We start from the raw sequence: 72,089 nt of genomic DNA on the forward strand, positions 1-72,089 counted from the left end.
ACAGTTCAAGGCTTTTAAAACATCAGAAACATGTTGAGGAATGTTATGTTATGTGCATAACAAATTATGTTATGTGCATGTTCAAATAATGCATACTGAATTTCACTATTAGGTATAATTAGAATGTACCAATTCAACAATTTGTAAAAATCAGAACAAAGAGCAAGAAATGATTGGTCATTCAAAGTTATTTCCCTGTAATGCAGGAAATGGAGATTGAACAATAGAAAAATGACTGGTTAACATCAGGTTACTTCAGGTTACCTTTTTATGGTAAGGATAAAGGCAAAGGGAACTTCATTATCATGACTGAGGGTCAGCGGGGGATCCAACATCCCTGCTGGCTCCCTCTCATGCTCTTTCCCTCTCATTGAAGGGGAGACAAGCCAGGCTGAGGACTGAGTGCCATTAGGGACTTGTCTAGCATCACAGTGAAGGAGAGGTGGAGACCAGGGTGGTGAGCAGACACACGACCAGAGTCGAAGCCAGGAGTCTGTTACAAAACTAACGACTCAGGCAGAGTGTGGGCCACGTCTGCCAAGTCCAGATCAGGGATTGATGAACTAAGAAGGTCACAATTACAGTAACTAGTGAACCGAGAGGAAAGGGACTAGATTGGCATTGACAGATGTGGCAGCTTTTTCTAGAGACTAATGAGGCATTTAGAGGATAGATGAGCAATTTGGAGTTTTGCCCCTTCAGTCATAGCTCAGTGGAGTAAATCACACTACTTCAGAAAAACTTGCCTGATACTGACTCCCAGTCTGCCTGGAAATGAGGGTCATCTTCTGTTCTTAGGTTTTGCTTTGTTTTTTCCACATTTTTTTCTTCAACTTTTTAAAATTTGTTCTAATTAGTTATACATAACAGTAGAAAGTACACATCATACATAGATGGAGAATAACTTCTCGTTCTTCTGGTTGTACATGATGTAGAATCCCAGAAGTCATGTAGTCATATATGTACATAAGGTAATAATGTCTGATTAATTCTGCCATACCTCCTACCTCCACTCTACCTAAAGTAACTCTATTCTTCTCTAGCCCCCTTCTTTATTGTGAATAAGCATCTGCCTATCAGAGAAAACATTAAGCCTTTGGTTTTTTGGGTTTGGCTTTTTTTTTTTTTTTTTTTAGCTTAGCATGATATTCTCCAGCTCTATCCATTTACTGGCAAATGCCATAATTTCATTCTTCTTTAAGGATGAGTAATATTCCATTGTGTATATATACAACATTTTCTTTATCCATCACCTGTCGAAGGGCATCCAGGTTGGTTTCATAGTTTAGCTATTACAAGTTAAGGTGCTATAAACATTGATATGATTACATCACTGTAGGATGCTGATTTTAAGTCCTTTGGGTATAAACTGAGAACTGGGATAGCTGGGTCAAATGTTGGTTCCATTCCAAGTTTTCTGAGGAATCTCCATACTGCTTTCCATAACAGTTGCACCAATTTGCAATGCAAGAGTGTACTTTTCACCCATATCCTCACCAACATTTGTTGTTGCTTGTATTCTTGATATTTTCTATTCTTTTTAAAAATAATTTATTTTAATTCATTGTACATAAATGGGGTACAACTTGTTTCTCTGGTTGTATGTGAAGTAGAGTCATACCATTTGTGTAATCATACACGTACATAGGGTAATGATGTTTGTTTCATTCTGTTATTTTTCCTTCCCCCCACGCCTCCCACCCCTCTTTTTCCTCTATACAATCCATCCCTCCTCCATTCTTCACTCCCTCCCACCTCCCATTATGTATCGTCATCTGCTTATCAGAGATCATTTGTCCTTTGGTTTTTTGGGATTGGCTTATCTCACTTAGCATGATATTCTCCAACTTCATCCATTCGCCTGCAAATGCCATAATTTTATTCTTCTTTATGGTTAAGTAATATTCCATTGTGTATAAATACCACAGTTTCTTTATCCATTCATCAATTGAAGGGCATTCAGGTTGATTTCACAATCTGGCTATTGTGAACTGAGCAGCTATGAACATTGATGTGGCTGTATCTCTGTAGTATGCTGATTTTAAGTCCTTTGGGTATAGGCCAAGGAATGGGATAGCTGGGTCAAATGGTGGTTCCATTCCAAGCTTTCTGAGGAATCTCCATACTGCTTTCCAGAGTGGCTGCACTCATTTGCAACCCCACCAGCAATGTATGGGTGTACCTTTTTCCCCACATCCTCGCCAACACCTATTGTTGCTTGTGTTCTTGATAATCGCCATTCTAATTGGGGTGAGATGAAATCTTAGGGTAGTTTTGATTTGCATTTCTCTTATTACTAGAGATGTTGAACATTTTTTCATATATCTGTTGATTGCTTGTACATCTTCTGTGAAGTGTCTGCTCATTTCTTAGCCCATTTCTTGGTTGGATTATTCGTATTCTTGGTGTAGAGTTTTTTGAGTTCTTTATAGATTCTGGAGATTAGTGCTCTATCTGAAGTATGAGTGGCAAAGATATTCTCCCACTCTGTAGGCTCTCTCTTCACATTGCTGATAGCTTCCTTTGCTGAGAAAAAACTTTTTAGTTTGAATCTATCTCAGTTATTGATTCTTGCTTTTATTTCTTGTGCTTTTGGAGTCATGTTAAGGAAGTCTGGTCCTAAGCCGACATGATGAAGATTTGGACCTACTTTTTCTTCTATAAGGAGCAGGGCCTCTGGTCTGATTCCAAGGTCCTTGATTCATTTTGAGTTGAGTTTTGTGCAGGGTGAGAGATAGATGTTTAGTTTCATTCTGCTGTATATGAATTTCCAGTTTTCCCAGCACCATTTGTTGAAGAGGCTATCTTTTCTCCATTGTATGTTTTTGGCACCTTTGTCTAGTATGAGAAAACTGTATTTATTTGGGTTTGTCTCTGTGTCCTCTATTCTGTACCATTGATCTACCTGTCTATTTTGGTACCAATACTATGCCATTTTTGTTACTATTGCTTTGTAGTATAGTTGAAGTTCTGGTATTGTGATACCCACTGCTTCATTGTTCCTGCTAAGAATTGCTTTAGCTATTCTGGGTCTTTTATTCTTCCAGATGAATTTCATGATTGCTTGCTTTAATTCTGTGAGGTTTGTCACTGGGATTTTAATTGGAATTGCATTGAATCTGTATAGCACTTTTGGTAGTATGGCCATTTTGACAATATTAATTCTGCCTATTCAAGAACATGGGAGATCTTTCCATCTTCTAAGGTTTTGTTTAATTTCTTTCTTTAGTGTTCTGTAGTTCTCATTGTAGAGATTTTTTTACCTCTTTTGTTAGATTGATTCCCAAGTATTTTTTATTTTTTGAGGCTATTGTGAATGGGGTAATTTTCCTAAATTCTCTTTCAGAGGATTCATCACTTGTAAATATAAGTGCATTAGATTTATGAGCATTGATTTTTATATCCTGCTAGTTTTCTGAATTCATTTACGAGTCCTAGAAGTTTTCTGGTGGAATTTCCCGGCTCCTCTAAAAATAGAATCATCAGCAAATAGGGATAGTTTGAGTTTTTCTTTTCCTATTCCTATCCCTTTAATTTCTTTGGTCTGTCTAATTGCTCTGGCTAGAGTTTCAAGGATGATGTTGATTGGAAGTGATGAAGGAGGGCATCCCTGCCTTGTTCCAGTTTTTAAGGGGAATGCTTTCAGTTTTTCTCCATTTAGAATGATGTTGGCCTTGGACTTATCATAAATAACTTTTACAGTGTTGAGTTATGTTCCTACTCTCCCTAGGTTTTCTAGTGTTTTGAGCATGAAGGGGTGCTGTATTTTATCAAATGCTTTTTCTGCATCTATTGAAATAATCATGTGATTCTTAACTTTAAGTATGTTGATTATTATAGTGAATTACATTTATTGATTTCCAGATGTTGAACCAAACTTGCATCCCTGGGGTAAAACCCACTTGATCGTGGTGCACTATCTTTTAAATATGTTTTTGTATGTGATTTGCTAAAATTTTGTTAAGAATTTTTACGTCTATGTTCATTAAGGATATTGGTCTGAAATTTTCTTTCCTCGATGTGTCTCTGTCTGGTTTAGGTATCAGGGTGATATTAGCTTCATAGAATGAGCTTGAAAGGGTTCCCTCCTCTTCTATTTCATGGAATATTTTGAGGAGTATTGGAATGAGCTCATCTTTGACAGTCTTGTAGAACTCGGCTCAGAATCCATCTGGTCCTGGACTTTTCTTTGTTGGTAGGCTTTTGATGACTTCTTCTATTTCATGCTTGAAATTGATCTATTCAAATTGTGTATGTCCTCCTGGCTCAGTTTGGGTGGATCATATGTCTCTAGAAACCTGTTGATGTCTTTGAGATTTTCTATTTTGCTGGAGTATAGATTTTCCAAAATAGCTTCTAATTATGTTTTGTATTTCAATAGTGTCTGTTGAGATATTTCCTTTTTCATCCCAAATTTTAGTAATTTGAGTTTTTTTTATCTCCTTCTCTTTGTTAGTGTGGCTAAGGGTTTATCAATTTTGTTTATTTTTTCAAAGAGCCAACTTTTTATTTTGTCAATTTTTTCAATCGTTTCTTTTGTTTTAATTTCATTGATTTCAGCTCTGATTTTAACTATTTCCTGTCTTCTACTACTTTTGGTGTTGATCATTCTTCTTTTTCTAGGACTTTGAGCTATAGTGTTAGGTCATTTATTTGTTGACTATTTCTTCTTTTATTTAATGTGCTCCATGAAATTAATTTCCTCTTAGTACTGCTTTCATAGAGTCCTAGAGATTTTGATATGTTGTATCTTTGGTCTCATTAACCTCTAAGATTAATGTTATCCAGGCATCATTCGATAGCAAATTATTTAATCTCCAGGTGTTGGAGTAGTTTCTGTTTTTTATTTTGTCATTGGTTTCTAATTTAATGCGGTCCCATTTATTAACTCTTGGCATTATTTTCTGAGTTTTAGGGGTCCTATTGAGAAAGTTACTTATGCCTAAAAGCTGGAGTACTGACCCTGTTTTCCTCTAGGAGTTGCATAGTTCCTGGTCTGATTCTGGGGTCTTTGATCCATTTTGAATTGATTGTTGTGCAGGGTGAAAGATAAGAGTCTTATTTCATTCTTCTACATGGGGATAACCAGTTGTCCAGCACTGTTTGTTTAAAAGGCTGTCTTTTCTCTATGTATGTTTTTAACAACTTTGTCAAGATCAGATGACTGCATCTCTGTGTTTTCTACTGTGTGCAAGTATCATGCATTTTTTTGGTATCATAGCTTTGTAGTATAATTTGAAGTCAGGTATTTTGATGCCTCTGGCATTGCTTTTTTGGCTTAAAACTGCTTTGGTTATTCTGGGTCTTTTAATCTTCCAAATGAATTTTAGAACTGCTTTTTCTAGTTCTGTGAAGAATGGCATTGGTGTTTTGATGGGAATTGCATTGTATCTTTATATTGCTTTTGGTAGTATGGCCATTTTAACAATATTAATTCTGCCTATCCATGAACATAGGCAGTCTTTCCATCTTCTGAGGTCTAATTTCTTTCTTCAGTGTTCTATAGTTTTCATTGTAGAGGTCTTTCACGTCCTTAGATTTATTCTCAGGTATTTAATTTTTTTTAAGGCTATTGTGAATGGAATTGTTTTCCTGTTTCTTTCTCAGCAGATTCTATTGATTTTTGTATATTGATTTTGTAACCTGTTACTTTGCCAAATTGGTTTATTAGCTCTTTTAACAGTCTTTTGGTGGTGGAGGTTTTTTTTGTTTTGTTTTGTTTTGTTTTTGGTTTTTTTGGATCCTCTAGGTATAGGGTCATATTATCTGCACACAGTAATAATTTGACTTCTCTCTTTCCTATTTTTAATCCCTTTTATTTCCTTCTCTTGTCTAGTTGCTCTGGCTAGAATTTCTAGTACTGTATTAAAGAGGAGTGATAAGAGTGGACATTCTTGTCTTGTTCCAGACTTTAAAGGATATCCTTTCAGTTTTTCTTCATTTGCTACATGAATTTGTTTTTTTTTTTTTTTTCATATAGCCTTTATAATGTTGTGGTAGGTTCTTCTATCCCTAGTTTCTTCAGTAATTTTATCATGAATGGGTACTGAATTTTGCCAAAGGCCTTCTTTGCATCTATTGAGATTTTTGTCCTTAATTCTTAATTAATATTATGAATTACTTGAATTTCTTACATCCCATGTGGGTGAGGGAAAGTGACCCCATCGATGGAATAGGCTGGCTGCGAAATAAAAGTTATGAAAGCAGAACCACAAAATAGACCAAAAAAAAAAAAAAAAAAAAAAAAAAACTTAAAAAAAAAGAAATATACTTTAAAGAGTAGGGGTAGTGATGGGTTAAGCCAACCATGGTAGTTCGGTTTCTAACAAAAATGGAGGCCATGCTTGCTTTATTTATAGTGATACAGGTCAAAGGGGATTGGTTGGTATAAGGTTTCAGTGTGGGAGGAATCTTTTCTGGGTGCTTGCTTCTTCATGAAAAACAGGATATGGGTGGGGGTAAGCAGTCTGTTTGGCTCTTAGTGGGTCACTCCCATCTCTGAGGATGTGCTTGATCTTGAGCCCTGAGCTAGGACAGGTGTTCTCCAAGCAGTGGATTCCAGTTGGAAGTTCACCAAACCAGGCTTCCCTGCCTAGTGGCTCCGACATTGCTCAGTTCCCACACATGGCTCATGGATGGCATCCTGCATAAATTGATAAATTACATTTATTGATTTGCCTATATTAAACCATCCTTGCATCTCTGGAATAAAACTAACTTGGTGCCCTGCGTGGTGGCCAGGCCTGTAATCCCAGCTGTTCAGGAGGCTGAGGCAAGAGAATCGCCAGTTCAAAGCCAGCCTCAGCAAAAGTGAGGTGCTAAGCAACTCAGTGAGACCTTGTCTCTAATTAAAATACAAAATAAGGCTGGGGATGTGGCTCAGTGGTCTCATGCCCCTGAGTTCAATCCCTGGCACACACACACACACCCAAATAAAATATTAACATAAAACTAATTTGCTCCTGGTTTATAATCTTCTTAACATGTTATTGAACATGATTTGTTGATATTTTATTAAGTATTTTTGCATCTAAGTTCATCAGGAATATTGGTCTGTAGTTTTCATTCCTTGATGTATCCTCTTCTGGTTTTGGTATGAGTGTGATGCTGGCTTCACAGAATGAATTTGGAAGTGTTCCATCCCTTTCTATTTCATGGAATAATTTGAGGAATATTGGCATCAGTTCTTTAAAGGTTTGGTAGAATTCACCTGAGACTGTTTTTGGGCTTTCCATCATGTTGTTCCACCAATTCTATTTGGAAGTCTAAGAGCATTTGTCACACCCTTTGGGTGGCAAGCTGCCTCTTGCCACCTGGGTGGTTGGATCCCTATTGCTCTGGCTGTGAATAGGATTCCTCATGTGCCACCGACCAGAAAAAGAGAGACCATCCAGGACAAGAGAGGACAGCTCATATTCTGTAAATCACAGTGACTGTGAGTACACCCTTCGTCACACTCTGAATACAGACTTTCTTAAAATCCTAGAAGTGGTCATATATATAAAATCAAAATACCATTTTTATATCATGTCATTATGTAGGAATTGCTTATAAAAATTTTACCAGTCTGTTCATAGTTAACAAAATAAGAAGGATCTAAGCAAATCCATGTATGAAAACTCAATAATGGACTACTTAGTGAAATTAGAGTGATCCTTATATTAATGTGAAGTTAATGTCCCCAAGAACAACTGCATATGGAATTTTGTTGACTTGGGGGCGTATGTAAGGTGCATCTCAGCATCCATTTCCCTGCCTTAGAGCGCCTTTACTTCCTTTGGGGGAATTAGTTCACTCTGTTATTATTAGTCTTAATGGTACAGGACCTCTGTCTTCCTTTAGCCAAGGAATCCTTGATGAACCAAAAGGAATCTCTCTCCTGGGACTTTACCAGCAAACTAAATTGAACTTTTGGAGCTCTTTCATTCTAACGTTAAGCCCAGAATGTGTCCTGCTGCCTAAATATCTGGAATTCGTTCCAAGTCTTGTTTAGGTTCTTTTGCTTTTTTGTGGGGGTGGGGGCAAGGTCTCATCCCACCTCACTCCCTCACCTTCCATCTATTTGATAAGTTATCCACTGAAAAAATCTCTGTGGTTCCTGTCGTTGCAACAACAATAACGAACTGATAGACCCTCTGCAGAGTGCCACCCAAATAAGGTATGTCTCCATGCACCATTCAGTCCAGAATCCAAAAAATCAGGGGACTGGTACTTGTGCTTCCACTGACTTATTTTGTGATTCTGGGAAACTTGTTCAGCTTCACTAAGGTTTAGCATTCTTGTCTGCAGAGTGAGAAACAAAACCCTCATTCCAGGTTGTTAGAATTAAGTAAGCATTTATGTGAAAGCTTCCAGCATACCTGGAAAGAACACCTGTGAACTTTCATGACAAAGCAGTTCATTAACAATAAAATTGGCAGTTTGACCAACAATGCCAAGGCGGAGTCTAAGGAAATCATTTAAAATCAGAGATACTGTAAATAAAGTAATCATAATCAAAATATACCCTGCCTTATAGTCATCAAAAGACAAACATACAAGAATGTGGTATAAAGATATTAATTTACTTTGTCTTTTATGGTAGAATAAGTTTACACTTCTTTCCATAAAGTAATTGTTCCCATGAACCAAGCAGAGGAGGTTGGTTTTATATGCAGAGAAAGACTAAAGAAAACAGAATCATAGATCAAAGACTGGACATTTCAAAGTTATTTCTTTGTATAATGGAGACAGGGAGACCTCTTATTAGGAAAATAACTAATTGGTTAGCATAAGTTTACTTCAGGTTACTTTATTTTGTGTAAGGTTTAAGGCAGAGGAAACGTCATTATCATGTCAGTTGAAACTGGCCCGTTTGGAAAATTTCTCTATTACTTCTGTAATTCTGACTTCTAAGAAGGTCAGGATAGTTTTAGTTTGCAGACTTCTGCATGAGTGATTCTGTTTTTAGTTTTTTGGTACCAGAGACTGAGCCCAGTCTTAGCTTAACCACTGAGCCACGCCCCCAGCCCTTTTTATTTATTTGTTTTGAGACAGTGTGTCGCTAAATTGCTTAGGACTTCACTTAGTAACTGAGTCTGGCTTGGAATTTGCAATCCTCCCGTCTCAGCCTCCCAAGATGAGTTTACAGACATGCGCCGCCACTCCCAAACTCCATTTTGGATTTTTAATCTTGTTTAGGATCCTAGTCCAAAACAATGGCCTCGTAATGATTATCTAACACTGAGTGAGAGAAGGGTCAGAATTAGCAGCTCATGGATGAATTAATTCAAACAATGTTTCTTTGTTGGCAATAAAGGTGACAAAAATTCCTATATAAATATGTAAGTGAGGAACTTGCTCTGGAATTAGATCATGTTTGCATACTTATTACTTTAGTTTCTGACAGATTTAAATTGTTTGCTGTGAAATGAAAATCATTCCCTGCTTTATGCAAATGTTATTTTTCCACCTGAAATAAGGAATAGATAACACCAGTTTACAAAAGAAATTTTGTCTTGGTGAACAATACCAAACAGAACTGGCCTTTTCCTGGAACAATTAGGCTTAAGTGAAGGTTTTGACCTTCCTGTCTTGCCATGCTTTTTGCAAGTGAATATGCAGCAGAGTCTTTAAGGTGTATAAAAATTCTTGGCAGAAATCAAGAAAGCAAGAACAAGTTGACTCCTTTTGATCACTCTTACAACCAAAGATTTAAAAATTTTGCATTGGTGCAACAGTGGTCAGAGTTTTTTCTTTAAAAAATAAAAGAATAATAAAGAAAAAAATTATCCTACAATGGGCTCAAGAGAATCTGGATTAGTGGTTCTAATAAAACCAGTTGCAGAATATAGCATTTAACATTTGATAAAGTTACATCATATTATTCTCTTAAAATGTTCACAGTAACCCTCTGAAGACTGTACTATTATCTCATTTTATAGACCAGACTATGCTGCTTGGTAGTTGTGGGGTTTTTTGTGTTGTTGTTGTTGTTGTTTTGTTTGTTTTTGTTTTTGCAATATGGGTGTTGAACCTAGGGGTACTCTACCACTGAGCTTCTCAGGGCATTTTATTTTTTACTGTGAGACAGGGTCATATTAAATTACCCAGACTGACCCAAAACTTTTGATATGTCCTCCTGCCTCAGCGTACGAGTCACGGGCATCCACCTATGTGTCTGGCTTGCTATTTGGTAGTGAAATGACATGTGAGATCAAAGAGCTACTACCGGATCCAAGATGGCGGACTAGAGGGTGACTGCATCTCCAGTTGCCCCAGAACCCAGGATTCAAGAAGGGAAGGCATTGAGAGTCTCGGACTAAAATAGAACCACAGGGTGAGTCTCCCCCAACCAGCGAAGCTCAGCTGGGCAGCAGGCCTGATTCGAGTGGCTTATTAGAGTGGGACAGGGCAGATAGCGTCTCCCCCAGGCAGCTCTGTGCACTGGCGGTGGGCTCCACCCACAGGGACAGATCCTCCAGCCTCTCGGAACAGGCCCCCCAGTGAGAGCCCTTCTGCACAGAAGCAGCGTGGCCAGCTCCGGCATGCCCTGGCCAGCTCCGGCCCGCCCCACTGCCAGCTCCTGCCCGCCCGCAGGTTGCTTCAGGGACCAGCATAGGGCGCCAGGGACTTCCCCAAGCAGCCCAGCCCCCCTCCAGCAGGAAGCACCTCTCTAGGCTAGCTTCTCGGGGCAAATCACCCAGTGAGAGCCTGTCTACACAGAGCCAGCCACAAGTCCCCAAGCCAGTGGAGACCTCCGACTTACAACCAGCCTCTGAAACCAGGGCTGTGCAACAAGAGACCTCTCCAGGTCTCTCTCCCTGGAACCAGTAGCAGGCTAGGGGCAGCGTTCTTCGGAAGCACTGCATTATCAAATTAATCCAAGACTTCTGGCTACTGAAGGCTGGTAGGTGATACACTGGAAATCTACAGAGTCACCATAAGCCAATAGAGGAAATCTACAATATCACAGAGTCCCATTGACATCTGACCAATATGAGAAAACAAGGGAAGAAAATGTCCCAAACAAACCTAGATACTATATCAATAAAACCCACTGACAGCACAGGAGAAGAAATGTCAGAAAGGGAGTTCAGAATGTACATAATTAAAACAATCAGGGAAGCAAAGGAGGAGATGAAAGAACAAATGCAGGCATTAAATGAACGCAATAATCAACAGTTAAAAGAGCAAATAATGGAAGCAAAAGAGCATTTCAATAAAGAGTTAGAGATACTGAAAAAAAAAAAAAAAAAAAAAACGGAAATCCTTGAAATGAAGGAAACAATAAACCAAGTTAAAAATGCCGTAGAAAGCATAACCAATAGGATAGATCACCTGGAAGACAGAACCTCTGATATTGAAGACAAAATATTTAATCTTGAAAACAAAGTTGACCAAACAGAGAAGATGGTAAGAAATCATGAACAGAGTCTACAAGAATTATGGGATATCATGAAGAGGCCAAATTTAAGAATAATTGGGATTGAGGAAGGCTTAGAGAAACAAACCAAAGGAATGAACAATCTATTCAATGAAATAATATCAGAAAATTTCCCAAATCTCAAGAATGAAATGGAAAACCAAGTACAAGAGGCTTATAGGACTCCAAATATGCAAAATTACAACAGACCTACACCAAGGCACATTATTATGAAAATACCTAACATTCAAAATAAAGACAGAATTTTAAAGGCTGTGAGAAAAGAATCAGATTACATTCAGGGGGAAACCAATAAGAATACCAGTAGATTTTTCAGTCCAGACCCTAAAAGCTAGAAGAGCCTGGAACAACATTTACCAAGCCATGAAAGAAAATGGATGCCAACCAAGAATTTTATACCCAGCAAAACTTACTTTCAGATTTGACGATGAGATAAAATCCTTCCACGATAAACAAAAGCTAAAGGAATTTACTAAAAGAAAGCTGGCATTACAGAACATTCTCAGCAAAATATTCCATGAGGAAGAGATGAAAAACGATGTAAATCAGCAATGGGAGGAACTAGCCTAAAGGAATAGCCAAATAAAGGAGAAACCAAATCATGTCAAAAAACAAAACTGAGTCAAATGACTGGGAATACAAATCATATCACAATAATAACTTTGAATGTTAATGACCTGAGCTCATCAATCAAAAGACATAGACTGAGAGATTGGATTAAAAAGAAAAATCCAACAATATGCTGCCTGCAAGAGACCCATCTCATAGAAAGAGATACCCATAGACTAAAGGTGAAAGGATGGGAAAAAACATACCATGCACACGGACACAGCAAAAAAGCTGGAGTATCCATCCTCATTTCAGATAATGTGGACTTCAAGCCAAAACTAGTCAGAAGGGATAAAGAAGGACATTACATACTGCTTAAGGGAAGCATAAATCAGCAAGACATAACAATCATAAATATCTATGCCCCGAACATTGGCTCATCCATGTACGTCAAACAAATCCTTCTCAATTCCAGAAATCAAATAGACCACAACACAATAATACTAGGTGATTTTAACACACCTCTCTCACCGCTGGATAGATTGTCCAAACAAAAAATGAATAAAGAAACCACAGATCTCAATAACACAATCAACAATTTAGACTTAACCGCTTATATAGAATATACCATCCAACAAAGAACGAATACACTTTCTTCTCAGCAGCACATGGATCCTTCTCTAAAATAGACCATGATTTATGCCACAAAGCTACTGTTAGCAAATACAAGAAGATAGAGATACTACCTTGTACTCTATCAGATCATAATGGACTGAAATTAGAAATAAATGACAGAATAAAAAACAGAAACTTCTCCAATACTTGGAGATTAAATAATACACTATTATACGATGAATGGATAACAGAAGACATCAGGAGGGAAATTAAAAAATTCTTAGAAGGAAATGAGAACAAAGACACATCATATCAAAATCTCTGGGACACTATGAAAGCAGTACTTAGAGGAAGATTTATTTCATGGGGTGCATTCAACAAAAGAAGTAGAAATCAACAAATAAACGACTTAATACTACAGCTCAAAGCCCTAGAAAAAGAAGAACAGACCAGCACCAAAAGTAGTAGAAGACAGGAAATAGTTAAAATCAGAGCCGAAATCAACAAAATTGAAACAAAAGAAACAATCAGAAAAATTAACAAAATAAATAGTTGGTTCCTTGAAAAAATAAACAAAATTGATAAACCCTTAGCCACACTAACAAAGAGAAAAAGGGAGAAAACTCAAATTACTAAAATTCGGAATGAACAAGGAAATATCACAACAGACACGAGTGAAATACAAAACAGAATTAGAAGCTATTTTGAAAATCTATATTCCAACAAAACAGAAAACCTCGAAGACATCAACAAGTTTCTAGAGACATATGAATTACCTAAACTGAATGAGGAGGACATACACAACTTAAATAAATCAATTTCAAGCAATGAAATAGAAGAGGTCATCAAAAGTCTACCAACAAAGAAAAGTCTGGGGCCAGATGGGTTCTCAGCCAAGTTCTACAAAACCTTTAAAGAAGAGCTCATTCCAATACTTCTCAAAGTATTCCATAAAATAGAAGAGGAGGGAACCCTCCCAAACTCATTCTATGAAGCCAATATCACCCTGATACCTAAACCAGACAGAGATACATCGAGGAAAGAAAATTTCAGACCAATATCCTTAATGAACATCGATGCAAAAATTCTCAACAAAATTTTAGCAAATCGCATCCGAAAATATATTAAAAAAATAGTGCATCACGATCAAGTGGGTTTTATCCCAGGGATGCAAGGTTGGTTCAACATCCAGAAATCAATAAATGTCATTCACCATATCAACAGACTAAAAGTTAAGAATCACATGATTATTTCAATAGATGCAGAAAAAGCATTCGATAAAATACAGCATCCCTTCATGCTCAAACATTAGAAAAAATTGGAGTAATGGGATCATTCCTTAACATTGTGAAGGCCATCTATGCTAAGCCCATGGCCAATATCATTCTAAATGTTGAAAAACTGAAAGCATTCCCCCTAAAAACTCGAAAAAAGGCAGGGATGCCCTCTTTCACCACTTCTATTCAACATTGTTCTTGAGACTCAACGAGAGCAATTAGACAAACCAAAGAAATTAAAGGGATACGAATTGGAAAAGAGGAACTCAAACTATCCCTGTTCGCTGATGACATGATTATATATTTAGAGGAACCTGGAAATTCCACCAGAAAACTCTTAGAACTCATAAGTGAATTCAGTAAAGTAGCAGGTTACAAGATCAATGCTCATAAATCCAATGCATTTTTATACATAAGTGATGAATCTTCAGAAAGAGAAATAAGGAAAACTACCCCATTCACAATACCATCAAAAAAAATAAAATACTTGGGAATCAATCTCACAAAAGAGGTGAAAGACCTCTACAATGAGAACTACAGAACACTAAAGAAAGAAATTAAAGAACACCTTAGAAGATGGAAAGATCTCCCATGTTCATGGATAGGAAGAATTAATATTGTCAAAATGGCCATACTACCTAAAGTGCTATACAAATTCAATGCAATTCCAATTAAAATCCCAATGACGTACCTTACAGAAATAGAGCAAGCAATTATGAAATTCAACTGGAAGAATAAGAAACCCAGAATAGCTAAAGCAATCCTCAGTAGAAAGAGTAAAGCAGGGGGTATCACAGTACCAGATCTTCAACTCTATTACAAAGCAATAGTAACAAAACCCGCATGGTATTGGTACCAAAACAGACAGGTAGATCAATGGTACAGAATAGAGGACATGGACACAAACCCAAATAAATACAATTTTCTCATACTACACAAAGGGGCCAAAAATATGCAATGGAGAAAAGATAGCCTCTTCAACAAATGGTGCTGGGAAAACTGGAAAACCATATGCAACAGAATGAAATTAAACCCTTATCTCTCACCATGTACAAAACTCAACTCACAATGGATCAAGGACCTCGGAATCAGACCAGAGACCCTGCATCTTATAGAAGAAAAAGTAGGCCCAAACCTTCAACTTGTTGGCTTAGGAGCAGACTTCCTTAACAGGACTCCCATAGCAGAAGAAATAAAAGCAAGAATCAACCACTGGGATAGATTCAAACTAAAAAGTTTTCTCTCAGCAAAGGAAACTATCAGTAATGTGAAGAGAGAGCCTACAGAGTGGGAGAATATCTTTGCCAATCATACTTCAGATAGAGCGCTAATATCCTGAATCTATAAAGAACTCAAAAAACTCTACACCAAGAATACAAACAATCCAATCAACAAATGGGCTAAGGAAATGAACAGACACTTCACAGAAGAAGATGTACAAGCAATCAACAGATATAGGAAAAAATGTTCAACATCTCTAGTAATAAGAGAAATGCAAATCAAAACTACCCTAAGATTTCATCTCACCCCAATTAGAATGGCGATTATCAAGAACATAAGCAACAATAGGTGTTGTCGAGGATGTGGGGAAAAAGGTACACTCATACATTGCTGGTGGGGTTGCAAACTAGTGCAGTCACTCTGGAAAGCAGTATGGAGATTCCTCAGAAAGCTTGGAATGGAACCACCATTTGACCCAGCTATCCCATTCCTTGGCCTATACCCAAAGGACTTAAAATCAGCATACTACAGAGATACAGCCACATCAATGTTCATAGCTGCTCAATCACTATAGCCAGATTGTGGAACCAACCCAGATGCCCTTCAGTTAAGGAATGGATAAAGAAACTGTGGCATATATATACAATGGAATATTACTCCGCCATGAGGAATGAGAAAATTATGGCATTCGCAGGCAAATGAATGAAATTGGAGGATATCATGCTAAGTGAGATAAGCCAATCTCAAAAAACTGAAGGACGAATGATCTCGCTGATAAGCAGATGAGGACATATGGGGGGGGGTAGGAGGAGTTAGTGTTAGGGTTAGGGTTAGGTTTAGGGTTAGGGATAAGGTGGGTGGTAAGAATGAGGAAGAAAGGACTGTATAGAGGGAAAAGAGGGGTGGGAGGGGAGGGGGGAAGGGAAAAAAATAACAAAATGAATCAAACAACATTTCCCTATGTAAATTTATGATTTTTAATTAAAATAAAAAAAAGAAAAAAAAAAGAGCTACTACCAGCAAAACTGGAGTTTAAATGTACTTCTTTTGCTCTAAATGCATCATTTTCCACTGCAGATTAATCACCTTGCATTATTTGCTTTCCATTAAAATTTTGGCAATAGATTGACAAAACAGCTACAAGGCATGTAGCAACACAAATCATATTAGCTATCAGGACACTTCTCATGTCCCAGGTGTTCAGCTCTTTATTTTCCCCAAATCAAATAGAGAGATGCAAGGACAAGTGTCTTAAACACTTCTTCTCTCTGTTCAGGTTTTAAATGCAAAGCTTCCTGCTCAACCCTACATTTCTAACAATTTTACAAGTTACTGACTAGAAGTCGTGAAAGTCCTGGAGACGCTTAGGTTACAGTCGAGTTTCACTGAAGATGTCAACAGGGAAGGATCCAGCATCTTCAAGCTGAAAGAGATCCTCGATCTTCTGACCTTGTTCCCTTATTTTTATATTAGGTCAACCAAGAAAATTGCCTAATTTCTAAAACTGACATGTACATCCCAATCTACATGACACTAAGAGTATATACTTATTTTTTATTTTTATTTTTACAGACTGCATTTTGATTCACTGTACACAAATGGGGTACAACTTTTCATTTCTATGATTGTACACAATGTAGATTCACACCATGAGTCATACATATACATAGGGTAATGATGTCTGTCTCATTCCACCATCTTTCATATCTCCTCTCCTCCCCCCTCATTTCCCTCTATGTAATCTAAAGTTCCTATATTCTTCTCTTACTCCCCCACCCCTACTCCCATTATGTATCATCATCCACTTATCAGGGAAAACATTTGACTTTTGGTTTTTTGGGATCGACTTATTTCACTTGGCATGATATTCTCCAATTCCAACCATTTACCTGGCAATGCCATACTTTTATTCCTCTTTATGGCTGAATAATATTCCATGTGTATATATACCACAGTTTCTTTATTCATTCATCTGTTAAAGGGCATCTTGGTTGGTACCACAATCTAGCTATTGTGAATTGAGATGTTATAAACATTGACGTGACTGTGTTACTATAGTATGCTAATTTTAAGTCCTTTGGGTATAAACTAAAGAATGGGATAGCTGGGTCAAAAGGTGGAACCATTCATTTCAAGTTTTCTGAGGATACTCCACACTGCTTTCCAGAGCGGCTGCACCAATTTGCAACTCCGGCAGCAATGTACAAGTGTGCCTTTTCCCCCACATCCATGCCAACACCTATTGTTGCTTGTGTTCTCAATAATAGACATTCTAATTGGAGTGAGATGAAATCTTAGATTTGTTTTAATTTGCATTTCTCTAATTACTAGAGATGTTGAACACTTTTTCATCTATCTGTTAATCGCTTGTATATCTTCTTCTGTGAAGTGTCTGTCCAGTTCGTTGACCCATTTATTTATTGGGTTCTTTGTATTTTTGGTGTAAATATTTGTAAGTATTTCTGAGAGTTCATTTTTGGTTTAAGTTACCACTGTGGTCTCTTTTCCCCTATTATTTTTTTCTGCCTTGGAAATTACTTCTATAATAAATGGTCTCAGATTTTCTTTCTTTTCTGGTGCCCACTTTTTTAAGGGAGTTATTAACAAAGTAATAAATGCTTGAAAAACTATCACTTGAACCAAAAGTGAAGACCCCGACCTTAACCTGCTACGAATACCCATGCTGACCTCCCCAGCAGCCTCTCTTCCTCCTCACCCCCGGCAACCAGCATCCCAATCTCATCTTCAGCCTCTCTTTCTTGCTTCCCTTTATATACTTATTGTACCTACCTCCATTTCTAAAATAGTGCATGCATCCAGAAATAGGCCACTTAAATTCACATTCACTTTTTTAAATTTATTTTTTTCTTTTTTTTAATTCATTTTTAAATTTTTTTTCAGACTGCATCTTGATTCATTGTACACAAATGGGGTACATCATTTCGTTTTTGTGGTTGTGCACAATGTAGATTCATACCATTCATGTAATCATACATGTACATAGGGTAATGATGTCTGTCTCATTCCACCATTTTTCATACCCTCCTCCCTCTAGATCACATTCACTTTTATGTTTTTTATTCACATCTTCTTTTCCTCCCACCTGTTAATAACGATATCTTCAAGTAATGAGGGGCTTTCTGATTTTCTCTCTAAGTCTTGATCTTCTAAGTCTTCAAATTTTAGAAACTTCACCCCTCACCTCAATCCTGTTGATTTATATTTAGTAATTTCTAACCTCTTCCTACCTCTAATCACATCATCTAAATTGCTTCTGTCCTTGGACATTGTTCTTTGAATTCACAACTTTGAAAGTCACTAAACATTTACTATGAAGAAATCAAGGTTAGGCCAGGAGAGATAAATAGTAGAGATAATATTTAAATTTGAAAATGAATCTCATGAAAAGAACCACTGTCTCAGGCATAAATAATAAAAATCTGGACTTTGACATCAAAGACAATTAGATATTTGTCTTGTCTAAGCTACTTATGTTTAAGCCCTTTCTGTTACTTATATCTGAATCCAATGATAGCTAAAATGTTGGTTTCTGTGGGCCATAAAATAATAATGGCTGATGTCATTGATTATTTACTTATGTTCTAAGATTGGTGCTATATCTATAGATATATCTGGTACATCTGGTGCTATATCTGGTACCTCATTTAACCTTCACAGCAACAAGACAGGATGATCCTTTCAAATGGAGCCTTTCTAGTGATTGCCAGTTACTAGAATGATGTAATGTTAAGACTTTAAAATATTAAAACAACTAAACATGTGACATTGTGCAAATTTAAACAATAGAAATACTGCAATTGCCTTAATAATGTAGGTTTATCACCAACTTTAAAATAGGTCTTAACCCTGTTAATCTAGATTAGTGAAAAGCCCTTCTATTTCACAAATACCCTGTCTTCTATGAATTGATAAATAGGAAAATATGAGTTATATCAGAGATTTAGAATACACTTTTTTTAATCCTAAAAGTCCAGTATCTTTGCCCATTTATTGATTGGGTTATTTGGGGTTTTTTGGTGTGTTTTTTTATTTGTTTGTTTGTTTTGTTTTGTTTTTTGTTCTTTGTGTATCCTGGAGATTAGTGCTCTATCTGAGGTGTAGGTGGTTAAGATTTTCTGTCAAGCACTTCAGAGAAAAAGAAATATGAATCGTCAAAAAATGTATGAAAAAATGTTCAACATCTCTAGCAATTAGAGAAATGCAAATTAAAACTACACTGAGATTCTACCTCACTCCAGTCAGAATGGCTATTATAAAGAATACAAGGTACAATAAATGTTGTTAAGGATATGGGGAGAAAGGTACAGTCATACATTGCTGGGAGACTGCAAATTGATGCAACTATTCTGGAAAGCAGTATGGAGATTCCTTGGAAAACTTGTAATGGAACCACCATTCAATCCAGTTGTCCCACTTCTTGGTTTATACCCAAAGGACTTAAAGTCAGAATACTATGGTGACAAGGCCACATCAACGTTTATAGCAGCTCAATTTATAATAGCCAACCCATGGAACCAACATAGGTGTCCTTCAACAGATGAATGGATAAAGAAAATGTGGTATATATATATATATATATATATATATATATATATTCCATGGAATATTACTCAGCCATAAAGAAGAATGAAATTATGGTATTTGCCAGTAAATGGATGGAGCTAGAGAATATCATGCCAAGTGAAATAAGCCAAACCCCCAAAAATCAAAGGCCAAATGTTCTCTCTGATATGTGGATGCTAACCCACAACAAGGGAGGGTTTGGAGGGGAAGAAGAGAAGTCCATTGGTTTAGACAAAGAAGAACAAAGGGAAGGAAGGAGGAGGTGAATAGGAAGGACAGCAGAATTAATCAGACATAATTTTGCTAGCCTTGTATATGAATACATGACCGGGGTAACTCTGCATCACGTACAACCACAAGAATAGGATCCTAATTAGAGTCAGTTATACTCCATGTAGATATAATATGCCAAAATGCATTCTACTGTCATGTGTACTTAAAAACAATAAAATAAAAAATTTTTAAAAATCCTTAAACTCAGACCCTCCCTACACCGTCATTAGATAACACTTCTTCTGTGTTCTCTGTCTTGTAAAGTGACACTGGAATTCTCCGAGTTGTCTAAGCCAGAAGCATGAGAACCAAACTAGATTGTTCCCTTCCCACAAGCACATCCCCATCCACATAGTTGCTGTGCCCTGAGGATTCCACCTTCCTGGTCTTGGATGAGCCACCCCATACCTTCCTTTTCTGGGTGACTGTTTTGATTGAGGCCTCATTATCTTTTATCTGTCAATATGTCGGCAAGAGTCCCTGAAGTAGTCTCCCTGTCCACAGTTTCACTCTATCCACTGCCTCTAACTCCTCTAGAGTTGCAAAGGTATTTCTTAACTCCAGTTCTGAACTTGTCCTGCTCTCTTGCTGAAAATCCTTTAGGAATCTACAGAGTTTCCAGGATAAAAATCCAACTCTGATTCAGTAGTTGAGGCCTTTTTGGCCTTGCTCTTACCTGTCTCTTCAATCTTATCCCATTCCACTCTCATACCTTCTCACTGCAATCTTACTGAATATATTTATTTATTTATATATGTGTGTGTGTGTGTGTGTGTGTGTGTGTGTGTATACATTTTTTTTTTTGTACCAGGGATTGAACCCAGAGGTACTTATCCCCTGAGCTGCATCCTCAGCCTTTTTTATTTTTTATTTTGAGACAGTGTCTCACTAAGTTGCTGAGGCTGGCTGGCTTTGAACTTGTGATCCTCTTGCCTCAGCCTCCCAGCTTACTAAATATCTTGCTATCCCCTACATATTTCGTATGATTAACTACCTCCATGGCATTTAAATGTGTTCCCTCTGAATTCTCAGAACATCCTTCTGTTTTCCTCCTCAGTTTCTTTTGCATCCTCCTCCTGTCCTTCCAACTGCTGAGGAGTCACCTCTCAGAGAAGCCGTTCTTCAAGCCTTCTTCTTGATCACATGAAAACACTTGATTTATATGGGCCCCACCCCTGTTGGAGTTCCTAAAGAACAGGAGTTTCTGTTTCGTTTTGTTTTGTTTTTGTTATTTTTTTGGTTGGTTTGTTTTGTTTTTTAATCTCTTTTGAATTCCTAGAGCCTAGCAGTCACTGAGGCTGGAAGCTTCCAAGGTGAGTTTTCCAAGTGTCCGTCTTTCCAAGTACCCAAACTAGGATACGCAAAGGATGATTTCTGTCATGGTCTCTGTCCCCCTCTCCTTTCTTACTGTTTGCAGACCAACACTAACAGGTTAAAGAATGCAGTTTCCCTCTGACAGTTCTTCTGAAAGGGGGTGGGCAATGAGACAATGTTTTAGCCTTTTGATTGCCTTTAAAACAAAGGAGAACTTGAACAGGAACAGAAAGGACTCCAGGCACGTACCCTCCTGCGCTCCCCCTTCACACTGCACACATAATTAACCAGTTAGAGCATTCTCTTCCCAGGGGCCTCTGAGCTGTTCTCATATCCATCCATGAGACAGAACTCCTAATAACTCAGAATTTACTAACCCGGTCTACATTAACTGATACATGTGACATACACAAATAAAGCTCTTACACACCGAAGTTAGCAAATGTTCATCTAGACTGGGAGCAGCAAGTGCCCCTTATACCTTCTCTTATCAAAACCCCTCCCCTTCTTCTTCTGGGAAATATTCTTCCCCACTCCAAATACACAGCTTGACAGGCGCTGCCATGTTTTCACAGTCAAACACCAGAACCAGCCTGAAGCTGACTTAATTACAATTTTTCTGCTATTTTAAAATTCAGCAATAGAGGGAGTCAGGGTAGCCCCCCCCAGTCTAGTTGTTGAAATCAAGGAGAATAAGGTCCAGGAACTGTTGGTCACCATTTTTATCCCCATGCTGAAGAACTGATCTACTGCAGGAGGAAATCCTAATGAGAGCTGGAGAGCACATTTTGAAGGTTGCCAGCCTCCAAACCCTAATTACATAGCTCACAGCAGTGCTTCTCACAGGTAAGGACATGCCCCAGTATCTTCCCAATAATGCCAATGTTGTTCACTTTAAACTGATTCATGTTGGTTGTCCATTGTAATCCAAAGAAGTCTAATTCAAAACTATAATATCTGGGACCTTCCAAGTCAGACAACACAGCAAGACTTCGCCAAGAATTTGTGACTTCAAGGTTATCACAAGAACATTCTAAAATATTGGCAAACAACGTAACCTACCCTTTGTCCCCACGCACCAATAAAATAATGACTGGCATGTGAATATTTTTATATTGGATTTATTACAAAACTCTGTTATCTCTTCAAGGAAGTACTGGAGATGATGTGGAAAAATTTGTACTGAGTCAGGTCCCATAGATTCAATAATTACTCTACCACTGAAAAGTTATGCAATCATTTAACCCAGCCAGTCTTCAGCCATGTATGATTTTAAAGTGAGCTCTAACAAGATTTCATTGTACAGAATTTTGAAAATATTTACAAACATAAAGTTGATATCTTTTTTTTCCCCCTCCAGAGGCTTTTCTATATAGCTATATACCAACCTTTTTTATTTTTATTTTGAGACAGGGTCTCTCAGAGTTGCCCAGGCTGACCTCAAACTTGTAATCTTCCTGCCTTAGTCTCCCGAGTCTCTGAAATTACAGGAGTGTGCCACCACAGTTGACTGAATTAATATCTTTGGAATATTTTAGTAAGAAACCTATGAATGCTTCAGTATAAAACAAACAAGACATGATTAGGCAATTCACAAAAGCATATAAATGGCAAATAAGTCCTGGAAATAGTCACAGTCACATTTTTCACCAAAGACATGAAAATTTTAAAAACATACAATTTTCTATCATAGCACCAAAGAGTCAAAAGATAGTTAACTTTTAATAATGTCAAGGAAGCCAGGAGTGGTGTTGTACACCTGTAATCCCAGAGACTCCAGAGGCTAGGAGGATCACAAGTTGGAGGCCAGCCTAGGCAACTCAGAGAGGCCTTGTCTCAAAATTTAAAAAAAGGACTGGGGATGTAACTCAGTAGTAAAGCATCCCTAGGTGCTCAAACCCCTCTGTCCCCCAAAGAAATTATTGTCAAAGGATATTAGGTTTTCTTTTCTTGGTTTTCCCCCCCCCCCTTTCTTCTTTTTTGGTGCTGAGAACATAACCCAGGACTTCATGCATATCGAATAAGCATATTACCACTGAGATGTATTCCAGTATTCTTAGACCTTGATCATACAAGATTTCTGGAGGTAACCTTGAAATATGTAGCAACATTCTCTTCAGCCTAGCAATCCTACTATAGGTAATTTGTCTTAGAAAAACAATCAAACAAGTGACCAAAGATGTCTATATGAGTTCTGAATGCAGAAATTCATCACAGCAGTATTTATTATATATAGAACTAGGAACAACATAAATTTTCATCAATGAGGCATTGGTGACATATGAAAGTATAACAAATCCAGTCAATAGGACACTACAAAAAAATTTTAAAAGGAGAAGGTAAAGCTATATGCCTATAACAGTGGTAACACTAGAACCGTGTCTGATGCTAAGTAGGTGCTCAATAAATGATAAATGAATGAACCATTTTTTAAAAGATGCTAGATAAATAACTTTAAAATATCAGCACAAAGCCAGGAGCAGAGCTGCACACCTATAATTCCAGTGACTCAGGAGGCTTAGGCAGGAAAATCACAAGTTTGAAGCCAGCCTCAGCAACTTAGTGAGACCCTGTCTCAAAACAAAAAAATAAAAAGAACTGGAGATGTGACTCGGTGGTTAAGTTTCCCTGGGTTCAATCTCCAGTACCACCTCCCCCTCCCCCAAAAAAACCAAAAAACAAACAAAGAAAAAATCAGCACATGATTTTATTTAAAGCAACAACATGGTGTGCTATAAATGCACAAATATGTTTAGAAGAACATTTACAAAGTTTTTATCCTGGTTATATCTAGGGATTTCAATAGGGAAAACTTTCACTTTCCATGTAACACATTTCTGTTCTTTTTTTTTACAGTGAGTCTGTATTTTTCCTTTTCATGAGTTCAATTATTGTGTAATTAATATATGAATACAATCTCATTGTTAAATATTAAACTGTTCAAAGTAATTGTACTTTCTTGACCAATAACTAATCCCAGTCCCCTTCCCAGAGGTAAGACTATTATGTGTTTAACCATAGTTGCTTAGTTTTATTGGTTGCTATTTCCTCCCTTAAATCATATCATACTGTATGTGTTGTTCAGCTACTTCAACTTTTATTAAATAATATGTCCTGAGGATCTTTATGTGCAAGCTATCTTTCTAGCTAAAGCATAGCATTCAATAATATGAATGTACCCTAAAATTATGCAACCATTAATTTAATAATGGAAATGTAGGAATTTGCTATTGCTTTGTTTTCTACACTTGGCATGATTAAAACATTGCTATGATAAAAAAAAATCCTTATTTAAGACTTCTCAGTCACGTCTTTAAGTTGTTCTTCAAGTATATATCTAGCAAATCCTTTCTGTCAATAAATTTTTTTAAGAGATACTGCCCAACTGTACACCAAAACAACTTTAAACTCATACCAACAGTATATGAATAGTTTCCCACATCCATACTATCCCTTTGTGTTAGTCAGTTTTCTGTCTCTGTGACAGAGTACCTGAGAAAATCAACCTAGAGAAGGAAAGATTTATTTTGGCACATGGTTTCAGCGGTTTCACTTCATAGTCACTTGTCTCCTTGGATTCTGGGCCTGTGTGAGGCAGAACATCAAGGTGGGGAGTATGTGGCCGAGCAGAGTTGCTCACCTCATGCAGCCAGGTAGCAGAGAGTGAGTGGGGTGGGCAGGGACAATATGTCCCTTCAAGGACACGTCCTCAGTGACCTGCCTCCCATAACTAGGCCCAGCCCCATAAAGGTTGCACCACCTTCCAATATTACCACCAGTGAGGGACCAAGCTTTTGGCACATGAAGTTTCGGGGGGGCATTTTATATCCAAACTATCACACCCTTGATGTGCATAGTTGTTTAATTGTTTAATTTTTGACAGTCGGGTGGGTTAAATGCTATGACTTGTTTTAAATTTAATTTCCTTGATTACTATCAAAATTGAATCTTGTGTGTGTGTGTGTGGTTTTTTTTTTTTTTTTTTTTTTTTGGTACCAGGAGTGAATCCAGGGGCAATTTACCTCCGAGCCACATGCCCAGCCCTTATCTGTATTTTTTATTTTTAGAGACAAGTTCTTGATAAGTTGCCTAGGTCCTTGCCAAGTTGCTGAGGCTGGCCTTAAACTCAAGATTCTTCTGCTTCAGGCTGCCAAGTCTCTGGGATTACAGGTGTGCACCACTGCACCCAGCTTAAGTATCACTTTTTTTTACAAGTCAATAGTTAGTTGTCCCAATAAAAAAATCAATAAAAATTGAATCAACCATCATATTTCTATTGAGGTAAAATATCACTTTTTTATAAATTATATTCCCATATATGCCTGGATCAATTTTTATAGGACTCTTAATTTTATCTATTTATGGATTTCTGAAAAAATACCATGCTATTCTGAATATTATTATACTAAGTTTTGATTGTGAAAGTCTCCCTTTATTATAAAATAATTTTGTCTATTTTTATCCATTTTTTCTGATTAGCTTTAGAGTCAGATAGCTAGTTTCCATTAAAATATTTATTATTTGGGGACTGGCAACTTAAATACAGAGTCTTCCCTTCACAGAATGTGGTACACCTTTTTATTTCTTCAGATCTTTGTATATATCTATCTTTCAATAAACTTTTAAAGGGATGTTTTTATGCATTAAATGTAGTGTTTAAATGCAATTCATGGCTTTTCTCCTATTTGATCATACATTTTTCTATATTTTCATTGTTATTTAGTAAATTTCCTAGTAAATTGTTATATTTAAATTTAAAAAGCAGAAGGGCTTGAATTTATCTAAGTCAGTCAGCAAAACATCAAGCCCCACCATGGTACATATGTTAAAGACAAAACTCTTCCTATAGATTGTAGCTGGTTATTGCTGTGCCTAGAAGAGCTATTGATTTTTTAAAAAATTGATCAAGTTTTACTACTTTATGGATTACATCCAACCTTAGTGGTTCAATGAACCAACTAATTGTCTGACATTTTTAGTAGATAGTGACATTGTCTACAAATAAAGATGCCCAGTCAGAATGCTTTTGACTCTAAATAATAGCCACAGAGACCAACAATAGAGATTTATAAGGTATACAATATATACCTCTGAACAGATGCTCCAGACAGGGTTAGTTCAACAGTTGAGGGATCTCATCCCTGATGTAGGTCTTTGCATTTTTCCAGTTACGGTGTATCACCTTTTTCTTAGGTTGGTTCTCTTCACAATTACAAAGTGACTGTAACAGTTCCAGATGTTACATCAAACATGCAACACACAGCAAAAGACAGACAAAATTTGGGTTCTAATTATCAAGGAACAGAGGTGAATAAATATTGAGAATGCAACTCTACTTCAATATTTTTTTTTACTTTGTCTTCATGTATTATCTAAGATTTCCTTCATAACACTACAATAGTAGGAATATCTGCCTTGTTCTTGGGTTTAATGGAAATATATCTAATATTTTACTATTGGGTATTCTTATTTATAGGTCAAGGTCAGCAACAGTCACAGCCTATTATTGCATGGAGTGAGAGCTAAGAATGCCCTTTACCTTTTTAAAAATCACAGAAAAGCAGCAATAAAGGAGGAGGAGGAAGAGAAGGGACAGGGAAAGGAAAAGAAGAGGGAGGGAGGGGAGAAAAGGAGGTTGAAGAATATGCAAAGGAGATAGCATAGTTTCCAAAGCCTAAAACATTTGCCATTTACCCTTTCAGATGATCTACCTTTGCTGTTGATTATCCTCTAACAAGTCATATCCTTCATTAACTAAAAAAGTCAAACCATTACAAGTTTTCTAATATTTTAAAATTAGGAATGACTATTGAATTTCATCAAATGATTTTATTCTACCTGTTTAAATGATCAGATAGTTTTTTTGTATTTAATCTGTGAATAAGGCAGGTTACATTAATAGATTTTCCAATGTTGAACCATTCTATATTTTCTGTAATAACTTTACTTGACCACAGTTCTGAAACTTTTGGAGGGGTGGAGAGGGTCAGAGGGCAATGGATATGATCAATGTGTGCTATTTGTATGTATGACTATGCCACAGTGAAACTCATTATTCTATACAACTAAATTGCACTGACAGAAATACTTTCATATTCAGCATGAATCTCTCCTCAAACCCCAGATGCATATACTTTCTGCCTGCTCAACATCTCCCCTTGGAACTTGAATGCCCCCAAAGGCTCATGTGTTCAAGGCTTATTTTCCAGCCTTTGGCTATTGGGATGTAGTGGAACCTTTAGGAACTGGGGATGAATGGGAAAAAGTTAAGTTACCAGGGGTGTGCCCTTGAAGGGATATTGGTCCCTAGATTCATATTCATTCTCTCTCTCTCTCTCTCTCCCTCTCTCTCCCTCTCTCTCCCCCTCCCTCCCTCCCTCCCTCTCTCCCTCTCTCACATCTATCTTTCTGTCTGCTTCATAAGGTGAGCAACTTCCTCTGTCACATGTTCCCTGACATGATGTTCTGACTCACTACAGGCCAAAGCAACAGGGACAAGCAACCATGTACTAAAACTTCAAAAACCTCTGAAATTGTGAGCCAAAATAAACATTTCTGTCTTTTAGGTTGATTCTCTCACGTCTTTTGTCACAGTAACACAAAACTGACACAGCACCTAAAATGTGGTATGTCCAAAGCAGGAGGACTCTGCTCTTCTCCTTGCTCTAATTTTGCTCTCCCTATAATCTTTCCAACCTCTGTACATGGTGACTTCATCTTTCCAGTAGCTTGGAATTGTCATTGTCTATCCTTTCATTCACCCAACAAGTACATAATGAGTGCCCTCTAAACCCAGGTACTATTCTAGGCATCAAGGATTCAGTGAGTGAACAAAAGAAGTCAAATTGTTACATTCATTGATCTCTGTTAAAAAAAAAAAAAAAAAACACATAAAAATATATGTGTTGCATTGAACTATGGTAAACACTGTCAAAAAAAAAAAATTCCAGGAGAGAGGATAGGGAGTTCTGGTTGTGGCATGGTTTGTGATTTTTTTTTTTTTTTTCCAATTCCGGTTTATTTTTGGCTCTTGGGGCAATGTCATCTTTTCAATATGAAAAAAAGCAGCAAGTTCAACACAAATTAGAAATCTTAAGTGTAGGATAGGACAGAATCAAGGGTAGAAAGGAAAAAGCAATAGCAAGAGTTGAGATGTTTAAAAAAAAAAATGCTTCTTGTTGCCCCTCCTCTGGAGAGTGACTCACATTTAAGTGAAGTTATTTTTGGGGGGCGGGGGAAAAGGGTTAACATGGTGGGGGTTGGGGAGGACACATCCGGAGGCTTAGGGACCAAGGCTGGCCTTCTCCCTTTTGAAATGCACTGAGGGAGAGAGGTAAAGCAAAAGGGGAAGGATTCACACCTCCCAGAGTGGGGCAGATACTTCCAAAGGGAGAGCACAACTCAGGACGGCTGAGAGGGAGGCTGCAAATGGAAATAATACTGTTAACATCTCTCCTGAAGCTGAGAGATGGTCCAAGGAAATGCGTGAAAATGACTTTAAAAAGCATGGATTCCCCTCTTTAAAACTGTCCTAAAATGGAAAATCCCATCACTATCACAAGTGATTTCTACCTGCTGCTGCCTTCTACCTCTTACTAATTAGCCTTAGGATGGTGGCCACTGACTGCATTTTCAGCACCTGGCTGGTTCTAAATGGGATCTGGACAAGACACAGCTTCTTGGGAGAATCATTTTGGAAACAGGAGATATTAACTGGACAGATGTGAAATGTGGGTGCCAGAAGGAAATACAAGGTAACCCAGAATGGGAGAGATCTAAGTTTGCCAGAGTGGAGAGAGAGGAGACATTCAAGAAACAAATATTTATTGAGCGCCTAATATGTGTCAGGCACTATTCTACACCCCACCCAAAAGGAAATAAAAAAGGGGGGCAGGGAGAAAGAGGCGACAAACACAAATTCTGAAGAAAGGGGCAGCTGAAGGCTGAGGGAACTGAGAAGCCTGAAGTGACAGGGGGAGCTGCCTTAGGCCTCCTCTTCAGCCTCCTCACCGAAATCCTCTTCCTCTTCTGCGGTGGCATCCTGGTACTGCTGATACTCGGAGACAAGGTCGTTCATGTTGCTCTCAGCCTCGGTGAACTCCATCTCGTCCATACCCTCACCTGTGTACCAGTGCAGAAAGGCCTTTCGACGGAACATGGCAGTGAACTGCTCAGAGATGCGCTTGAAGAGCTCCTGGATGGCTGTGCTGTTGCCAATGAAGGTAACTGCCATCTTGAGGCCACGAGGTGGGATGTCACAGACAGCTGTCTTGACATTGTTGGGGATCCATTCCACGAAGTAGCTGCTATTCTTGTTCTGCACATTCAACATCTGCTCATCTACCTCCTTCATGGACATCCGTCCACGGAAGACAGCAGCCACGGTGAGGTATCGACCATGGCGGGGGTCACAGGCAGCCATCATGTTCTTGGCATCAAAGACCTGCTGGGTGAGTTCAGGCACGGTGAGGGCCCGATACTGCTGGCTTCCACGGCTGGTAAGAGGAGCAAAGCCAGGCATGAAGAAGTGGAGACGTGGGAAGGGCACCATGTTGACTGCCAACTTGCGGAGGTCAGCATTGAGCTGGCCAGGGAAGCGGAGGCAGGTAGTGACACCGCTCATTGTAGCTGAGACGAGGTGGTTCAGGTCCCCATAGGTTGGTGTGGTCAGCTTGAGGGTGCGGAAGCAGATATCATAAAGGGCCTCGTTGTCAATGCAGTAGGTCTCATCAGTGTTCTCTACCAACTGATGGACGGAGAGGGTGGCATTGTAGGGCTCAACCACAGTATCGGACACTTTTGGTGAAGGTACTACACTGAAGGTGTTCATGATGCGGTCAGGATACTCTTCACGGATCTTGCTAATGAGCAGGGTGCCCATTCCGGAGCCTGTGCCCCCTCCCAGTGAGTGGGTCAGCTGGAAGCCCTGCAGGCAGTCACAGCTCTCTGCCTCCTTGCGCACCACATCCAGGACTGAATCAACCAGCTCAGCCCCTTCTGTGTAATGGCCCTTGGCCCAGTTGTTACCTGCCCCAGACTGACCAAAAACAAAGTTGTCCGGTCTGAAGATCTGGCCAAAAGGACCAGAGCGAACAGAGTCCATAGTCCCAGGTTCTAGATCCACCAGGATAGCTCGAGGAACATATTTGCCACCTGTGGCTTCATTGTAGTACACGGAGATGCGGTCCAGTTGCAAGTCGCTGTCCCCATGGTAGGTACCAGTGGGGTCGATGCCGTGTTCATCACTGATCACCTCCCAGAACTTGGCACCGATCTGGTTGCCACACTGACCAGCCTGGATGTGCACGATTTCCCTCATGGCTAAAATTTATTTTAATATATTTTTGCTCGCCTCAATGTATGTTCGGGGCAAGGAAATATGAAATTCGTTTTCTGTGCTGGTCGCGAGTTGAAAGGATGGAACGTGCACCGGAGGATGGAGCAGCGAGATCCGAACGTGACGGCAAGAAGATTCTGAGAGGCAGAAGAGCTGGGAGGGCCATGGTTTGTGATTTTAGGTATGGTGGTAAGGAAAGTCTTCATTCAGGAGATGAGATTTTTCTATTTACTCAGAAGGATGATTGCAAGATGAGCAGGTCTTGCAATGGAATGGGGGAGATAAGTTATGAATGCAAGTTCAAGGAGCCTGTCAGTCACCCAAGAGGAGACATCAAGCAGGAAGCTGGAGACAAATCTAGATTTCGGAGGTGCTGGCCAGGCTGGAGATAGAAATTTAAGTGTATGCATAGCATTTAAATCCTTGGCTGGATGAAATCATCTAGGGAGTGAGCATAGACTGAGAAGAAAAGCATTCAAGAAATGTGCCCAGACATTTAGAAGTCAAGGATATGAAAAAGGAAGAGTGGTTGTGAAGAAGTGTCCAGTTAAATACAAGAAAAACCAAAGGGAAATGGTTTCTAGGAAGTCTCATGAGGCAGATGTTTCATAAGGACGCCATCAGCTGGGTTAGCAGTACTTGCTGCAGGACCAAGAACGGATCCCTGGGTTTAGATGGGGCGGGCAACAGCTAAGCAGACAAGAGTTGCTTTGGTGAAATGGCAGAGCCTAATACTCACTGGAGCATGGGTTCACAGGGGAATTGACGGAGAGGACTGGAGACACACTTCTGAGGAGTATCACTGCAGAGGGGAGTGGAGAGACAGTGCCATGCCTGTAGGGAGATGAGGAGTCAAGACAAGCTCATTATTTTTTCAGTGATCAAAGACAATAGCATTCTTATGTTAATTTGCTGATGGGAATGATCCAATCAAGAGGGGAAACGTGATACAGGAAAGTCAGGGGATGATTGCTGGAGAGAATTCCTTGGAAGATGAGAGCTGAGCTTAGAGATCCTGGTCTTGGAGAGCAGCACAGACAGGTCATCGGGGTAAGAGGAGAGGAAGGGCAACAGTTTTCCCAGCACCATTTGTTGAAGAGGCTATCTTTTCTGCAACGTGTTTTTGGCACCTTTGTCTAATATGAAATAATTGTATTTATGTGGGTTTGTCTCTGTCTTCTATTCTATTCCATTGGTCTTCATGCCTCTTTTGGTGCCAGTACCATGCTGTTTGGGGCACCATAGCTCTGCAGTATAATTTAAGGTCTGGTATTGTGATGCCTCCTGCTTCACTTTTCTTGCTAAGGATTATTTTGGCTGTTCTGGGTCTCTTATTTTTCCAAATGAATTTCATAATTACTTTTCTATTTCTATGAAGAATGTCATTGGAATTTTGTTGGGAATTGCATTGAATTTGTATAGTGCTTTTGGTAATATGGCCATTTTGATAGTATTAATTCTGCTTATCCAAGAACACGGGAGATCTTTCCATCTTCCAAAGTCTTCTTCAATTTCTTTATGATTCTATAGTTTTCATTGTAGAGGTCCTTCACCTCTTTTGTTAGATTAGTTACCAAGTTTTGTTTTGTTTTGAGGCTATTGTGAATGGAATAGCTTTCCTAGTTTCTTATTCAGCAGGTGCAGGTTCATCCTTGGAGTATAAGAACACAATTGATTTATGGGTATTGATCTTGTACACTAGAACTTGGCTGAAGTTATGAGGTCTAGAAGTCTTCTGGTTCTTTGGAGTTTTCTCAGTTCTTCTAAATATAGGATCATGTTTTCAGGAAACAGGGATAATTTCCCTATTCATACCACTTTGATTTCCTTCTCTTTGCCTAATTGCTCCATCTAGAATTTCAAGGACTATGTTGAATAGTAGTGGTGAAAGGGGTCATCCTTGACTTGTTCCTGTCTTTAGAGGAAATGCTTTCAGTTTTTCTACATTCTAAATAATGTTGGCTTTGGGTTTTTCATATGTAGCCTTTACAGTGTGAAGGTAAACTCCTTTTATCCTTAGTTTTTCTAGAGTTTTAAACATGAATGGGTGCTGTACTTTGTCAAATACTTTTTCTGCATCTGTTGAGACAATCATGTGATTCTTGTCTTTAAGTCTATTTATGTGATTAGTTACATTTATTCATTTTTGTGGCTTGAACCAACCTTGTATCCTTGAGATGAAACCCACTTTATCATGGCGAATTATCTTTTTACTGTTTCTGTGTGGTTTGCTAATATTTTTATTAAGAATTTTTGCATCTATGTTCATCAAGGTCTGATGTTCTCTTTTCTTTGTCTGGTTTTGATATCAAGGTGATACTTGCTTTATAGAATGAGTTTGGCAATGTTCCCTCCTTTTCTATGTCATGGAATATTTTGAAGAGGTTTGGTATTACTTCTTTTTTAAAGGTCTGGTAGAATTTGGCTGAGAATCCATCTAGTCCTAGACTTTTCTTTTTTGGAAGGTTTTTGATAACTGCTTCAATTTTATTACTTAAAGTCGATCTGTTGAAGTGTTCTCTGTACGCCTGGTTCAGTTTGGTTAAGTCATATATATGTAAGAATTTTTCAGTATCTTCAAGATTTTCTAGCTTGTTGGTATATAAATTTCTGAAACAGTTTCTGATCATCTGAACTTCAGTTGTGTTTGTGGTGATATTTCCCTTTCCATCTTGAATTGTGTTAATTTGAGTTTTTTCCCCTTTTTCTTTTGGTTAGTTTGGCTAAAGGTTTAGCAATTTTGTTTGTCCTTTAAAAAAAAAAAAAAAAAAACACACACAAAAAAACGCCTTCTTGGTTTTGTTCATCTTTTTTTTTTTTTAGTGTTTTTTTTTTTAATTTTAATTTAAAATCAGAAATTTACATAGGGCAATGTCTTTCTTCCTCATTCTTACCACCCTCCTTATCCCTAACCCTAACACTAACCCCTCCTACCCCCCCCCTCCCCCCCGTATGTCCTCACGGGCTTATCAGCGAGATCATTCGTCCTTTAGTTTTTTGAGACTGGCTTATCTCACTTAGCATGATATCCTCCAATTTCATCCATTTGCCTGCGAATGCCATAATTTTCTCATTCCTCATGGCGGAGTAATATTCCATTGTATATATATGCCACAGTTTCTTTATCCATTCATCAACTGAAGAGCATCTGGGTTGGTTCCACAATCTGGCAATAGTGAATTCAGCAGCTATGAACATTGATGTGGATGTATCTCTGTAGTATGCTGATTTTAAGTCCTTTGGGTATAGGCCAAGGAGTGGGATAGCTGGGTCAAATGGTGGTTCCATTCCAAGCTTTCTGAGGAATCTCCATACTGCTTTCCAGAGTGGCTGCACTAGTTTGCAACCCCACTAGAAATGTATGAGTGTACCTTTTTCCCCACATCCTCGCCAACACCTGTTGTTGCTTATGTTCTTGATAATCGCCATTCTAATTGGGGTGAGATGAAATCTTAGGGTAGTTTTGATTTGCATTTCTCTTATTACTAGAGATGTTGAACATTTTTTCCTATATCTGTTGATTGCTTGCACATCTTCTTCTGTGAAGTGTCTGTTCATTTCCTTAGCCCATTTGTTGATTGGATTGTTTGTATTCTTGGTGTAGAGTTTTTTGAGTTCTTTATAGATTCAGGATATTAGCGCTCTATCTGAAGTATGAGTGGCAAAGATATTCTCCCACTCTGTAGGCTCTCTCTTCACATTACTGATAGTTTCCTTTGCTGAGAGAAAGCTTTTTAGTTTGAATCTATCCCAGTGGTTGATTCTTGCTTTTATTTCTTCTGCTATGGGAGTCCTGTTAAGGAAGTCTGCTCCTAAGCCAACAAGTTGAAGGTTTGGGCCTACTTTTTCTTCTATAAGATGCAGGGTCTCTGGTCTGATTCCGAGGTCCTTGATCCATTGTGAGTTGAGTTTTGTACATGGTGAGAGATAAGGGTTTAATTTCATTCTGTTGCATATGGTTTTCCAGTTTTCCCAGCACCATTTGTTGAAGAGGCTATCTTTTCTCCATTGCATATTTTTGGCCCCTTTGTGTAGTATGAGAAAATTGTATTTATTTGGGTTTGTGTCCATGTCCTCTATTCTGTACCATTGATCTACCTGTCTATTTTGGTACCAATACCATGCCGGTTTTGTTACTATTGCTTTGTAATAGAGTTGAAGATCTGGTACTGTGATACCCCCTGCTTTACTCTTTCTACTGAGGATTGCTTTAGCTATTCTGGGTTTCTTATTCTTCCAGTTGAATTTCATAATTGCTTGCTCTATTTCTGTAAGGTACGTCATTGGGATTTTAATTGGAATTGCATTGAATTTGTATAGCACTTTAGGTAGTATGGCCATTTTGACAATATTAATTCTTCCTATCCATGAACATGGGAGATCTTTCCATCTTCTAAGGTGTTCTTTAATTTCTTTCTTTAGTGTTCTGTAGTTCTCATTGTAGAGGTCTTTCACCTCTTTTGTGAGATTGATTCCCAAGTGTTTTATTTTTTTTGATGGTATTGTGAATGGGGTAGTTTTCCTTATTTCTCTTTCTGAAGATTCATCACTTATGTATAAAAATACATTGGATTTATGAGCATTGATCTTGTAACCTGCTACTTTACTGAATTCACTTATGAGTTCTAAGAGTTTTCTGGTGGAATTTCCAGGTTTCTCTAAATATAATCATGTCATCAGCGAACAGGGATAGTTTGAGTTCCTCTTTTCCAATTTGTATCCCTTTAATTTCTTTGGTTTGTCTAATTGCTCTGGCTAGAGTCTCAAGAACGAGTGGTGAAAGAGGGCATCCCTGCCTTGTTCCAGTTTTTAGGGGGAATGCTTTCAGTTTTTCACCATCTAGAATGATATTGGCCATGGGCTTAGCGTAGATGGCCTTTACAATGTTAAGGAATGTTCCCACTACCCCAATTTTTTCTAGTGTTTTGAGCATGAAGGGATGCTGTATTTCATCAAATGCTTTTTCTGCATCTATTGAAATAATCATGTGATTCTTAACTTTTAGTCTGTTGATATGGTGAATGACATTTATTGATTTCTGGATGTTGAACCAACCTTGCATCCCTGGGATAAAACCCACCTGATCGTGGTGCACTATTTTTTTAATATATTTTTTGATGCGATTTGCTAAAATTTTGTTGAGAATTTTTGCCTCGATGTTCATTAAGGATATTGGTCTGAAATTTTCTTTCCTCGATGTGTCTCTGTCTGGTTTAGGTATCAGGGTGATATTGGCTTCATAGAATGAGTTTGGGAGAGTTCCCTCCTCTTCTATTTTATGGAATACTTTGAGAAGTATTGGAATGAGCTCTTCTTTAAAGGTTTTGTAGAACTCAGTTGAGAACCCATCTGGCCCCGGACTTTTCTTTTTTGGTAGGCTTTTGATGACCTCCTCTATTTCATTGCTTGAAATTGATTTATTTAAGTTGTGTATGTCCTCCTCGTTCAGTTTAGGTAATTCATATGTCTCTAGAAACTTGTTGATGTCTTCGAGGTTTTCTGTTTTGTTGGAGTATAGATTTTCAAAATAGCTTCTAATTCTGTTTTGTATTTCATTCGTGTCTGTTGTGATATTTCCTTGTTCATTCCGAATTTTAGTAATTTGAGTTTTCTCCCTTTTTCTCTTTGTTAGCGTGGCTAAGGGTTTATCAATTTTGTTTATTTTTTCAAGGAACCAACTATTTATTTTGTTAATTTTTCCAATTGTTTCTTTTGTTTCAATTTTGTTGATTTCGGCTCTGATTTTAACTATTTCCTGTCTTCTACTACTTTTGGTGTTGGTCTGCTCTTCTTTTTCTAGGGCTTTGAGCTGTAGTGTTAAGTCATTTATTTGTTGATTTCTACTTCTTTTGTTGAATGCGCCCCATGAAATAAATCTTCCTCTAAGTACTGCTTTCATAGTGTCCCAGAGATTTTGATATGATGTGTCTTTGTTCTCGTTTACTTCTAAGAATTTTTTAATTTCCCTCCTGATGTTTTCTGTTATCCATTCATCGTATAATAGTGTATTATTTAATCTCCAAGTATTGGAGAAGTTTCTGTTTTTTATTCTGTCATTTATTTCTAATTTCAGTCCATTATGATCTGATAGAGTACAAGGAAGTATCTCTATCTTCTTGTATTTGCTAACAGTAGCTTTGTGGCATAAAACATGATCTATTTTAGAGAAGAATCCATGGGCTGCTGAGAAGAAAGTGTATTCGTTCGTTGTTGGATGGTATACTCTATATAAGTTGGTTAAGTCTAAATTGTTGATTGTGTTATTGAGATCTATGGTTTCTTTATTCATTTTTTGTTCGAACGATCTATCCAGCATTGAGAGAGGTGTGTTAAAATCGCCTTGTATTATTGTGTTGTGGTCTATTTGATTTCTGGAATTGAGAAGGATTTGTTTGACATACATGGATGAGCCAATATTCGGGGCATAGATATTTATGATTGTTATGTCTTGCTGATTTATGCTTCCCTTAAGCAGAATGTAATGTCCTTCTTTATCCCTTCTGACTAGTTTTGGCTTGAAGTCCACATTATCTGAAATGAGGATGGATACTCCAGCTTTTTTGCTGTGTCCATGTGCATGGTATGTTTTTTCCCATTTTTTCACCTTTAGTCTATGGGTATCTCTGTCTATGAGATGAGTCTCTTGCAGGAAGCATATTGTTGGAGTTTTCTTTTTAATCCAATCTGCCAGTCTATGTCTTTTGATTGATGTGTTCAGGCCATTAACATTCGAGGTTATTATTGTGATATGATTTGTATTCCCAGTCATTTGACTCATTTTTGTTTTTTTGACATGATTTGGTTTCCCCTTTATTTGGCTATTCTTTTAGGCTAGTTCCTCCTGTTGCTGATTTGCATCGTTGTTTTTCATCTCTTCCTCATGGAATATTTTGCTGAGAATGTTCTGTAATGCCGGCATTCTTTTTGTAAATTCCTTTAGCTTTTGTTTATCATGGAAGGATCTTATTTCATCGTCAAATCTGAAAGTAAGTTTTGCTGGGTATAAGATTCTTGGTTGGCATCCGTTTTCTTTCAGGGCTTGGTAAATGTTGTTCCAGGCCCTTCTAGCTTTTAGGGTCTGGATTGAAAAATCTGCTGATATTTTTATTGTTTTCCCCCTGAATGTAATTTGATATTTTTTTCTCACAGCCTTTAAAATTCTGTCTTTTTTGTATGTTAGGTGTTTTCATAATAATGTGCCTTGGTGTGGGTCTGTTGTAGTTTTGTATATTTGGAGTCCTATAAACCTCTTGTACTTAGTTTTCCATTTCATTCTTCAGATTTGGGAAATTTTCTGATATTATTTCATGGAATAGATTGTTCATTCCTTTGGTTTGTTTCTCTAAGCTTTCCTCAATCCTAATAATTCTTAAATTTGGCCTTTTCTTGATATCCCATAATTCTTGTAGATTCTGTTCATGATTTCTTACCATCTTTTCTGTTTGGTCAACTTTGTTTTCAAGGTTAAATATTTTGTCTTCAATGTCTGAGGTTCTGTCTTCCAGGTGTTCTATCCTATTGGTTATGCTTTCTATGGAGTTTTTAACTTGGTTTATTGTTTCCTTCATTTCAAGGATTTCCGTTTGGTTTTTTTCAGTATCTCTAGCTCTTTATTGAAATGATCTCTTGCTTCCCGTATTTGCTCCTTTAACTGTTGATTGGTGCGATCATTTAATGCCTGCATTTGATCTTTCATCTCCTCCTTCAATGCCTGCATTTGCTCTTTCATCTCCTCATTTGCTTCCCTGATTGTTTTAATTGTGTACATTCTGAACTCCCTTTCTGACATTTCTTCTCCTGTGCTGTCGTTGGGTTTTATTGATATAGTATCTAGGTTTGTTTGGGACATTTTCTTCCCTTGTTTTCTCATATTGGTCAGATATCAATGGGACTCTGTGATATTGTAGATTTCCTCTATTGGCTTATAGTGACCCTGTAGATTTCCAGTGTATCACCTCCCAGCCTTCAGTAGTCTGAAGTCTTGGAGTAAGTTGATAATGCAGTGCTTCCGAAGAAAGTTGCCCCTAGTCCGCTACTGGTTCCAGGGAGAGCGACCTGGAGAGGTCTCTATCTGCCCTGCCCTTTGCTCAGAGGCTGCTTGTGGGTCGGAGGTCTCTGCTGGCTTGGGGACTTGTGGCTGGCTCTGTTTAGAAAGGCTCTCACTGGGTAATCTGCTTTGAGAAGCTAGCCTACAATGGCGCTTCCCGCCGGAGGGGGCCGGTCTGCTTGGGGAATTTCTGGATGCCCTGATCTGGTCTCTGAAGCAACCTGTGGGTGGGCTGGAGCTCGCTGCGTGCTGGCTCAGGGACTTGGAGCTGGTTCTGTGCAGAAAGGCTCTCACTGGGGGGCCTGCTCCGAGAAGCTGGAGAATCTGGCCTTGTGGGCGGAGTCCACCACCAGAGTGCTCAGGGCTGTCTGGGGGAGACCCTAGCTGCCCTGCCCTACTCTAGTAAGCCACCCAAATCTGGGCCTGCCACCCGGGCCGAGCTTCCCCAGGTGGGGGAGACTCACCCCGTGGTTCTATTTTAGTCAGAGTCTCTCAATGCCTCCCCTTCTTGAATCCTGGGTTCTGGAGCGACTGGAGATGCAGTCATCCTCTAGTCCGCCATCTTGGATCTCCCTGTGGAAAAAGCCTCCAGACAGCATATTCTTGGGACTTGTTTTCACACCCTATCTTCCAACCTATGTCTTTGTGTTTTTTGTTTGTTTGTTTGTTTGTACCAGGGATTGAACTCAGGCACACTTGACGGCAGAGCCACATCCCCAACCCTATTTTGTATTTTTTATTTAGAGACCTCGTCTCACTGAGTTTCTTAGTGCCTTGCCATTGCTGAGGCTGGCTTTGAACTTTTGATCCTCCTGCCTCAGCCTCTTGAGCTGCTGGAATTACAGGCATGTGCCCCTGCACCCAGCTAATCTATGTCTTTTGACTGAAACATTTATACTGCTTACATTCAATGTTATTATTGAGAGATGATTTTTATTTTCTGCAATTTTGATCTATTTCTAGTGTTTAAATTGGATTTGAGACTCCCTTAATTGACTATTCTTCTATGTAACTCCCCCCATACTGGTTTTATTTTTATTTTTCATTTCTTCTTCTTGAAATATTTCATTGAGTATGTTTTACAATATAGGCTTTCTAGTTATGAATTCTTTTAGCTTTGGAATATCATGGAAAGTTTTTATTTCATTTCCAATCCTGATGCTTAATTTTGCTGGGTATAGTATTATTCGTTGGCATTCATTTTCTTTCAGAGCTTGGTATATATTATTCTGCACCCTTCTGATTTTTAGAGTCTGAGTTGAGAAATCAATTGCAATTGGATTGGTTTACCCCTAAATGTAACCAGTCGTTTTTCTCTTATAGCTTTTGAAATTCTAACTGTATTCTTTAAGTGAGGCATTTTCAAAATAATGTATTTTGGAGTGGATCTATTTTGATTTTGTATATTTGGAGTCCTATATGTTATTCTATTTGAATTCCCATTTAATTCTTAAGGTTTAGAAAATTTTCTGATATTATTTATTGAAAAGATTGTGCATTTCTTTGGTTTGTATTTCAGAGCCTTCAAATCCTGAATTTGGCCTTTTAGTGTTATCCCATATTTCTTGAATATTTTGTTCATAGTCTCTTAACAACTTTTATTCATGGCTTACTTTATTTTCAAGAGTATATACTTTGAGGCCTGAAAAATCTATCCTCAAAGTAGTCTACTCTATTGGTGATGCTTTCCACTGAATTTTTAACTTAGTTTGTTGACTCTTTCATTTCAAGGATTCCTATTTGGTTCCTATTCAGAATCTCAATCTCTTTATTGAAGTGATCTTTCACTTCCTGTATTTTCTCTCTGATTTTATTCCTTACATTGTCCTTTACCTCATGGATAAGTTTTACTAAGAGCTTTCTAAAGTCCTTCTCTGATATTTCCTCCATGGTGGTGTTAGTGAAGTCTGTTGTTGAAGCATTATAGGCTGTTTGGGATGAATTTTTTCCCTTGTTTTTTCATATTGTTGTATACCAATACCCATGTATTGGTATAGTTCTGATTTCTTCTTTTAAGTGAAGGACTCCTTAGTGAGCTTCTTTGTCTTAAGAGCCCTAGGTTGGGTGAATATCCAGATAATGATATATTAATTCAAAATATGTGACCTCTGCTGATCCCAATATCAGTACCACTTTAAGAGATGCTACTGAGCCTTATTTACTATAAATACTTCAGAGCCAAGGCTTATTCTATACAACCTTATAAGAACAAAAACTTGTTGCAATTGTTCTCTGTGCTTCATCAATTTCAGGTATACACCTATAATAAAGTTCAGAATGAGTCAAAAATTAATTTTTAAATTTAGTAAACTTACTATAACCATAAGTGAGGGCTAAAAGGGGTAAGGAAGAAAGATTGGGCATAGAGAAACAGAAAGAGGGAGGCAGGTCAGGGGAGAGAAGCTATATAAGGATAATTTACACCAAGGTAGAAAGGAGAAATAGATGAATTGTTGACATTTGGAGTAGTAGTGGGTAATGCAAGCAGATGAGTAAGAGGTAAGAGAAGCAGGTATAAACTAGAGTTCAGAAAACAAAGATAAGACTGATTCTAAATAATACTTTAAACAAATAGAAAAAGTACATTCATACGGGTTGAAGAGATAATGTTGGCTATTGGATTAACAATTATCATTCAAGTTAATGAGTTGTTTATATGAAAAAACAAGGTAAAGAAAATTCTTGTTGAATCTTGACTTGGATTTTGAGGTTTGGATGTTTAGAAGATGTTCTTCAGTCTTTAGCTATGTATCTCTCCTGAATTGTAGGACACAGGAGCCAATTCCATAGTTGCTATGATCCTCCTACCATCTGCTTCTGATTTGTTACCTCAATTCCCTGCAACTGAATACTTGGAGGGTGCAGTGTTGTAGGTTGGTTGTTTTTATTCTATGCAGTAGTTCAGAATGCAGGCTCTGGAGGGTCTCTGTGATCATGATGGGTCACTGTGTACCTGCTCCCCTTTCCAGGATCCTTTTCATCATAGTGAAGATCCTAGTGGCTATCTGTGTGTGCAGGAATTTTGGTTGTGGGTTTTCTACGGGAGTTCTGTGGTGCAGAAGTATTTCCCTGGCCGTCACCACTGTCTGAGATACTATAGTGAAGGGTCTCAGGTAGTTCACCTGGTCTCTAGTTTCGAGTGCTCCAGGGCTGTGAATGACAGGTGTTGATTCCCTCTGTTTACTAAGTCTGATGCAGGATCCCTCAAATATTCAAACAATGCCCTGTCATTTGCCAGTTGTGATCACAAGACAGGCTATGATCAGCCCCTTTCTGCTGCATAGACTCTGGTAATTTCCCACTGGGTCTCTATATCACTGAATATTTAGGCAGCTTCCCTCTAGTATGGCCCCATAATACTGGGGACCGTCCCTAGATTTCCCACAGTGTCTTCCCACAGTGCCAGTGGTTAGGGCCTGGTGAATCTGCTTTCCTCTGTTCAGGGAGCAATGTTTCTTCATTGCTGTCTCTGTCTGAGTCAAGAGAGTGATTGCTGCACAGAACTTTCCACCCTCACCTGGGTCACAGAGCTGAGCAGGGTGAGAAACCCTTCCTGGAACAGGTTCCCACCAATCTGTTTGTTCCCCATGTTCACAGTAATGGAGAGGGAGGGGGATTTCAACAATTTTTGGCTAGTAGTGGCCCTTCTAGAAGTTCTTTCTGGCTGAATTCTTCAGAGTTCCCACTGCAGAGGATTTCCCTCTGGTTTAATTTGCTGCTGTCTGGGCATGGGAAGATGCCTTGCTGATTTAGGGGATGAGGGTTCACTGAGGGTCCCATGAGATAGCTGCAGACCTCCAGCTCTGTTTCTTTTTCACAATTTGGATCTAAGTTGTTTGTGCTGTTTTCAGGACATTTCTGTTACTGTCTTAAATTTTGTCTGTCTTTCCAACTCTTTTTAGTGAGTGAACTTTTAGAGAATTTCTGTTCCCTGTCCCCTTCTCTCTCAGTTGCCCCTCCCTCCCTCCCCTACCCAGGTTTAGGTTTGGGATCAGGGGACTCTGAGTTTGTTTTCTACTCTGGTAACCTATCTTCCAGTCTCTCCAGGTCTCAGACTTTGTAATATTGAATCTTACAGTGATTATTTGTCACCTACCTCTCTATGATGCTTTCCCTTCACTGCCTCTTTTCTATGTTCTGAGATCTGGACTTGTTGCCTAGCTCACTTCTGCCATCTTCTTGTCCCCAAAGAAATATTGTGATAACCTCTGAGTTATTTCATTGTGAAGGCATTTTATTATTCCAACTAACAGTGTTTCTCTTTTAATATTACTCATTGATTTTTGTAGACTTTTATGACCATTATTTATTTTCTCTCTACTACACTTTTTTTCCTCTTAACAGTCCTAATTAATTAGATAATTTCACTTTATTTCAGATATAATCTAACTTTTACTAATAAAACCTGCATTTAATTTAGTTTGATTTTTCCTCGAAGTATTCCTTTCTCATGCCCTTTTTAAAAAACATAGTGCTAAAAATTTTATAATGGAAATCAGAAATTCCCCACATTTTTTCTCTGCAGGTTTTAGGATGTCTGTCTTTTGAATGGTAAGGGGGTCAGAATGAGCTTCCAATCATATTATCCCTGAAACTGGCCTCTGGGTTCTGGTTGCTCCTCCTGGATCCTTCAAAATGTGTGTTCTGTCCTGGCGGCCTTCCCTGAATGGCTCCTTCTGGGGAGATGCTCTGCTGGCCCTGCCTGATGAAGCCCCTGACTGCTCCCACTCTGGTGCTCCAATCCTTCCCCCTGATGATTTCCACAGAGCTTCCTCCTGTTGCTTATATGCTTTTCTCCTGAAAACCATCTTAAAGCCACTCCCATCTTTGGCAGAAGTTTTCTGTTGTTACCTTTGGGGTTGTAGTTCTTCTCACCTGCTTTCCATCTTTTAGAACTTTCTAATGATTTCTGGTCTAAAGAAAATACTAAGCACCTTTTCTAATTTTCTAGCCTTGTTAAAGACGTGGTCTGTCATGGGGGTGAACTGCAGGCAGGAAATGGGCTTCATCCACCATATTGAGCCAAGTTCTGGGTATTACTTTGAGTCTTAGGGGGAAAAAAGACATGTTCGCATTTTGAAAACAAACAAACAAAACTAAGTTGCTTGATAAGATCAACTGAGGAAAAGAAGCAAGTTAAAATCTTTGACTCCAAAATCTAGGAAACACACAAGGATATGGTCATGTCCTGATGTTCTAAAGAACATTCTCTCCTTTTTGCCTTTGCAAGCCCTCCTTGGCTCACTCATATCCCATCATCTTATCTTCCCTGCCCTTTCCCCCTTCCCTCAGTAGTGCTGGAATCCAACTGTGACTCTGCCTGAAGTGCAAAAATTAATTGTGAACTCAGAGAATAGAAGACATCACTCATCAAAATTCAAGGACTTTGTATCCTCAATTTTCTAAGAGGAACAAGGTTTCAACTTTGAAATGAGAATTGTGCTTCAAAGATTATTAATGCGGGTTGGTTTCAAGATGGCGGCCTAGAGGGTGGCTGCATTTCATGTTGCTCCCAGGACTCAGGATTCAAAAGAGGAGATATTGAGAGACTTGGGACCAACTCAAAGCAGTTGGGTGAGTCTCTCCCATTGGGGAGGCATCCCGGATGGGACGGTAGTCCTGGAATGCAGGGAACTTTGTGAAGTAGAGCTGCCGGCGAGACACCCCTCCCCCCGCTGGATCAGTGAGCTCGGACAACTGGGAGCATCGGAGAGGAGGCCGCTCAGCACAGCTCTGGGACTCAGAGCAACCACTGGGGCTCTGGTGGCTGCACAGGGGAGGAGCGGTGAGGAGAGCTGTGTGGACTCAGGACACCAGGGCCTGCTCTGAGGAGGAGGAGGAGGAGTATGGCCGCTTGGATTCGGAGTGACTGTACCAGAGCTACTTGCGGTCGCCAGAGGAGGAGCTGCGCGGTGAGCTGTTTGGACTCAGACCACTTCTGAACACCGGGGCCTGCCCTGAGGAGGAGGAGGAAGAAGAGGAGGAGGAAGAGTGCGGTGGGTCGTTTGGACTCGCAGTGACTGCATTAGAGCTCCAGGCGGCTGCTCAGAGGAGGAGGCGATTAGTGAGTTGTTTGGACTTAAAGCAACCGCTCCTGAACACAGGGGGACTGCCTGGAGGAGGAGCGCGGTGGGTCGCTTGGTCTCGAGTGGCCACACCAGGGTGGCTGCACAGAGGAGGCGTGCAGCGGGTCATGTGGATTCAGAGCCACTCAGAGCGACTGCTCCTGAACACCTAGGGGGGTTACCTGGAGGAGGAGGAGGAACGGGGCGGGTCACATCGACTCGGAGTGATTGCCCAGGGCTACAGGCGGTTGGTGGGAGGAGGAGGCACGCAGTGAGTTGCTTGGACTCCTAGTGACCGCACCGGAATACGGGGAGGCTGTCTGGAGGAAGAGGCGTGCGGCGGGTCTCTGGGACTCAGAGTGCTTGTACGGGGCCCCAGATGGCTGCTCAGAGGAGGGGCCGCATAGTCAGGTGATTAGGTGCAGAGCAGGGTCCCAGGATCTAGGAGGCTTCTGGGTGGAAGAGCCACACAGAGACACACTTAGGGGCAGAGCGAAGGTTCCAGGACTGCGGGCAGATTCTCTGAGGAGGGGCAGCCTAAGGAGATTCATCTGCAAAGGGTGAGGCTCCCAGGCCCAGGAGGTAGGGCCGGGCCCCTGGGAACTTTGCAGAGGAAGGCAGCCCAGCCCAGGCGGTAGCTGTAAATTGAGGGGAACCTCTAGGAGGGAACTGACCAACGAGACCTCCCCACTGGGTGAGTCTTCCCTGCCGGGTGAGGTTTCCCCAAAAGGACGGTAAAACCAGAGACACAGGCCCAAACAGACATTGCCTCAGCCCACAGCCAGGTTCCCCTTTGGATGACCATTGGTCAACAAGTGGAGGCACCTCTGCCCACTAGCAGGGAATATACCCCACCTGGAGGCCACGACTCCTAGAGAGGCAGCTTCCTTGTGGAGCACCGCATTATCAACTTTCTCCAAGACTTCAGCCTACTGAAGACTAAGAGGGGATATATATAGAAATCTTCAGGAACATTGTAAGTCAATAGAGGAAATCTGCAACATCTCAGCGGTCCACTGATACCTGAACAATATGAGAAAACAAGGAAAGAAAATGCCGCAAACAAATCTAGATGTTACATCAATAAAACCCAATGACAGCATGGCAGAAGAAATGACAGAAAAGGAGTTCAGAATGTACATAATTAAAATGATCAGAGAAGCAAACGATGAGATGAAAGAGCAAATGCACGCACTGAATGATGAGATGAAAGAGCAAATGCAGGCATTGAATGATTGCACCAATCGACAGTTAAAAGAGCAAATACAGGAAGCAAAAGATCATTTCAATAAAGAGTTAGAGATATTGAAAAAAAACAAACAGAAATCCTTGAAATGAAGGAAACAATAAACCAAATTAAGAACTCCATAGAAAGCATATCCAATAGGATAGATCACCTGGAAGACAGAACCTCAGACACTGAAGACAAAATATTTAACCTTGAAAACAAAGTTGAACAAGCAGAGAAGATGGTAAGAAATCATGAACAGAATCTACAAGAACTATGGGATATCATGAAAAGGCCAAATTTAAGAATTATTGGGATTGAGGAAGGCTTAGAGAAATAAACCAAAGGAGTGAACAATCTATTCAATGAAATAATATCAGAAAATTTCCCAAATCTGAAGAATGAAATGGAAAATCAAGTTCAAGAGGCTTATAGGACTCCAAATATACAAAATTACACCAGACCCAAACCAAGGCACATTATAATGAAAATACCTAACATACAAAATAAAGACAGAATTTTAAAGGCCGTGAGAGAAAAGAACCAAATTACATTCAGGGGGAAACCAATACGGATATCAGCAGATTTTTCAATCCAGACCCTAAAAGCTAGAAGGGCCTGGAACAATATTTTTCAAGCCCTGAAATAAAATGGATGCCAACCAAGAATCTTATACCCAGCAAAACTTACTTTCAGATTTGACGATGAAATAAGATCCTTCCATGATAAACAAAAGCTAAAAGAATTTACAAAAAGAAAGCCAGCATTACAGAACATTCTCAGCAAAATATTTCATGAGGAAGAGATGAAAAACAAAGAAGCAAATAAGCAAAGGGAGGAATTATCCTAAAGGAATTTTCAAATAAAGGAGGAACAAAGTCGTGTCAAAAAAATAAATAAATAAATAAAAATTTAAAAATGAACCAAATGAATGGGAATACAAATCATATCTCAATAACAACCCTGAATGTTAATGGCCTGAATTCATCAATCAAAAGACATAGACTGGCAGATTGGATTAAAAAGAAAGATCCAACAATATGTTGCCTGCAAGTGACTCACCTCATAGAAAAAGATACCCATGGACCAGACCAATATCCTTAATGAACATCGATGCAAAAATTCTCAACAAAATTTTAGCAAATCGCATACAAAAATATATTAAAAAGATAGTGCACCACGATCAAGTGGGTTTTATCCCAGGGATGCAAGGTTGGTTCAACATCTGGAAATCAATAAATGTCATTCACCATATCAACAGACTAAAAGTTAAGAATCACATGATTATTTCAATAGATGCAGAAAAAGCATTCGATAAAATACAGCATCCCTTCATGCTCAAAACGAAAAAATTGGGGTAGTGGGATCATTCCTTAACATTGTGAAGGCCATCTATGCTAAGCCCATAGCCAATATCATTCTCAATGGTGAAAAACTGAAAGCATTCCCCCTAAAAACTGGAACAAGGCAGGGATGCCCTCTTTCACCACTGCTATTCAACATCGTTCTTGAGACTCTAGGCAGAGCAATTAGACAAACCAAAGAAATTAAAGGGATACAAATTGGAAAAGAAGAACTCAAACTATCCCTGTTCGCTGATGACATGATTATTTGTTTAGAGGAACCTGGAAATTCCACCAGAAAACTCTTAGAACTCATAAGTGAATTCAGTAAAGTAGCAGGTTACAAGATCAATGCTCATAAATCCAACGCATTTTTATACATAAGTGATGAATCTTCAGAAAGAGAAATAAGGAAAACTACCCCATTCACAATAGCCTTGAAAAAAATAAAATACTTGGGAATCAATCTCACAAAAGAGGTGAAAGACCTCTACAATGAGAACTACAGAACACTAAAGAAAGAAATTAAAGAACACCTTAGAAGATGGAAAGATCTTCCATGTTCTTGGATAGGAAGAATTAATATTGTCAAAATGGCCATACTATCTAAAGTTTTATACAAATTCAATGCAATTCCAATTAAAATCCCAATGACGTACCTTACAGAAATAGAGCAAGCAATTATGAAATTCATCTGGAAGAATAAGAAACCAAGAATAGCTAAAGCAATCCTTAGCAGGAAGAGTGAAGCAGGGGGTATTGCAATACCAGATCTTCAACTCTACTACAAAGCAATAGTAACAAAAACGGCATGGTATTGGTATCAAAATAGAAAGGTAGATCAATGGTACAGAATAGAGGACACGGACACAAACCCAAATAAATACAATTTTCTCATACTAAACAAAGGTGCCAAAAATATGCAATGGAGAAAAGATACCCTCCTCAACAAATGGTGCTGAGAGAATTGGAAATCCATATGCAACAGAATGAAACTAAACCCATCTCTTACCATGCTCGAAACTAAACTCAGAATGGATTAAGGACCTTGGAATCAGACCAGAGACCCTGCAGATTATAGAACAAAAAGTAGGTCCAGATCTTCAACATGTCGGCTTAGGACCAGACTTCCTTAACAGGACTCCCATAGCACAAGAAATAAAAGCAAGAATCAATAACTGGGATAGATTCAAACTAAAAAGCTTTCTCTCAGCAAAGGAAACTATCAGCAATGCGAAGAAAGAGCCTACAGAGTGGGAGAATATCTTTGCCACTCATACTTCAGATAGAGCACTAATCTCCAGAATCTGTAAAGAACTCAAAAACCTCTACTCCAAGAATACAAATAATCCAGTCGACAAATGAGCTAAGGAAATGAATAGACACTTCACAGAAGATCTACAAGCAATCAACAAACATATGGAAAAATGTTCAATATCTCTAGTAAGAAGAGAAATGCAAATCAAAACCACCCTAAGATTCCATCTCACCCCAATTAGAATGGCGATTATCAAGAATACGAGCAACAACAGGTGTTGGCGAGGATGTGGGGAGAAAGGTACACTCATACATTGCTGGTGGGGCTGCAAATTAGTGCAGCGACTCTGGAAAGCAGTATGGAGATTCCTTAGAAAACTTGGAATGGAACCACCATTTGACCCAACTATCCCACTCCTTGGCCTATACCCAAAGGACTTAAAATCAACATACTACAAAGATACAGCCACATCAATGTTCATAGCTGCTCAATTCACAATAGCCAGACTGTGGAACCAACCTAGATGCCCTTCAATTGATGAGTGGATAAAGAAACTGTGGTATATATACACAATGGAATATTACTCAGTCATAAAGAATGTTAAAATTATGGCATTTGCAGGCAAATGGATGAAATTGGAGAATATCATGCTAAGTGAGATAAGCCAATCTCAAAAAGCCAAAGGATGAATGATATCGCTAATAAGTGGATGATGACACATAATGGGGGGGAGGGAAGGGTTAGTGTTAGGGTTAGAGTTAGGGTTAGGTAGGGGGGCAAGTATGGAGGAAGGAAGCACTGTATAGAGGGAAAAGAGGGGTGGGAGGGGTGGGGGGAAGGGGAAAAATAACAGAATGAATCAAACAACATTGTTCTATGTAAATTTATGATTACACAAATGGTATGCCTTTACGTCATGTACAAACAGAGAAACAACATATATCCCATTTGTGTACAATAAAAAATACATTATAAAAAAAAGATTATTGATGCAATAGAGAAATGAACTTGGTCTCTGGAGAAATCAGAAATGGGTTTGCCTCTAGCACTATTCTTACTAGCTAGTTTCCTTTGGGCAAGTTACATAACTTCTTTAAGTCTCAGTTACTTAATGTGTAAATCTAGATTAAGAATACTTGTGTACTTTTCTTTTGTATTTATAGAAATTATATATCCAGCCAGTACACTTTGACCCAAACCACCATCATCTCTCACTGGATTCATGCAAAACCCTGAATTGTCCCTGTGCCTTCATTGTTGCTGGATATTTATGTTCCCCCATAATCATATGTTGAAATTCTAACACCCACAGTGATGGTATTGGAAAGGGGGCCTTTGGGACATGATTAGGTAAGAGGACAGAGCCCTCATAAGTGGATTAGTGCCCTTACATTAAAAAAAAGACCCAGAGAGAACCTTTGCTTCTCCTACCACATGAGGACAGTGAAAACATACCTTCTATGAATCAAAAAATAATTTTAATCAGATACAAAGTCTTCTGGCTTGAATATCCCAGACTCCAGAACTATGAGAAATAGAAATAAACTTCTGTTATTTATAGGTCACTCATTCAATGGTGTTTTGTTATAGCCACACAAACAGATTAAGGCAGAAACATACCTATTTATGTTTGGTATTATCTGTTTCTACAACTAGAATGCAAGTTTCATGAAAGCCAGAATTTTTTTTTCTATACCAATCACTTTTATTCTAGCACAAGGAATTGTTTGTGACCCATGAAAGATTCTAAATACATATTTGTTAAATGAATAAAGAATGATTAGAAATGGTATTTGTAAAGTGAAACAAATTCCTGTTGCAGACAGGAATTCAACTTTGAAAACCAGAATGTGGATTCTGATCTAGATCCAATACTTACTAGGAATGTAACCTTGGATAAATTACTTATCTACCTTAGGATTCAGTTTTATCATCTTTAATATAGAGCTAATAATAGTACTTTCACATAGACTCATTGGACAGAATAAAGGAGTTAATATATACAAAGTGTTTAAAACAATGACTAGCATACAATGAGCTATCAATAAGGTAAATCTGTTGTGATTGATATATCTAGCACACAGCAGGTGTTTTATTTAGTGGTTATTGTAATCATTAGTAAACTCAATCTGTGTAAGTCTGGGGGTATCAGGGAATCAGCAGGTTTGAGAGGTGGAGGATGCAATTATCTTGGACATTAGAGCTAAAAAGCAGGCATGTGATCCGCAGGGGAATCTGTAGCTAAGCTGGCCATCTCTAATTCAACTGTGTGAATGCAGCTTAAGCTAATAACATCTGTACTCCACAGAACTGTTTAAGCACAATATGATTGAATGAGTAATAGCACCACACAGGACAAATGTCAAGGCTGTGGTCCCAAGGTTGTTCTAAGTTAGAAGGTTCACCTCATTTCTCAGGGAGCAGAGTATAATTAACCAGAAAGGGACACAGAGGCCTTCTTTTGAGAGTCCCCTGAGCAGCCATGTCACAGCTGAATGAGAAGGCAGGGTCAGGATATTATTAACTGTCCCATAAAAGTTGTCCTTTATCAGCAAATTCCATTGCAGATATATCATTCAGCTACAGAAGACTAATTCCTGTAAGCAGAGGAGCTATTAACACATGATTCCCAAACAATCAGACAAAGTCAGTGCCTCCCCTTCACCCAACCACTTCCCCTTCTCATAAGTGGATTAGTTTGTTAAGTTTGGGAGTTGGTATAGATAATTTTGATTCTCAAATCACATAAGCCATTAGATGAGCAAAGGAAATGTAGGTCTTTTTATTATTATTCTGTGAATATATTTATACAATGCTAACTGAAAAATAGTGAAATCCTTCTTAAATGAATTTGTTTTTTTGAATTATCAGATTGACTTTACTATTCTTGACCAATTCTACTGGCCATTGCAATCAATGTGACTATGGGAATTAAGAGGAAGAAAAAACTAATCAAGTCATGATGATTCATCACTTGAATCCTAGACAAAATGATACTCACATAGCTTCCTGCTTCACCACTCAGGGCTGCTCTGCCCTTCCTAAGGAGGGTGTCCTTGGGATCAATCGCACCCCCAGGCAGGGAAAAAACTGGTGCAACACTCAGCACCTGTAAGTCTTAGGTCTACACTGACTTGGTACCTCCATTCTAGTGCTATGTCTTGTCTTCTTCCCTCATGTCTGGTGACTCACTGCTAGTCCACTTCCCTAGAGGCTGAGTTTCTACTTGGATGGTCATTGCTGACCATCCTCCACTGAGACGACAGGCCACCCCTAAACCCCAAAGAGGATTGTTCCCTGATGGGGATCTCCAATTTTAGAGATCTCTGGATGACGGGAGGCTGCCTCCCAGCCATCAGTGAGACCCTGCCTTCTTCTCTGCCAGGCTCTCCTCATGCTGACGATTTGCCTAAGAGAGCATGCTCAGAGCTTTTGTCCTTCTAGCTGGAGCTCTTTCTATAGCCTACACTGGGGTTGATGCCTGTAGCAGATGGAAGCAGGCCCTTTCACTCAGCCTGATCATGTCGCAGGCATTTGCATGTGCAGTCCCTCATTTTATAGATACAATTTTGTGATGCAGGTATCCAAGTTCTTATTACCATCCCCATTGCCAAGTTTAAGGAAATTGAGGCTCAGAGAGGTTAAAGTTCCTTGCCTATCCGAAGGCAAGAACTAAATGGGATCAGGTGTCTGAACTATTGCCTCTGTACAATAGAATATTACTCATCCATAAAAAAGGGGTCAAGTGCTGATTCATTATAAGGTTGATGAACCTCAAAAATATGTTAATTGATCACAGAAGAAGAAACAATTGGTCAACAAATATATGAAAAAGTGTTCAATGTCTCTAGCAATTAAAGAAATGAAAATTAAAACTACACTGAGATTTCATATTACTCTAGTCAGAATGGAAATTATCAAGAATACGAGGATCAATAAATGTCAGCAAGGATGTCAGAGGAAAGGTACATTCATACATTGCTGTGGGTCTGAAAATTGGTGCAACCACTATGGAAAGCTGTATGAAGAGTCCTCAGAAAACTTGGAATGGAAGTATCATTGACTCAGTTATCCCACTCCTCAGTATATATCCCAGGGACTTAAAATCAGCATACTATAGTGACATAGCCCCATCAAGGTTCATAGCACTCAATTCACAATAGCTAAGCTATGGAACCAACCAAGGTGCCTTTCAGATTTATGGGTAAAGAAAACGGGGTGTATATATACACAATGCACTACTGTCCAGTCATAAAGAAGAATGAAATTATGGCATTTGCTGGCAAATGAATGGAACTGGAGACTGTCATGCTAAGTAAAATAATCCAATCCCCCAAAAGCAAGTACTGAATGCTCTCTCTGATATGTGGGTGCTAAAACACAATAAGGGGGTTGGGAGGGAAGAATAGAAGTTCATTGGGTTAGATAAAGGGGAATGAAGGGGTGGGGGATGGGAATAGGAAAGACAGTGGTAAGAATCTGACATGACTTTCCTGTGTTCATATATGAATACACAGCCAGTGAAACTCCACATCACGTGTGATCACAAGAATTGAAAGTCATACTCCATGTGCGTATGATATGTCAACATACTCTACTGTCATGTACACCTAGAAACACAAATAAAAGAGGCAGTAAGCCGCAGACGATGCTGACACAGATGCCACCATTGTAGCCCACAGGTATTCTCTCAGGAAAAAGCTGTCCTTGAGGTCATGGCTGCAGATGCCTGGAGGTCTTATCTCTGGGTACCCCGACACTGCTGCCACAGGTACCTGGAGGTCTTTTCTCCAGGCAAAGCTGCTGTCTACACAGCTGCCACCAATGCTGCTGCCACCGCCAACACCACTACTGCCAGCACTGCTGCCACCCCCTAGGGTCACCTAGAGGTCTTCTCTCTGGGTGCCACTGCAGCTGCAGGCACAGTGCGTCCACCCTCCCTGGACTGCCGCTGACCTGCCACCTGCTGCCACTGATCCCCACCACTACCACTTCCACCACCACCCAGAAGTCTGCTGCCAGGGAAACTCCAAGTTTGGTTGCACATGGCTGCATCCATCTTGAGATACTGGCCAGGGTCTGGGGAATTGGGGTACCAGCAGGTTTGCTGCCACCACCATCTTGGGGTGCAGCCACCCCTGCCCAGGGACACCGGCCAGGACCTGGAGGTTCAGTATCAGGGTTTGGCTGTATCTGGGGTCTTCCTCCTGGGAGTGCTGGTGGCTGCCATCTAGTTTTTCTTTCTCAGGATTGCTCATCCCTGGTGACGTCTCTCCAAATTCCAGTGAAACTGAGATCTTGGAACTGCAATGTGGTTGAACCTGGCCAGGTTGGTGGGATAGTGACTGGGTCTGCCAGGGCTAGTATGAGTCAGGCAGTCTTGTAGGAAGTCAGAGAAAGGGCTAAGAAACTTCTGAATGCTGTCAGAGACAACTGTTCAAATTTTCATGGAGATTTATTTTATTTTTATTTTTTCTTTCTCCAACATCTCTCTCCACCTCATTCAGAGCAGGGTATTTTTCCATGCATTAGTATGTTGAGGACAGTGATGTATGCATGGTGTTTTGCAGTTGTGTTGTATATTCTTATATTTCAAATTTTTTTCCTCTTTATATGTATTCTTCCTTTTGCTTTTCCATTTTCCTAGATTCCCTTTCTACCTTTTCTCCACCTAACAGCCAATCTTTGTTGGTTCTTACGCCACACTTTCTGTAGGTTTTTACTTCTAGCTTTTCTCTTTCTTCCTCATGAACATCAAGTCCTACACTATTTCTGTTCTCTCTTTGTCCACCATTTGAAATTGTAAACCCTTTTGGCAAATTTTCTGTTTATATTGTGGACAGTGATTGAGCTCATGATTTCTATTTATACCAAGAAAACAGTAGATGTCTTGGTGGGAGCTATTAGATACAAGGCTATATATTGTTTACACTGTGTGCTGTTGATACTGGTCTCCCTCTTAAAGGTCAGATGCTGGAAATGTTTAGGGACAATATAGGTCTACAGGGTAGAATCTGTAGTGCCTTAGATTCATATAACTAGATGAGAAATCACACAAGCAACATGAAAAAACAAGGGAACAAAGTATCCCAAACAAACTAGTATACTCCAATAAGAGAATGCACTGACAATACAGTAGAAGAAATGTCTGAGAAGAAGTTTAGAATGTAGGTGGTTAAACTGATCTGTGAAGTAAAGGATGGTATAAAGAGCAAAATCAAAGAGAAAATGCAGAAAGTGAAAGAACACCTCAATAAAGAGTTAGAGACTCTGAAAGAAATCCAAACAGAAATCTTTGAAATGAAGGAATAAATAAACCAAACTATAAACTCAATAGAAAGCATCATCAACAGACTAGACCATTTGGAAGACAGAACCTCAGGCAACGAGACAAAATAATATTGAAAATAAAGTTGGCCATGCAGAGAAGATGGTAAGAATCCACGAACAGAACTCTCAAGAATGATGGGATAACATGAAAAGACCAAATTTAAGAGTAATCAGGATAGATGAAGGAACAGAGATATGAACCAAAGGAATGCACAATCTTTTCAATGATATCATATCAGAGAAATTTACAAACCTAAATAATGAAATAGAAAATCAAATACAAGAGGCTTAGAGTACCCCAAATGTACAAAATTACAGCAGACTCGCACCAAAAAACATTATACTGAGAATGACTAAAATACAGAATAAGGATAAAATCTTAAAGGTCTGAGAGAAAAAGAAGCAAATTACGTACAGGGGAAAACCAATTCAATCTCAACTGATTTCTCAAACCAGATCCTCAAAGCTAGGAGGTCATGGAACAACATATTTCAAGCTCTGAAAGGAAATAGATGCCAACCAAGAATTTTATATTCAACAAAATTAAGTTTCAGATTTGAAGATGAAATAAAATCCTTCAATGATAAAACAAAAGTTAAAAGAATACCCAGTTAGAAAACCTGCCTACAGAACATTCTCAACAAAATATTCCATGAAGATGAAGTGGAAAAAAAAAAGTGAAAACCTGCAAAGGTAGGAACTACACCAAAAACTGTAGAAGATTGGAAAGAACTGACATCAATGAAATTGAAACAAAAGAAACAACTGAAAAAATTGACAAAACAAAAAGTTGGTTCTTTGAAAAAACCAATAAAATTGATAAACCCCTAGCCACACTAAGAGAAAAAAAAAGAGAAAACTCAGACTGCTAAAATATATGATAAGAAAGAAAATTCACAATGGACACAACTGAAATACAGAAGATAATTACAAACTATTTTGAAAATGTATACTCCAATAAAATGGAAAATATTGAAGACATTGACAAATTTCTAGAGACATATGACCTATCAAAACTGTACCAATTATGGGGCTGCAAATTAGTGCAGCCACTCTGGAAAGCAGTGTGGAGATTCCTTAGAAAACTTGGAGTGGACCCACATTTGACCCAGCTATCCCACTCCTCAGCCTATACACAAAGGACTTAAAATCAGCATACTACAGAGATACAGCCACATCATTGTTCATAGCTGCTCAATTCACAATAGCCAGACTGTGGAACCAACCTAGATGTCCTTCAATTGATGAATGGATAAAGAAACTGTGGTATATATATATATACAATGGAATATTACTCAGCTATAAAGAATAATAAAATTATGGCATTTGTAGCAAATGGATGAAATTGGAGAATATCATGCTAAGTGAGATAAGCCAATCTCAAAAAACCAAAGGACAAATGATCTTGCTGATAAGCAGATGACGACCCATAATGGGGGGTGGAAGGGGGGGCAAGAATGAAGGAAGGAGGGACTATATAGAGGGAAAAGAGGGGTGGAAGGGGTGGGTGGGAAGGAAAAAATAACAGAATGAATCAAACCTCATTACCCTATGTGAATGTATTACACAAATGGTATGCTGTCACTCCATGTACAAACAGAAACAACATGTATCCCATTTGTTCACAATAAAAATAAATTAAAATAAAAAATCATCTAGAAGGTTATTATTTGCTGTCCCTGCAGTGTCATTAAATAACTGCCACCTCAGCCTATTGTAAGTAATCATGGTAAGTTTTAAAAGCAAGCTGCAGTGTGGGAATGTGATTCTCCTGGTTCTCTAATGCAGCTTAACATTTTGTTTTAGTACCTTGAATCCATTTTTGTCACTCTTGGTGGACTGTCTAAAGATATTTTTAGCAGGGCATGGTAATGCATGCTTGTAATCCCAATGACTTGGGAGCCTAAAGCAGGAAGATTGCAAGTTCAAGGTTAGCCTCAGCAACTTAGCAAGGTCCTAAGCAACTTAGTGAGTGAGATCCTGTCTCAAAATAAAAATTTAAAAGGTCTTGGGATATGGCTTAGTGGTTAAGCACCCCTGGGTTCAACCCCTGGTACCCAAAATAAATAAACAAAATAAAATAAAGATAAAAAAAAATACCAATTAAGAAAAACCCAGGACCAGACAGATTCTCAGCCAAGTTCTACAAGACCTTCAAAGAAGAATTAACACCAATACGCCTCAAATTATTCCATGAAATAGAAAAGGAGGGAATCCTTCCAAACTCATACAATGAGGCTAATGTCACCCTGATACCAAAACCAAAGACACATCAAGGAAAAAAAAACTTCAGACCAATATCCCTGATGAACATAAATGCAAAAATTCTCAATAAAATTCTGGCAAATAACATACAAAACATATTAAGAAGATAGTGCACCATGATCAAGTGGGGTTCATTCCAGGGATGCAGGGTTGGTTCAACATATGGAAATCAATAAACATAATTCATCATATCAATAGACAAGAATCATGTGATCATCTTCAGAAAAAACATTGGACAAAATACAGCTCCTCTTCATGTTCAAAACACTAGAAAACTTAGGGATAGTAGGGACATACCTCAATATCATAAAAGTCATATATGCTAAACCCAAGGCCAACATAATCTAAATGGAGAAAAATTGAAAACATTCCTTCTAAAAACTACAAGTCAAGGATGCCCTCTTTCACTTTTATTCAACATTGTCCTTGAAACTCTAGCCAGAGCAATTAGCAAGAAGAAAGAAATTAAAAGTATACAAATAGGTAAAGAACTCAAACTATCACTATTTGCTGATGACATGATTCTATATTTAGAAGATCCAAACAATTACACTAATAAACTAATAAATGAATTCAGCAAAGTAGCAAGATATAAAATCAATACCCATAAATCAAATGTGTTCCTATATGTCAGTAATGAATTCACTGAAAGAGAAATTAAGAATACTACCCCATTCACCTTAACCTCAAAAAAAAGTAAAATACTTGGGAATCAATTTAACAAAGGAGGTGAAAGATCTCTATAATGAAAACTACAGAACACTAAAGAAAGAAATTGAAGAAGACCTTAAAAGATGGAAAGACCTCCCATGCTCCTGGGTAGGTAGAATTAATATTGTCAAAATGGCTATACTACAAAAAGCAATATACAAGTTTAATGCAATTCCTATTAAAATCCCAATGACATTCTTCATAGTACTAGGAAAAAGCAATCATGAAATTCATTTGGAAAAATAAGAGACCCAGAATAGCCAAAGCAATTCTTAGCAAGAAAAGTGAAGCAGGAGGCATCACAATACCAGACTTCAAACTATACCACAGAGCTATAGTAACAAAAACAGCATGATATTATCACCAAAACAGACATATAGACCAATGGTCCAGAACAGAAGACACAGAAACAAACCCACATAAATACAGTTATCTCATACAGACAAAGGCACAAAAAACATTCAATGGAGAAAAGATAACATATTCAACAAAAATGGTACTGGGAAAAATGGAAAGCCATATGTAACAAAATTAAAACTTTATCTCTCACCCTGCACGAATTTCAACTTAAAATGAATCAAAGACTTAGGCATTAGAACAGAGACCCTGAATCTAACAGAATAAAAAGTAGCCCAAATCTTCACCATGTCAGCCTAGGATCTGACTTCCTTAACAAGACTCCTTAAAGTACTAGAAGTAAAATCAAGAATCAATAAATGGGATGGATTAAAACTAAAAAACTTCTTCTTAGCAAAAGAAACAATCAATAATGTGAAGAGAGAGCCTGCAGATTGGGAGAAAATCTTTACTACATGTACCTCAGATAAAGCATTAATCTCCAGAATATATAAAGAACTCAAAAAACTTAACACCAAAAACACAAATAACCCTATCAATAAATGGGTTAAGGAACTGAATAGACACTTCAAGGAAGAGGATATACAATCAAGCAACAAATATATGAAAAAATGTTCAACATCTCTAGCAAAACTACTCTAATATTTCTTCTCACTCTAATCAGAATGGAAATTATCAAGAATACAAGCAACAATAAATGTTGGTGAGGATGTGGGGGAAAAGGTACAATCACATATTGCTGGTGGGAATGCAAATTGGTGCAACTATTGTGGAAAGCAGTATGGAGATTCCTCAGAAAACTTGGAATGAAACCACCATTTGACCCAGTTATCCCACGCCTCAGTTTATACTCAAAGGACTTAAAACCAGCATACTACAGTAACTACAGCATACTACATCAATGTTTATAGCAGCTCAAGTCACAATAGCTAAACTATGGAACCAACCCTGATGCCCTTCAACAGATGAATGGATAAAGAAAATGTGATACATATATATATGATAGATATATATCACATATATATATATATGATGGAATATTATTCATCTTTAAAGAAGAATAGAATTTTGGCATTTGCTGATAAATGGAAGGAGTAGGAGAATATCATGCTAAGTGAAAAAAGCCAAACCCCAAAAACCAAAGGCCAAAATCTTCTTTGATATGTAGATGCTAATTCACAATAGAGTGGAGGGGGTTTGTGAAAATGAGAGTTACTTTAGATTAGGTAGAGGGGAGTGAAGGAAGATGAAGGGATGTTGGGGGTGGGAAGGATAGTAGAGTGTAACAGACATTATTACCTCATGAACATATATGACAGCATGACCAATATGATCCTGCAATATGTACAATTAGAAAAATGAGAGATTATACTCCATTTATGTATGATCTATCAAAATGCATAAATGCATTCTATTGTCATGTACAACTAATTAGAACAAATAAAAATTAAACATAAAAAAGTAAAAAACATGCTAAGTAAAAGAAGCCATGTACACATGCACTCTTACACACACACACACACACACACACACACCACAAATTCACATACACATTTCTATCATATGGTTCTCTTTACATGAAATACTCAGAGTAGGTAAATTCACAGAAACAGAGTATGGATTGTTGACTGCCAGGAAATTGCTGATGATGAAACTGGTGATGTAAATGTTTTAGAACTAGGTAAAAGTGACAGTTGTACAACTTATTGAATGCACAAAAAAGCCATTAAATTGCTCACTTTAAAAATGGTTCATTTTTTGCATGTAAATTTCTCTTCAATTTTTTTTTCAAATGCAGATCTTTGATTTTCAGAGTCTGAGCAGCTTTCACTGAATTTCTTATTTTCCAACTGTCCTAAGACATAAAAAAATTATATTGTAGGCAATTTAAAATTAGACATAGAGAAGTAATATTTCACATTTCTTTTATGATCTCCAAGAAAGTTTAATTTAAACAAAAGTATTAAAAATGTAAAATAGCTACATGATAAAGTTCAGATAAACTTCTTAGCAACCCTAGTCTCACTCCCTAGAGGTTAACATTTTAAACAGTCTTGGGTATAAACTTCTGGAAGGTTTTTGGAATATATGCATAATGATATAGTTCTGGCTTTTTTCAATTAACAACATAGTTCTTAGAGAACTTTCACAAAAGAAAATATGCCTGGCTTGTGAATTCTAAAAGCAGCATAATAATTCATTTTACAGACCTGGCAGATTTATTTCCCTTTCCCTGGTACCTAGTACTGCTCCAATGCTCCTGCATTCTCATGTGTCATGCTTAAAAGTTGTTCATAGCTCTAAGCAATAACAGTGGTTTTCAAACTTTAGAATGTAAAAAAATTGTGCATGGTAAAAATGGTAATTCATGAACCTCATTCCCTAGAAAGTCCAAGTTTCTAGGGAACCTCAAAAAGTTTGTTGCATCTGAAGTTGGTTCAATAATTTTCACTTTTAAATATACACTCCAGGTTAAATTATGATGATGATGATGATGATGGTGGTGGTGGTGGTGGTGGTGGTGGTGGTGGTGGTGGTGGTGCGTGTGCGTGTGTGTGTGTGCATGTGTGTGTTAGAGGGTGGTAGTGGGAATTGAACCCAGGGGCACTCTACCATTGAGCTATATCCCCAGCCCTTTTTAGTTTTTTATTTTGAGGCAGGGTCTCACTTAATTACCTCAAATTTGAGATTTTCCTACCTCAACCTCCCAAGTCAGTGGGATTACAGGTGTGCCTCACTATTCCCAGCAACATGCCAGGTTATTCTGATACAGGTGATTCCTAATCCTACTTTAGAAATATTGAAATAGAACAGGAGCCTCATTAATTCCAGAAAACTATTGTTAAGCTCTTGCCATGTTTCAAAATCTGAGAAGAGATAAGGGTACAAACTTTAATAAAATGTGTCCAGTGTCCTGACCTTGGAGAAGATAGGTAAGCCAGCCAGTGCCGCAACATGAGGAACACACAGCAGAGGCGCAAACGGGTTGCTGGAGCTAGGGAAGGAAAGACTCGCCTAGAGCAAAGGTCAGGGGAAGCTTTGTCAGGAGGTGAAGGCTGAGCTGAATAGCAGTGGGTTAACAAGTGTTTTCCAAGAAGATGAAGCTTGAGAGGTGTACAGGTGAAACTTCCAGACAAAACGAGTATCCCATGAAGTCATGGAAGTGGGAGAGAGAGAGAGCACAGTATCACTAGGAAAGTCCACTGGAAAAAATAAGTAACGGTCACGTCACTGGCACACCATATTTAGGAGCTGGCCTTTATCCGTGGGCGATGGAAGCTATGAGCAATTTTGAACAGAAAAGTAACAGAGTCCAACTTGCATTTTAAAGACCACTGTGGCCACTGTGTAAAAGACGGTCTCAAAAGGTCCTGAAGCTAGAGTCAGGGAGATTCATTTAGAGGCTCTCACAGAATGATGAGAGTGATGATAAAGGGGTGTTGTAGCTAGGGATGTAGCTTAGTCACAGAGCAAGTGACATGCATATACAAGGCCTGGGTTCGATCCTCAGCACCACAAATCAAACAAACCATCCGAAATAAATGTATAAAAATACTAGAAGAAAGCATGAAAGGATCCTAATGTAATTTAAGGTAGGGGAAATGCTTTTAAATTTTATTATGAAACTGAAAAGTCAAAAAAAAGAAGAGTGGTAAATCATACAACATAAAAATAGAAGTCCAGGTAAGTACAGTGGTGCACACCTGTAATTCCAGCTACTTGGCAGACTGAAGCAAGAGGATCACAAGTTCAAGGCTAGCCTGGGAAATTTAATAAGAACTTCTCTCAAATTTTTTTAAAAAGTGTGGGGGAGGGTAACTGGGGCTGTAGCTTAAAAGTAAAGGAAACTTGGGTTCAATCCCCAGTACCAATAAATAAATAAATAAATAAATAATAAAAATAGTTCTTTGATTAAAAAAAAAAAGAAGTCAAAATACAAACAACAAATGGACAAAATGTTTGCAAAACTTAGCAGAAGGGTTAATTTCACTAATATATGAAAAAAATTCTGTGAATCAATGAGAATAGACCAATGATCCACTAGAAAATAGACAATTCACAATAAAAGATCTTACAAAGGCTTTGAAATAGTGGGGAAAAATGATTAATCTTATTCATAATGAAAGCCAATACAAAATGAATCTGTAATGAAATTACCATCATTACCTATCAGATTATATCACCATTTCAAATCTTCTGAAAATTTTTAAAGAAAAATAAATTCTTAAATACAAGAAATTACAAGGGCATGAATTGATAAAATGGTTGCAATGCTGAAAATGTAAAATCAAAATGCATGGACTACAGAACAAGTCCAGGCAACTATACAATTGCTACACAATTTGTGAAAAATACCTACAGTGTTAGTTGAAAATAACTACAATAAAGTTAGAGCTGAAAAACAATTCTCTCAGTGAGACCCCATTCACATTAAAATGTTTATAATTCGCCTCACAAAATCCAAACAAGTTTACCACCTGATATGGGTACCAAAACAAACAAGAGTTTCCACTGGGGTTTTAGGTTGCTATACTAGAAATGCAATCCAATTTAGGGGAAATGAAGCTCCTCACATAGAACAGCCTTTAGGTTGATACATAGCTGAATTTCAATTTTTCCTATTAAAAAGTACAGTCAAATAATTTAGTCTCTCTGATCTTTCACTTTCATGTCTGAAAAAACAGAGTAACAATAACCCTTTCCCAAAGTTTTGGGGAATTAAAGAGATAACATGTTAAAGCACCTTAGCCATGGTAGTTGGCACAGTATCTATGCTTAATTAATATTCTCTTCTGCTTTCTCCTCCTCTCTCTTAACTTGTCCCTTTCCCTCCCCATCTCTTCAGATTTCACCCCTAAGGAATTAAGTTGAGGAAGTTGCTTAATCACCAGGGAAAGTAATGGGAGAATCCTTAACAGTTAAGCTATGGAGTTTAAAACAGTTTAAGCCAGCACACAGCTAAAGGTGAGATAGAAAGTGTTGGAATTTCAAATAATGAGAGGGATTGGTTACAGAGAAGCAGAGCTGGGCAGGCAGCAGCCAGGGTCAGTCACAGGAACTTGTGGAAAATATTCACATCTGCAGCACATTTTTGGAAATGCTTCCTTCAGTAGTAGGAGGCGGATGAGAGAAAGATTGAAGAATCTCCATTCAGAGCCAGAGCAGGAGCAATGGCCAATGTAAGGAAATCAGAGTCCCAAATGTATCCAAGCAGGTCAGAGGGCAGTGAACTGGAGCCAGAGACCAAATTAGAGCAATCTTCTGGCAATGGGCTGTGGAACTGGTGAGAATATTCACCAGCTTTGTTTCTCAGCCAGCAGAGCTGCTTGGAGAGGTCAGGAAAACTCCCAGCAAGGCAGATAAGTGTCAGGGAAGAGGTGAGCGCCTCTCAACCAGGCAATAGCCATCAAGAGCCAGCAACAGATGTTCCTGAAATCTCCTTACAAACAGAATCACAACTGCTTGGGGACACAAGAAGAGAAGGTTAGTAACTCCCTGCTCCTAGGAGCAAAAGTCAAGCCTGTGAAATGACCCCCATAATCTATGGAATAGCCCTAACCACTATTGGCAAGTCATTTTGACAGAAAGTTAGGCCATAGGAGGAAATAGATGTCTTGGTTTCAGAGAGGTGGCCAGGACAAAACCAGAGGCAGAAGTGGTCTCTCTGGTTCCATCATTGGTCCTTTCTTCTTCCTCTCACCATGGTATTCTCATTCATTGCTGTGCCTTCAAATACGACTTCCTTACCTGAGCTCCATCCAATACTGCCATCTTCTTCTCCCCTCACCATTGCAGCCTGCACACATTTTGGGGGATTCTGAGATTAAATATTGTTATGGTTTGGATATGAGTTGTCCCCCCATAGCTCCTGTGGTAGTGCAGGAATGTTTGGAGGTGCCGTGATTCGATTATGAGAGCTGAAACCTAATCAGTTCATTCTAGTTTAAATGATAAAGTGGCAATTGTGTGTAACTAAATTTTGGAGCAAACTTCTTGGAGGGAAATTTGGAAATATTTGGCAAAAAGGGCTCACAACTCCATTCCTAAAACTTTTTCTGATGATTGTCTAAATGAATGCCCAAAGATAAATGGAGAAATTTAAATTGCAATATTGTTTGTAATTTAATGCACCCACATACACACAGACCCCCCAATAGACCTAGGTGTCCCTTAATAAAGAAATGGTTAACTGAATCATGGTATGCTAGAATAACGTGAAGTCATAAAAAAGAATGAGGTGTATTTTCATGTGCTAACAATGAATGATCTCTAGGAGACATCAATCATAAAAAAAATAAAATAAAATAATTGAACAAGGTACGGTGGTACAGGCTTGTAATCTCACCACCCAGGAGGCTAAGGCAGAAGGACTGCAAGTTTGAGGCCAGCCTGCGCAACTTAGCAAGACTCTGTCCCCAAATAAAAAATAAAAGGGCTCTAGATGTAACTCAGTAGTAGAGCAACCCTGGGTTAATCCCCAATACTACAAAAAATAAAAGGTAAAATAAAAAGTAAGTAAAAATTTAAAAAGTAATTGAATATTCAGTGGAGTATAATTCCATTTGGTTTAAATACATGTCTATTTATACATATAAATTTTCTGGAATAAAAAGAACATGAGTATTACTGTTATACAATTTCATTTATAATATACATAGAAATTGTCTAGAAAGATGAAGAAGAAACTATTCATAGATTTCCTCTAGAGGAGCAAAAGTAATTCAAAGAAGAATGATGTAGCTTAATTTTCATTCTGTAAATTTCATTCTGAAATTTCATTTATTCTGTTATTGAAAGTTTTTGTCATATGTATGCATTGATCTTATAAATAAAATATTTACATTTAAACATGTTTCTGTATTTATTGATCATTTACATTTACTCTGGTCAAATATCTTTTGAATTATTGGAGCTTTATTACTATTTCACATTTACCTGTTATACTCATAAAAATGTATCTTTACCTGTTTGCCTGTGACTATTTGTAGTCGTTGTTGTTGTTTGTGGGTGTTGGGATGGAACCCAGGGCCTCATTCATGCTAAACATGGACTCTATCACTGAACTACAACCACACCCTTATGTCTTTGACTTTTTATTGATTAAATACACATCTGTATATATCTACAAATATACGAATATAAAATAAGTGTACTGTTGCTCAATGAGAAGCGTAATGACCATGTAACCACATTTGGATCAAGAAACAGCACTACTGTCATCCTAGAAACCCCCAACACTCTAGAGCCCTTCCTCCCCCCTTACAATCTCTACCTTCATGATTGATCTGATTTTATTTATGGTTTTTTGTTAGGAAAATTTTCCCATGCTTTGGTTCTCAAACTTATTGCTCTATTCCTTTGAGAATGTCTTCATTGCTTTTTTGCATGTAAAGTCTTTCTTCATCTAGAGAGCAAATGACTCTTCACCCCTATTTTTGTTTTATTTCGTTGTATTACTCTTATTGGGAATTACTTTGGTGTGAAATATAGATGAGGATTTCAATTACATTGTTTTACATGATAGCCAATCTTATAAGATCTTTTGTTCTTAGGGGGCCATAACTGAGCTAAACTAACCAATTTCATCATACTCATCCCCCACAGCACAAGAATCATGATTTTAGTTTTGAAGAAGAGAATGATTCCAGGAAGTATTGGTTTTGACTGCCTATATTAAGAAACCCAAAAGAAAGATTCATAATAGTGTAAATGAGTAAGGTACAGTATTATATGCATATTTAGACATAGTTATACAGATAATTTGAGAAGAGGTACTAGGCTAAACATTCCAACGATGTGAAAAAAAAATGAGAAAATTGGGGAAAAACCACTTCTTAACCATGGTGCACCAATGGTGCATCTTTGACATTTTCTGGGAAAGGACCACAAAATTATTCACAAACAAAATAGGAGATAGTTAAAAGTAAGTCTTGGTGAGGCAGTTTGGCCACAAAGCCCAATAAGAAAAATGCACAAATGAGAGTCAAAATGTGGATTCTAATTCTTTTCCTGCTCTTTAAAGCCACATGCCCTTCAGTCATTTACCTTTTCAAATTTCAGTTTCCTCTTTACTAAAAGGCACATCAAAATATCTGTCCTACCTATTTTGTGAAATTACCAAAAGGAATTTGGTAAATCTGGAAGATTTGAAATTGCTACGTAAATGGTAGGATCTCAGCTGCAGGGTAAGTGTCTCCTTTGCAGGACAGTTTACCCATGTGTGGGAGGGTTACACTTGGGAATGGAGCTGGAAATAACAGGTTGGACTAACTGTGGAATAAGAATATTTGATGATCAAATGAAGTGAACTGATCAAAGAGAAATAAGAAATGTCACTTAAGATTGAAAATGTTGAGAATCTTATTTCTGTGTTTTCCTTTCTAATGAGAAGGGATGATTATCAAGCTAGAGTAGAAAGAATATGGACTATGGAGCCATGCCAGAATTCAAATCCTGATCTGCTCTTTTCTATTTCCTTAAATACATTCATTAGCCTCTCTGTGAACATTGGTTACAGCTCTGTATAAAGAGGAAAAAAGTAACACTAAAGAACTAGATCAAAATTTACACGAAAGATCCAACATCATGCCTAGTACCTAGGTGCTTAATAATCTTTATCATTTTTCTCTACCTATTTATAAATATCAGGTTTATTTTAGTATCAACTGTCTCGCCCAGTGAGTACAATGAAGACTCGGCTCTCAGATGAAGTTTTAAGGTCTTTATTTATTTATTTATTTATTTATTTATTTATTTATTTATTTTTTGGAGGGTGCTGGGGAAGGTCTTTATTTTTATGGGAGCGCTTCTGAGCCGAGTGCCTGGTTCTTCTTCCTCCACCGCTGCCGGCTTCTTTTTCTTCTTCTTGCTGCGCAGCTCTCTCTCTCTCCTTCTTCTCTCGTCGCGCAGCTGCTGCTCTCTCCGCCACGAAAAGTGTGCAGCTTTATGGGATGTAACAACCAATCACCTAACGGGTCAGGCGTTTGGCTCGAGGAACTTAATGGTGGGTAATGAGGACATGTACTGATCACGAGCTAAGCACGGACGCAGAGGAGATCAGTCAGCCAATAGAAAGCACTTCCTTAAAGTTGTTTTTCTTTGCAGTTGGGCTTCTCGGCACCATCTTAGGGTGAGGCCAGCTACCACTGCGGGCCCTACAGGGCCGCGGCCCCCAACAATCAACAAAAATTAAATTTGATGATAATTAGACATGAGACGTCACCATGGTGGTGACCATCCCTTATACTCTAGAGCAGCATTTTTCAGCAGCAGCACTTTTGACATTTGGAGAGGGATGACTTTTGCTGTGGGACTGTCCTGTGTCTTGTAGGATGTTCAGCAGCATCTCCCACCTCTGCCCAGTCCATCCCCATGGCAGCCCCTGCACCTGAAATAATCAGAAATGTCTCCAGACATTGCCAAAGGTCTCTGGGTGGCAAAATTGGTCACAACAAAGAACTATTGCTCTGGGGTCCCTTTTCTGGGAACCAAATGGAAGCTAGGAAAGAGATCCATTAAGGACAGAGTAATGGGGAAAAGACAATCGGGCAATTTCCTTTAAGCTGAATATCTGCCCTGTAATAAACCAATACAAAAGATAAACTAGATGGATGTTCAAGTTATCACAAAGATTAAAAGTTTAGATAAGATGACTCTTTTTAGAAGGCTTATCTAAATATGTCCTATCAGCAATACTAGCTGTGAGGCTGAGAAATAACCCCAGATTTTGATAGTTTACATCATCTGAATCGAAACCAGGAAGTAATTAGATAACTATAAGTTTCATAACCAATGGTATGAAGGACATTATCTAAACTCTTGGGAGCTTGAGTGAGCAATGAGTTCCATATAGCCTCCTGATTCACCTGACATAACATGAGCATTCACCTTATAGCATAACCTCAGGATGGGCTGAGAATCTCTTACCTTATTTCAGCGACTCTGTATCAGTCCTTCTTACAGATATTCTCCTGCTCATCACTGATATTTAGATTCCTCTGGGATGGAAACTAGCAGTTTTTAAGTATCATCAGTATGCTGGTCTAGAGTTTAGAATAGGAAGCAAAGAGAGGATTTCCAATTAACACCACAGGGATTACTCAGAAAGTTGATCAACAGTGGGTTCTGCAAGGATCTTCCTTGGTGGTTGTCACCTAAGAGTGTAGGTAGTGAGCTCCTGAAAGGCCTTTTCTTCTTTTTGAAACAACCTTAACAAAATCTTCATTCAAAATCCCATGGAATTATTATGCTAGAAATAAAGATCACGTGATAACAATAGCTTTGAACTTTGATTCTAAGTCATGTGTTCTTTCCTTCAATATTTTTCTTTTACCTGTGCATTAGATATAATCTAGGTAGACAGTTTGATTCCATTTCATTTTATCTGGGGGCATAGGACCAACCTTAGGCAAAAAGTAAGAAAGTCAGGATTTAATGTGTCTTTCAAATTTTCTCCATTCTTATGCTCTAAAGTGTAGCTTCAGTAGCAAGTCCCATGGGTACTTAATAGCAGGAGACAATACAGGAAAACAGTTAAGAGCAAGAATTTATGAAATCTGGGTTTAAATATTGGTTATAGCACTTGCTAGCTATGACGCACTGTGAAAATATCTTACTTCTCAGGAACCCCATTTCCTCATGTGTAAAATGGGGGAAAAAGTGATAATACCTGCATCAGAGGAGGGTTGTGAGGATTGAATATGTGATTATTAAGCACAAAGAAATTGCGTACTCAGCAGCAGTTAAAACAGTGACAACCACACATTCATTCTGGACTGGTGCCTCATGCCATCTGTTGCCCGACCAGAGCCCTGGAGTGCCACCAGCATCCTCCACTTAGAATTGCCTTTCAAATCAGATTCTCCCATCCTTTCAGAGTTTGCAGCCCAGAACACTCAGACTCTCTCTTTCCAACTTCAGTCCTGTTTCTTGCATTCTTGGGGTCAGAATCTTTGGAAGGGAGGTTGGGCTAGATGGGTAGTTTGGTAGTTGCAAAAACACCCTTGCTACAATGGATCCAAAACTGTTGACAGCTAACATTATATAAAATATAGGGATATTCCAGAAGCATGGTTTTCATAAAATACAATAACATTCTAGGATTCAACAGAAATTCTGAAGTTTAAAAGCCAGACACAAAAGAATATGGGGCAGGGGCAGGATGCATCATAGACCAAGTACCACTAAGTGAGAGCCAGGCCAGTAATAGCAAAGACCTTCATTCCAGCAAGGACAACACAGAGTTGATGCTGTGTGGGTCTAATTAGCTGTGTTGCTTTTGCAAATAAGATATCCACAATGTCATATTATTTTTTGTGGATTTAAGTTTTGTCCCTAGGGAAATAAAGTTGATTCGAGATCACTTGGCTTAATTTAGATGAAGGATACATAGAAGATGGAGTTTGTCATGAGTGGTAATCAGATCATGTGGTAGTGGGCACCTAGGCCAGTGAATAGGAAACGTATTGTAAGTCCATGACTGATTCAGTGAGAAAAGCACCTTGCTGAACTCTCTGTTGTTGTCATTGTTTCACTATATTTGTTTCACATTTTATTTTTAAAATGATAGCTGGGCTCATTGGCATACTCCTATAATTTCAGAGACTCAGGAGGCTGAGTCAGGAGGATTGCAAGTTTGAGGCCAGTCTGGGCAACGTAGTGAGACCCTGTCATAAAATAAAAAAATAAAAAGGTCTAGGGATATAGCTCATGGTACAATGCCCTTGGGTTCAATTCCCAGTGCCAAGCAAAACAAAACATAAAAAAAAACATAAATCAGGTTAAAAGATAAAAAGTTCTTACTGTGTCTTTACATGATCCCAGATTTAGCCTGTTTGATCTGACTTTTTTTTCCCTCTTCTTTTCCTCTTCTCCTCATTCATACACTCCGGTCACATGTGGTCTCATTGATGTCATTCAGATATTAAGCATCTTTTCACCTAAGGTCTAAATGCTTACTTCTTCTAAGAATAACCTGTCTATATTTAAAATGTCTTACTCTCTCACCTCTTCCATTCTTCACTCAAACATCACTTGCTCAGGAAACTTTGATCCCAGAATGCCCTATCTAAAATTTCAACTTCCCTAACCCTAACAATTTTTTTTCTAAGGCACTATATATTTTATATTTAAATTTTGTTGACTATCTGTCTCCCCTAGGACTGCATATAATTTTCATTGGCTCTAGGCATTTTTATTTCTGTGGGTACTTTCCTCCATGAAATCATAATAAAATTTTCTTTGAATACTATATTGATATAAAGACGAATATAATTCAAGCTGGATTCATTATTCCATATTCTCTTCTTTCTTCTGATTTTTGAAGAAGTTAAAATTAAGACATGAGCCCATAAAAGTACTGTGGGCCCTGGGCATTATATTTAGTCTGCCGAATGGGCAAGTTATGCTTGATCTTTCCCATGAGAACAAACTCACTGTAAGAGCAGAGGGTTTTTTTGTTTTTGTTTATGTTTTTTGTCAGCATCGTTCACTTTTGCATCTCCAGCTCCTAGAATATTACCTGATATATAGTAGACATGCAATAAATATGCAGATGAATTATAACTTTGAGATGCTTCGTTTGCAGAGAACACACACTGCACGTTCTAACTTCCAGCAACGTCAATTTGTGGATATATAATCCAAAGCAAGAAGGCCATAATACCACAAGTAAATGGCTTTGTGAAGTACATGGCTTTAAGTTTTGTTGAGTTGTTGTAACTTTACTGACTTTAGACTAAACACAAATACTCTCCATTGAAGAGTAGAGTTCTTCAGGGAAAGTGCACCCTGCCATGCCCTCTATTAATTATATACCACCCAAGGTGTCACAGTCTCATACATAATAAAAATTACCTACGTTCCAGTGATCTGCAAGCTTGGAATTCCCTGGACTTTGGTAATGGTTACCAAGAGTCATGTGCCTTTAGGACACCCTTCTCTGTTGCACACTTCTCACTTTGAACCCCCGAGACTATAAGTAGAACTTTGTCAGCTGGGCAAGCATTGATAAGGGTTGGTGTGTTAGACCTGCCTGCAGACAACCACGGAGACTCTTTCCTGAGTTCTGCTGTCCCTACTTGCAAATGCACTCTGCCTTAGACAATTCCATTTTAGAAAACACTTTCTTACTTGTCTGTGACATAAAAGTGGCGTTATCTGGTCAATTAGGGCTTCTAAATATGCCAGCTGTGTTCAGTCAGGAAATGCCTTTACAAGACTCCATTTCAAACAACACATATAGGGAAATTTTGCAATGTATCACCAAGAAGACCTCCAAAATCATATAGTCGAGAGAGAGAGAGAGAGAGAGAGAGAGAGAGAAAGCAACAAAATCAGACAGTTGAGGCAGTTGAGGTTGTTGGAGTAGCAACCAGCAATGTCTCCCTAGGTGTTAGTTTCTATTTGAGAAACTAAAGTCTTTCCCCCTTTGAATTTACCTGGTATTTTGTCTTGAGTGATGATTATGTCTTCTACAAAATATGAGATACTCAGCAGGATTCTTTTCTTTCAAAGCTCTGCTTGGTTGTGGAGCAAGAGTTCTGATTTAGTTTATACTGTGCTTACCCCAGGATTTTGATGGGGTAAACCCTATTTATATGAGAGGTCCAGGAACATCCTGAGAAATTTCTCACTTTTTAGAAGAAAAAAGAATCAAGGCTCACAAGTTTCATCCCAGATAATGAAGAAGTTTCTGAAGGAAGAAGGGAAATGAAATTGTGTACTATCTTCATCATGGGTTTATTGTTGTCACCCCCACCGATAGATATGAATATGTCTCATGAGAGCAAGGACTTCTATTTTGTTCACCTAGAACAATGTATGCCCACTGTAGATGCTCAATAGATATTTGTTGAAGAACTGAATGTATTATACAGATTTGTCTGAAGT

General features: G+C 38.5%; 1 protein-coding gene across 1 annotated transcript; it reads right to left on the bottom strand.

Annotated features, from left to right (window-relative positions):
- Positions 1-28,419: 28,419 nt before the first annotated feature.
- On the bottom strand, positions 28,420-30,739 carry LOC306670133 (tubulin beta-5 chain). Its single transcript, XM_079154666.1, has one exon. The coding sequence runs from the start codon at positions 30,575-30,577 to the stop codon at positions 29,243-29,245; it is 1,335 nt and encodes a 444-aa protein (XP_079010792.1). The 5' UTR covers positions 30,578-30,739; the 3' UTR covers positions 28,420-29,242.
- Positions 30,740-72,089: the final 41,350 nt, after the last annotated feature.

This window comes from Sciurus vulgaris, assembly GCF_902686455.1.
Source record: "Sciurus vulgaris genome assembly, chromosome: 9".
NCBI classification, from domain to species: Eukaryota; Metazoa; Chordata; class Mammalia; order Rodentia; family Sciuridae; genus Sciurus; species Sciurus vulgaris.

Excerpts from the sequence above, each read along its gene's own strand:
- LOC306670133 (XM_079154666.1), bottom strand. The coding sequence starts at position 30,577 with ATGAGGGAAATCGTGCACATCCAGGCTGGTCAGTGTGGCAACCAGATC.